This window comes from Lutjanus erythropterus, chromosome 8 (genome assembly GCF_056507025.1).
Source record: "Lutjanus erythropterus isolate fLutEry1 chromosome 8, fLutEry1.hap2, whole genome shotgun sequence".
Classification (NCBI taxonomy): domain Eukaryota; kingdom Metazoa; phylum Chordata; class Actinopteri; order Lutjaniformes; family Lutjanidae; genus Lutjanus; species Lutjanus erythropterus.
Window position 1 is genome coordinate 26,056,219 of NC_139324.1, and position 57,227 is coordinate 26,113,445.

The window sequence follows — 57,227 nt, forward strand, 5'->3', positions numbered from 1 at the left end:
TTCGTTTCTCCAGGACTCCAAATTTAAGCCTTGTTCATCAAAGCTACATAAATGTGCTAGTTTAACTCATACAGATTAAAACTTTCTCCTGGATTAATCCAAGTCCTGTCTGTGAAATCGCCCTGTTGTGTTCTCTGCAGTTAGATGGAGAAAAAATATGCCAGCATATCGAATATCTGCATAAAGGAACTTGGCAAAAATCCAATATCATGCATCCCTATCCCTATACAAAACCTGAAAAACAAGTTTCCTGATGTGACTCTTTAATCTCTTTTTTACATAGTAATCCTTAAATGGAAAGATGAGCTAAAATAGATTTATGGAGTAAGACAAAAAAAAAAAAAAAAAAAAATCAGAAGACTGTCAACATCTCTCCCAAAAGAGTCAGACTACCCTCCGTTCAACAAAAATAAAAATGACAATAATAATCAGTCAGTCCCTAAGTTCTAATGCAACAACTTTGCAGAGGGTTGTTAAATTTAAAAACACAACTCGCTTTATGTCAGTCACAACTTTGGCTTGGGTATTTCACTCAATGCATAGTCAAATTAAGAATACCTAAATTTCTAAGAAATGTGCCTTCTCCTTTGATTCTTTGCATACATTATCAGTGCAATATATGCCAACTATTTATTCTCGTACACAAACCTAATGAGAGTGCTTTGACCAACGTCACCCCTCTACTCTTTTTGTGTTTACTTCATCCACTGGTAACCACACACTAACCTGACTGTAGTTCTGATGACACACCACAGGTTCACAGTTGGCAGTTAACACTTAGATCACGTGTTAAATTAGTAAGACGTATTGACTGCAGGAGCAGCTATGGCATCTCGGAAAATATCACATCCTTCTCTGGCTGGGGATGTAACACTCCATGGCTATGTTTAGATGGAATTGTCTGTCTTCAAGCTACACAGGTGGCCTGCATGCAAAAGGAGCTGCCTCCTTCCTCTTCAGCGTGGTGCTGGCAGTCACTAAAGTTCATCACGCTGGTTGTCTGCAGTGCAGAGAGGGAGGGGGGGGGGGGGGTGAGATAATGTTGGAAAAGAAATAATGAAAATGAGCTCGGTGATAAAAATGTGCCCAAGAAAAAGGTTGATCATGCAAGAGGAGCAGAGAGACACAGTTTGTCTTAGAAATATGGTGGGAAATTAGGACCAGCCACAGGATAATGATTTGCCATTGAATGACTGGTGAATCTAAACATTAAAGGAGAACTCTGACATATATACTGTAATAAATCATAATACTACCATATGTCATCAACGATTAAGGAAACGTGTTAAGTTGAAATACTCACTTTTCTGACAACAATGCTCTAGCTGCGTTCACCTCCTTTGAAACTTTTGTTCCAGCCCATAATGTGTTGCTGTTTGTCTGTTTCACTTTAATTAGAGTTCAAATAAAGGCTGAATGTTTGGCAAATGATTAAGCGTCTGTTTATGAGTCGTAAGAAATCATTAATAAAGTGTAAAGTCTGGAAGACAATCACTGAGCTCAAACTCCAGAGCGCGTATTATCAGAGTGGGCTTTTGTTTTGGACTTAGCTTTACACTGACAGACAACTGACAGTTTTAAACAGCTGATCAACTTACAGTGTAGGACTTGAAGTTGTTCTGCAGTGTTTCTGTAGTCTGCCTGTGGAGGAGGGGGTGGGGGGAAACAACTCAAAATAAATCACCTATTTAATACACTATCTATGGATCCAACTCGTTATTTGGACTGATGTACTAATTTTTGGGCATGTAGATGCTGCATGTTTCTCCTTTAATGTGTCTGTGGCTGGCAGTTTAAAAAGTTAATTTCCCACCTTGCTTATAAAATTCTCAAACCCTATAAACATGAAAAATAAATCATTTTTTTCTTTCTTCTCTAACCTTTTTTATGTTGTGAAGCAGATGGAGTCTGTTTTTTTCGCGTCGTCGTGTCCTCCTGTTCCTGGACACGCCTCAGTAGCTGTTTTATCTCGTTGTCATATTCGACCCACTCGGGCACGATCCTCGCTGCGGCCGTTAGCTTGGGCTCCTTGGTCTTCGGGTTATTGCACTGCAACGGAAAAAGCAGACGCAACTAATCACTCACGCCACCAGTAGCCACTTTCTCCCAACAAGTCATATTGCCATTCCCAGCGCTGTCTGTGGCGGCCATTTGCACCTAATTTGATTTCCAATTCTGTTAAATGGACATTAGCCCATGTCTTGTGTCTGAATTACCAAGTGGTGTCCTATACCACAATGAGACAATGCTTCTTATTCCAGTCTACTGGAGCCCGTCCAGTAATTCTCTAAATTAGTTTAGGAGACTACAGGATTGCTCCTCAGTTGTCTCCTAAATGCCAAGTGCCTCATGGACATTAATGGCTGAGAATGTGCTCCTGCTTTTCAGTGCTGCACTAGTTCACTATTACAACCAACAAAGCTGAGAGCTTAGTGCAGAAAAGTGGTTTAAAAATATTTTTTCAATTAACACAGTGCTTCTAAAATTTTTCTGGCATGCTCCTCTTAAAGGTTCATGCCCCCCCACTCCACATTTTCTTGAAAATCATTGACAATAATTGGGGAAGCAACTGAAAAAAAAAAAATTAATGAAATAAAGGTCAGCATGATAGCCTCAGCATCTTGTTTATTTTCTCTACATAACCAGTGTTGTGGATAACAGGTAAGCAGTGTTTCACAATCTTCCTTCTGGGGATCCACTTTTTAAAATTTACAAACCATCGTTGCTCAATTCACAATAGACAACGATAGTTAATTCGTGCATATGTGAACTTCCAGACTATTTTTACTGCCATTTCTGCATTACCTTTTATCTCGATGCATCTTACTAAAAACATATTAACAGGTTATTTCATCTCATCAGGAAAACAATATAGGATATTTTTATACTTTCTAAAAGGGTGTAGTGCAGATATAATCTTCAATTCACAGATTACTTCAGATTACTTTTTTTTGTTGTAATGAACAACATAATGCGTTAGTTTTGCTACTCAAGTATTCAGTTATTTCGTTATGTTTTCAAATGGCAATCCATTACAATTTTACTGTATTTCCACCACTGTAAAAACAAACCCTGACTGCACGTGTCCCCAGAGGAAACTCTGAACGTAGCAGATGCAGTCTACAGTCTCGGTGGACACTGAAATCGTGGAGCATCTCATGTTGGGTCTCAAGATGGATGTACTGAACAAACGCCCTGTGATCAAATCTTTCTTCTAGTCAATATTCCAACACCATCCAGTGCATCTGTGGAGAGGCTTTTTCGTCTCTGAGGTCTTATCAGAGAAACTGACTATCCAACACACAGTTTGAAAAACTTCTGCTGAGTTATAAAAGAGTGAATCACAAAAAAAAACTCGTTGGGTGATCATGAGCAAAGAATCGCAAAGGGGTTCTCGTTTTTGGTAATATAAAAGTCCTATAACAGGTTACTTTTCTCAGTAGGTAGTGCTGTAATATAAGAAGTTACTTTTTAATGGCAGTAAACTTGCAATTGTTTTAAAAGTAACACTACCCTTCACTGTAAATCATACGCATTCATCTTAGTTTCACTTCATATTTTTCCCTTGATCAACCACACGCCCCACCTGCAGTGGCTCTGTACCCCACACTTTGAAAACCACTGGATTAACGGCATGTTTCGATACGCAAATGGAGAATTAAAATAAGCCAAAAGGGACCTACAGATATAAATGAGAGGGAAAAAAATTATTTGATGATGATTATTCAGCATTTCACAGGTACAACAGTTAACTTTCCCATATTATTATATTTATTAGTATCTATAGTCAGATGTAACAGCTCTGGGACTCACCAGGTCAATAGTTTTAGCTGTGAGTTTGGAAGTGTCATCACACCACGTCTCACACCACAGCCACTCCTGTGGAAGAGACTTGATGGCCACCTGGTGGATCATGTTGTTAGGAAGGTCCTAAAAATATCAGAAAACAAGAGATTAAATATTAGGGCTGTAAAATGAGCAAAAACTACAGGTACGATAATACCACAACAAACAGTCCACTAACTGAAAAAAAATTTAATTAAAAAAATAAATCTGATGTGTTTTTTGTTGGTGTAAAGTTTGTTTTTCCTCTTAACTGAAAGTGTTTTTGTTTTCCTTCTACTACAAATTAAAATAAAAGTAGCCAGCCACAACCTTAGCATATGCAAAAAAAAAGAGTTGTCTTTGGCAATGAACGTTTGAATTATGTATGTGTAAATGCAAAACAAAAAAATACAGCAATCAGTAGCAGTCCTTTTATAAAATAAAATTATTAATAAAATAAATCAATTATAACCATGTAATATTGCGGTAGATATCATCACTTTGAGACATTTCTTTTGCAATATTGCACGATTTAATATATTACTACATTCATATTAAGTCTCGTAGGTGCTGAAAGAACAAACTCTGCATCATATCCTGCAATGACGTCATCTCTGAGTTACATACCTGGTCCAGGTTGGACAGACTGTTGGGGTCTTGGCTCAGGGCTTGGTACTGGCCTCGTAATCTGTCCCCGGCTGCGATTTTCCGAAACTTCTTCAAATCGACTACATACAGAGCGCTGGTTGAAATATAGGGGGATATGGAGAGAAAGCAGAGAAAGCAGGTGTGAGGGAAAGCTCAGAGGAGCGACATAATAAAAATAAAAATGATGACTCAATAAAGATAAATACCCCAGGCATATTCAGATAATTGTACCTACATAACATGGCGTGTTAATAAACCCAGCAGTGTAGACTATGTAGTTCCACTTATCAGCTCGAAGTTTGCCAGAGGATATTCACTACCTTCTGTTTTCCCTCAGCTCACTGATGCTGATCTTTCACCCTCACTGCCTTTGTCCTGCCACACAGAGCTAAGCAGCACACTGGCATCCCATCAAACCACTCTGGTTTTCTGATTCTCTTTTTCTGCGTCCTCGTTGGCCAGTGGTAAAGTGGAGAGTTCTCTTCTCTCTGTTCGGCCACTGGCTGTTACACTATTGGCCATCACATTGACAGAGGGAGAACTAAGTGCCACGTGCCTTAAATGGAGCTTTTCTTTTCATATGTGGTGCTTGATTTAATATGTACTGTGGCCACACACAAAAATATGGTGGGGTCCAATCACCATGGAAACTGGAGGAACACAGTGCTGTGGCGAAGTGTAGCCACGTAGTCATGATTAGGGGTGGGAATCACCTGAGGCCCTATGATACAATATCATCACAATACTTGAGTCATGATATGATATTATTGTGATTTTAAACATTTTGCGCTGGCAGAGGAATCCATCCTCTCCTCCATTTTTTTCCCCCTGTTAAAGGATTTTTTTTGGGGGGGTGGGTTCCTTTCTCTTTCCAGGGTCTACAGCACAGTATGTCACACACTGTACTGATAGTAAAGTCCCCTGAGGCAAACTGAGATTTTGGACTAGACAAATAAAATTTGACTTGACTGACTTATGTTATTGTAATATGCTGCATATCACATTTTGATTTATTACTTTTTCAATTCCAAAATCCTCAAAATATTTCTTTGTCAACATCTGTTTAATCTGAAGTAAAGTTTTCAGTCTTACTTTGGTCATTTTTATTTATTTTATCAAGCAGACAGAAAAACGACCACCTCTGCTGACCTCAACAGAAAAAAAAAAAGTCAGCACCATCTAGTGGACCGAAAAAGCTAATTGATTTTATTATCCTAGTAAGAAAAAGTTTAATTCACATCTGCAATATTAATATTTTGTTCAATACTTCAATACTAGTATAGATTTGATTTTAGCTAGTGGAAAAGAATCTGGGGAAAATAATTTAACTTGGACAATTCAAAAATGTTTGAGGTGTTTCTTATTCAGGCAACTAAATGAGTGGGGTGAGATTTTAAAACTACGTGAAAGGTTTAGCTCCATGATTTTCAAAGTGAGAGCCGAGGCCCTGTCAGGGGGAGCCTTAGCAAAGAGAGAAGATGAGGGGAAATGCTACAATAAATACATGTGTAAATAAAATTATATTTTTACTATTATGTGTACCACTGTAAAATATCATTTTTAATCGATATATATTTTTTTTAATGTAACATTATTGCATTAATAAAAGTCAAGAAATATATTCAGAAGGGCTTTTTTGCCGCAATATTGTCAATGGGTTTTTAAAGATGCAAAACAAAAGGGGGTCCCAGCCATTAGCTAATACTATTTGGGGGGTTTTGGCATGTAAAAGTTTAGAAAATCCTGGTTTAGCTTTCTGACTGACCTCCAGTTTCTGAGATCCAGATAGATTGAAGAAAAAAATAATGAAAACAACTATAAGCACTTCCAGCTTCTAAATGCAAGAATCCAAAAATAAAGTTCTCCCTCCTTCTCTGTCATATGTGGGAATTGGGAAGAACTAACACTTGCACTCATGCAAACTAATGAATAGTTCCTCTAGATGATTTACTGAAGTGAAGCCATAATGTACAGATGTATTTTCATGACTGCTTTTTGCAGTATGGCTTCTTTTAGACTTCTATTTTTTTTGTAACTCCTTTCATTCTGCCTCACAGAGGCAAGTCATGAATGTCCCCGCCTAAATACACTGGGTGAATGGCCTACAAGGAAGATGGTGGCTCTAGAAGCACAATGTTCTGAATACTGATATATTTAAATGCATGGATTTACTCTGCCACCTATCTTGCCAGAAGTGGTTACCTTCATTTTCCCTAAAAAATACAACAGACTGAAAGATATAGTCTTTCCTATCTTTGCCAGGGGTTCAGAACAGTTTGTGCTGCTATGTTCAATTTCAGTTTTTGAACGAAGTATACCTGATGTGGTATTTCCTGTGTCCTAGATGTGAGGCCCAGTAGCCAGTTTTCCAGAAGCGATAGCCTTCCATCTCTCGGCGGCTATCACAGAATGGCGTGTAGCCATAAGGAGCCCCCTCCAGGTCTAAATCCCTCAGCTCCTTCAGATCAGCACGAACTATCTGTGAGAGAGACGGAGAACATCAACAACATTTTCACTGGTGTTGAACATCTCATCCAATCTTCACACCACCGCCGGCTCTGATACAGACGAGTCCTTTTACATTCAGTCTCACACTTACATGCAGCTCTCTCACCTATGTCAGTTCAAACTGATCCTCACCTGGTCGGCATCCACAAAGATGATCTTGTCTACAGCCAAGGGGAACAGCACATCCAGGAAGAGGATCTTGTATCCCCAAATTATGCGCTGCTTCTCAGTCTGCTGGTGGAGCCAACGGGGCCACTTGTACTGTACCAACTCATACTGAAAGCCATACGACTCAGCCATGTGAGAGATGGTTTCCTAATCGCACCAAAAATGAACACCAGAGGTTAAGGAAATCAAACACAACACATTTTTGAGTAACTTAATATTTAAGAAATGTGCAAAATTGGGGTACAGGCAGGCAAACAAGCCCTTATTGTCTCTGAGGTGAAATCTGCCTTGGACACTCCAGAGAACACAATTAACATACAGTATCAGCCTCTGACCTAAACACCTCAAAAAAGCATGCACACAAGTGTATTGCATGATGCCCTAAATGCAAATAGTTCCACAAGAGTCCTATACAAAATATTATACAAATGCCCGACATGCACTTATTTCCCAGCAAATCCCTGACATCCAATTATTGCACAAATGCCCAACACCAAGATATTGCACATATTGAGAGAATCATGTGTGAGAGAACTGTGATCTTCATTCTTAGGGAGAAAAATTGAGATTAACATTTTATCAAGAATCGTTCAGCCCTAGTGGGAAGGTTCTGTTAGGGCTGCACAATTATGGCCATAATGACAATCATGATCATCTTGATTATCATTGAGAATTACGATTATTCATTGACTTCAGGGACAAAATATTTTTTATTGCACTTTCACACACTGTGCATCAAAATAAGACTCGTCCTTACACACAGCGCATCTCCTAGAAGCAAAATATAAATAAAATTGTACCAAAACTATTTACCCAGAATCAAATCAACAGAGCATCGCTTTCACATCCATAATCTCTCTCTTTCAAGGGACTAGCTGTTCGCTTTCTGCACATGCCATTTTGATTTTTTTGCCCATCTGCTTTCTGTTGTATGTTACTCTTCTACTCTGCCCCAACATCCAGGAAATTATGTACAGGCTGCTGCTGCAGGGTGGCTGTTAGGGAGCACTTGATTTGATATGCAGCACAGTTTGTTATGAGTGGAGTATGCCTTTTACATGTCAGTATCATAGTCAGTTATGCTAATTCAGTTGTGAGAACCCAAAATCATGATCAAGATTTATATTAAACTTATTGTGCGGCTCTTGATTCTGTGGAAAAAACATTCTGAACATGTAAATTTCCATAAAGTGACAGATAAGATATTGTGAAATTCTGTCCCATAGAAAACAGATAATATTGGTTAGTGTGTGTGGCTTATCTGAGGGCCAGCCCCTGATAGATGACTATGTTATTACCATAAAATAGCAGATGAGGTAGAGTCATTGTATTCAGAGATATTGACACTCTTTTGGCAGAAAAATGCCTGTCAAATCACAATGCAAGGCTGACTATCAGTGGTATAAAATATAGTGCAAGACATCTGAACATACTGAATAAATAAACTTGCATTCACTAAAAATGTAATTAATATTAAAAATGCAAATGGTTTTGTTTCACATCCCTTGAGCAAATTTTTCATTGAACATATGCCACAGAGGGCACTGAATATAGATTCATCCCTGCAGGGAAATCTTGGATTAAAGACACGATTACAAAAGAGGAAACATGCACAGATATTTTCTTTGCTTAAATGCATCTCTGAAGACCTTGGAGCAAGTTTTTCTGAATGAGGATGAAATAAAGAATGCTTGTATGGAATCATGAAGTGAAGGAAATACCTTGAAAGAGGGAGAGAGGTAATTCTTGAGGAACCAGAACTTGACAGGTGTTTTTGTATGCCGAAGGACGGACAACATCATTATTCTGAAACAGACAGACAGAGTGAAGAATCAGTTTGAGGATGAGGGCTGAAAGGAAAGTAACATGTAGGGCCTGAAAAGTATTACAAGCATGCGAGTGAGTGTGTGTGAAGTGAGAGCGACTCACCTCAGAAAGCGCTCATACAGATGCCCCGACGCCACAGAAAATATGTTTAGAACATCCTCTGTCTTCTTCTCTGCATCATCCTTCTTGGAGCCGCCACCTGTGATGCTGTAAATGAGACCATAATACATGAGTTTCTGGTGTTTTGATTGATGCATACTTTTCATATAGTGACAGTAAATCAGAACTAGGCCACTAGCCACCATGCTTTTGTAGAGCCAGGAGTAATATCAGCTATAACAACCAGCAGAAAATACTTTCAAACAAACCATGCAATACTGTGCAGCAACTGAGGTGTTTTATTTAAATGAAACAATAATGATGGAAATGGCAAAGCTCTGAACAACTGTTCAGCTCTCCTCCTGCTGTTAACTTCTAAATGGGAAGAGTTTTTGGTAACAGTAGAGAAATGAAACACATCAGGCTTCATTTAGTGAAATCACACTGCAGAGTACAAAGTGTGCTAAAGTGCACTATTTTCCACACACTTCGTTATTTTTGTGACCAGATTCATGTGCTGCACCATGAGTGAATAGGTCATAAGTTGCAAAAATGCACTGTCATACGTCATCATTAACTGTGTTACAATTGGTCACAATCATGCCCAATCATTTCAGCTCCTCTCCTCCCTTTTAAAAGCCGTGCTCTCTCTCCACCATGACATACTGACAGTTTGGTTGCAGTGCAGAAAGTCCTGAAGGGAGACAAGTAGAGTAGCGCTGCAACCAATGATTATTTTCATTGCTGATTATTTTAATGATTAATCTTTGTTTGGTCTTTAATGTGTTGGAATACGGTGAAAATGATGATCCGTGTTTCCCAAAGCCCAAAATGACAATCTCAAATGTCTTATTTTGGGCACAATCCAAAGATATAGAGATAAGAACTAAAGCAAACAGAAGATCTAGTGTAGAGTTGTATGTTTAACATACAGCAGCCCATTCATTTCTTTTTAATCATATTTAATGCTGAAAGTCTTGTGGTCATCATATTTAGGGCTTTAGAAATTATGATATTCCACATATCGTTACTGTATAAATAACAATACAAGTGGTGTATTACAGTACAATAAATAAAGAAAAAAAGTAGTTTTAACCAAAGCTATGGGATTCAAATCATGTGTTATTCTTTATTTGTCACACCATAATCGGTAACCCTAACCCTCACATAAACACTGTAACATATCTCATATCTCATCATCTTCATAGGTGACAGAATACCTCGTCACTAGCAGGACAAGAGTTAAAATGGAAAGATACGCAAACGTTCAAATTTTCACTGCATTGCTGTATGTTCAAGTTCACATAGAATTGTTCTGTTTATGAAATGCGACATATGTAGGGAAACACAGTGTCTTAGTCTCATGAATTGATCTGAGTTGTGATTAAAGGTTTGGGTGGTCTGCAGAAGATTTTCAGATTGGGCTGCAGCATTCTAAAATTTGAGAATGGCTGCTCTATGTAGTTGCATAATTTAAACAAAACATTCATGAATAGTCATGACTCTGCTCTAACACATCATATTGCAATTAAAAATGCAGTGCTGCGGGCAACATTTTGCCAGACCTTTAGACACACACGGCTGTTGCCCTGGTAACCTGGTGTTGTTGGATAAGGATACAGAGACAGAACTGGTGAGACTAAATTAACCTGAGGGAGTTAATGCTCAGAGGAAAGAAAAAGAAGTTAATTTGTTTTATGAAACTGTAAATGAACTGTGTCTCCTGAGGATATTAACATCTTTAACACTGTTTATTTGTACTGCATAAAGCAGTGTTTCAACAATTAGTCAGAAAATTGACAGTCAAAAAATGTATTCATTTTTATTTTTATTGTATTCACCACAATTTTGATAATTGATAGTTCCTTCATCAATTAAATTGCCAGATTTGCTACTTCCACTATCTCAAATGTGAAGGCAGGTTAGCAAAACATTAAACAGGGAGATGTGTGATTTTTCAAAGTAATATAGGTGTGGATTCATGAAACGTGATGGAAAGAGCACAGAACATGGGTGCACAGTGCAAAACATGAAACATGAGTTTGGCAACCTAAATACCGAACCAGCGTGCAAATAAAAGTCCTCACTGCGCCTTAGGGAAAAAAAATAGCCTGAAGCAGCATTTTACACAACTTGCCTGCACAAAAAGCAGTGCCTATCAAGCCAGTCCATTACTAATCGGATTGAATTAACTATCACTTAAATCTATTGAAATTAAAAAAGTTTTACTGACAAGTTACCGACTACATTAACTAAAATGTTTTTATGTTGACACGACACTCTCCACACCTATGTACACAGCAACACACCCTTAACACTACTGAAGAGCAGTGGCTCATAATGCAAAACACATTTAGTGGACAAAAATCAGGACTTGTGCTGGAGGGTATGTATGTCTGCAGTCAAACTGTGTGTCCTTGTCTGCAACAGACTGCTGATGAGTGAAGGAGTGTCTCTCCTTCACTCAATCACGTCCACAGCCTCGGCCCCGAGGCTCCAAGAAGACACCAGTGAGTGAGAGGGAGGTGTGAAGGGACAGGAGGGAGCATACTGTTTGTCTCTACATGTCCTCTAAAACCAACTGTGACACACACAAACAAGAAACTGACTGGTAGGCAAGTCACATCCAAACACAAACTCAATGACGGCCCGGGACATTGCGCAAACCTTTATGACCATTTCGGTGGAATTTGTGGTCTGTTCCGCTGAAAAATGTAATGCATTTCTCTCCCTGCACTCCTTTTCAAACCAAAGCACCATTCTCTGTCTGTAGTTGAGCAGTTGGCTTCTGGGGAGTCACAGCACATCTGTATAGTCTGGGGATACCAACTGCCTGCCATGACTAAGCCAGCCATTATGAAGGGCCTCCAGCACTACAGTGGGGCCCCCCCAGATAAGCAGCTTTAGAGGGTCAGGTGAGAGCTCGTTTGGCTGACTCACTCGAGATAATCTGGACCTCTGGAATGATCAACAAAGCTGTGAGTAAATCCTGAGCAGTGGACGGCACTAACCAGACAAAACTCTACTTCTGTTTTTCGTCCAACTCAGTAGAATGAGCAAAATCATTTTCTAACATATGTGTGGAGATCATACAAAGAAATAAGCATCAAGATGTGTGCCAGTGAGCAGAGAAAAAGACCAACAGACAGATAGTCGATGTATAGGACATACATACTGGAAATGTCACAAGAACTGATGCTTCAGTACCAAGTAAATGCCAAAATTCTGAAAACATGAGGGTACTCATTTTTCTACAGTACCGTACGTAGCGGGGATGCAATTCTTCCAGATCTGGCGAACGCAGCATTTACGCCTACAAGTGTTCTAGTCTGCTGTTAAATGCCAAAGGCAGAAGAACGCCAACGAGACAAGATAGTTGAAGACAGTGGAATGAAAAGTGCAGCTGCAGCTCCGCCTCAACTCATCGACAAGAAAATCAGTAATAGTCTGTATCGAAAATACTCTGCATTCCAGTCACATCATCAGGTAATAATAATACATTTGCAAAAAAACAGAATGCAAGAATTGCCACTGAACATTTCAGACAAAAGGAAAAAAACACATCCAAGTTAGCCGAGCCCACAAAGACAGACATCCAGATTTATTCAAAGAATTTGAGGTCAGTTTCAATTTGTGTTAATATTACATGAATGCAAAAGGCTACTGTGTTTAGACTAATGTGAGACGACTAATGTGAGATTCCTTACCGTTCGAGTCTTTATAATCTGTCATAAAACTATAACATTATAGTTTTAAATAAATTTCCAGACAAAAGGTCTGTCTCCATGTCAGTAAATTTAAACTACTTGTACTTTATGATCAACTAATATTCAAAGTTCAGCTGCAGAAATAACTTTTGGTCTCCATTACTTTCCAGGCATGGTAACATATGACCCTGACAGTGATTCTTGTTAGACTTAACAAATACCCTCATTAGTGTTTTGTGCTAGAGACTAAAAAGAGCATTTATTTCAGGTGGCAAAGAAAAATAACAACAGCTGAATTTTATTATTGTTTTTTTTTTTTGTTTTTTTACCACAGTATCAAATTGGGTACTGAGAATTATGGAATTTCATTGGTATTGGTATTGACTACTACATTTCTGGTATGCTGACACCCTTAAGATGTACTGTGAAGCTAAAAATCAAACCCCAAACCATCCAAAACAGTAACCAACAAACAAGTTTTAATCACAAAGAAAATATTTTGCCAAGAAGGAAGAAAAGAAAATTACAACATGTCCATCACAGAAAAACAACTAAACTGCATGTAAAAAAACCCCAAATCAAATTACAGGCACTGCTTCATTCCTTCCCCACGCTGTATCTACCAACACAAATAAACAGACAGATAAAACCACAACCAGTTTCTCCACCACGGGAAGCGGCCTCATTACAACAACTTACTGCTCTGCAATTCAGTTTATCCTCTGAGCTATGTGGTCTGCAGGACATGTTTTGCTTTTGACCCTACTGAGCCCCAGCATGTACAAAGCCACAGACAAAACCATCCTCATCTCTCAAATCTCAGACAGTAAACACACAGTTTACTGTCTGAGATTTGAGAGATGAGGATGAGCAAATACATGCTGTAAACCACCCCTGCCTATTATGTGGTTTCACTCTGAATAAATATTAACGGTCAAGGCTCCGCCCTCCAAGGTCCTAGGACTACTTGGGAGAAGTTTACAAGCTGAATAACTCCCTCAGGTAACACAGCCGCTGATGCTCTGCACCCGGTGTGGCCATGATGTTTCTAATTTCTAAAAGCAACATAAAAGACCAGGCTGAGAGTAGGAAGAAGGAGCAACTTTCCCTCATCTTTCTCCCATCCAGAGACAGAGGAAGAGAGAATGCTCAAAAGAAAGGAATCACAAAACAAAGGAGAGCATGTAAGAAAGAATAGGGAAGGAATCTATTTTCACTCAGTCCCATTATCACTCTACAGTGGTAAAGCTCTCTTAAAAGATGAGAAAATTTATAACAACTCTGTCACTTAAAATTACTGTTGCCCGCTGACGCATCCATCCACATTCTTCAAAGTTGTTAGATCAATGCATGGCCTTCAGTCCCACCCTTTACAAGAAATCCTCTCAAAGCTTTCTTAGGTTATAAACAAAGTAATGGGTTGAAAGACATCTTTACTAAGATCACTGGTCAAGGTGTACACAATGTTTTTGCTGAGATATTAACACCCTTTACATTTGCCAACCACACACTATTATTTTATCGTGCAGTCATTTAAAAAATATTTTTCTGAGGTTATCGCAGTCCTGTGAAAAACACTGTTCTATCAGTGAGAAAAGTGTTTTCTTGTGAGTGTTTAACTATCAAACAAGTAAATATTTATTTTTGACATGTGTCATCTGTTTCTCAGACTAAATTGTATTCGGTGTTTTCTTTCTGCCTGTCGTTTTAATTAGTCATCATTTCCAAACTTTGGCTGAGATCAGCTGCCTTCACTGGATGTTAAAGGGATAGTTTGGGATATTTGAGGGAGGTGTATGAGGTATTTATCGATAGTCAGTGTAGTAACTACAGTAGATGGAGGTCGCCACACTACCTGATTGTAGAAGCAGAGAGGAGTACCAACATTGAAGCTAAACAACATATTGCTGTGGACAAGGTCAACAACAAAATGTGTTTTAGCCAGTAAACTTTTTCGCAGCTTTACTTTGCCATTTGACTGCCTTTCCAGACGGGAAACCACCGTTATGTAAGCCAAATATCACTCTCTCCAAACCAATCAGATTCCTTAAGGAGAATCTGTTATTTTACCTCATAGAACATGGTGTAAAAGGCTGTCTGATGGCAAGGTAAGGCAGTGAAAATATTCTTAATATAGTGCACACTTTAACTGATATTGATTTGTTTTTTTGAGTGGGCCTTTCTTTAAGTGGAAAAATACCTTTTGCTGCAGACCCTGTTCACAGCAGTACATAGCTTCGTTTTCATGGTGGTACTCCTCTCTGCTTCTCCTGAGGTGTGCCGACCTCCATCTATTGTAGTTAATGCACTGACTATCAATAATATACCTATGCAACCCAACTTAAAAAATCAGGACCATCCCTTTAATGGGACTAAGTGGGACTCTCCAGAGCACATTTATTGAAGTGGGACCAGTTGGACAGAGAATAATCGAGCACAGTATAGGAGATATTGTGAGACTTTGCTGCTGAACATGATGAGTAGCTGAAGATTTATGTACCCTTGTTTTGAGAAGACGATATGCTGGAACCGAGCCAAAAGTAAGTACTCTCTCCAAATGCAGTTGAAATTCAAGTAAATTTTAGATTCATACATCATAGGCACTTAAGGAGCAGTTATGTCTCTTGAAACCATTTTATTTTAACCTATGGGCCTAAGTAGATTCATTACTCAAATGCAAGCACACCATGGGAAATGGTCTTAAGATTACATTCAATTATGAATCTATTCATACATCTGACTAACCACTTTCAGCTTCTTATCTAGCCTGCTCACAGCAGAGGCAGGCTATACTGTAAAGCCCAAATGCTGTTCTCCCCAACGACGCCCTAAAGCTCCTAATAGCAGAAACCAAGGCCAGGAGGGATCTGTAATCTCTTCAGCTTGTTTTGGGGCTGCCTCAGGGTGTCCTCCCAGTTGGACAAGCCTAGAATACCTCTAGTCTAAAGGAAGTGTCCAGGAAGCTCCCTGATCAGACAGCCAAACCACCTGAATTAACTCCTTTCAACATGAAGGATTCTACTCTTGGCTCCTCAGCTCGTCCCTGAGGTTAAGCCCACCAGGAACACTCCTGATCTGTTGCAGAAAACACAGATACAGGTCTTACTGCCATTGCACAAGGGTTGTATGGCTCGTAGCAATAGCCAGACACCCCCATACACACGGTCATAGACCTTCCAATGCCCTTCAAGGGATAGTGTGGATCACTTGATGTACTTATTGTGGAAAGTACTTACTGATAGTCAGTGTATTATCTGTGTATCGTCACACTATATCACAAATAAACAGATCAAGGCAGCAGAAGACCAGCAACCCCCATGTTCTGAGAGGCAAAATGACTGAGTTTGGTTAGTGGTGGTAGTAATGGTGGTTTCCTGTTAGAAAAGGCTGTCAAATGGCAAAATAAAGCTGTGAAAATATTCTTAATATAACTAACACATAAACTAACATTGCTTTTTTTTTTTTTTTTTGAGTGGACCTTTTTAAAGAGGCTAAGATACCTTTTGCTGCTGATCCTGTCCACAACAGTACATTGCGTAGCTTCCATGCTGGTACTCCTCTCTGTTTCTCCTAACTGCGGACAGGCCGACTAGGACTAGACATCGGAACCTCTATACTTTTCTGGTACCAATCGAATTGCTTCAATACTATCCGAGTATCAAAAAATGCCTTGTCATTCGATACACAAATTTCAATACCTAAAGAGATTTGAGAGTTATTTATATCTATTTATATAATTCAATATTAATCAGATACTCCATACTTCACTTTAGTATAGTTATCCAAGTGCTCAGAGTAACAGTAACTGTTTTTCCAGCTGCTCCTAGGTCTTTGAACAGCTTCTTCCTTTTAAGTGAGTAATTGTGCCATTATGTGCAATGTAATTTTCCTTTTGTTGCAATGTATTTTATAAAATCAGAATCGAAATTAATATCAAGAACCAGTATTGAAGATTTTGGAGCGCCCTATGCGGACCAACCTCTCTTGTAGTTTGATGTTTACAACCCCACATCAAATAATCCAAACTATCCCTTTAAAGGATATCTAGACTGGATGAGCAAACTCCCAAGACCCCTCTGAAGTGGTCGTTAGAGTAAAGAGCTGGTTCACCGTTTTATGACTGAGATTAAGTCTGTACTGCTGGTACTAAATCAGCAGTTCAACAGTTTCCAGCACCGTGGCATTGCTGGGGAGCCCCGTTAGGCAGCACACAAGTTCAGTAACTAAACAACATTTTGGCTCATATCAGGCAGGCTGTTTCTCCCAGTCAAGCTGCTTCAGGGCTTACCCATCTGAGCACTGAGGTCCACCAGGAGAATTCCCTAAGTGAGTGTTTTTGAATTCACAGTTTTAAAACGCAGGGTGGCTGTATGTATGTGGGTACAGGCCAAGATGTTTGTGTAGTAGAGTAGTTTTATGCAATTATACATGGACACATATATGTTGCACAGGCAATCACACTGGAATGAATAAATAAGTGCAAAATGAAACATGAAAATGTAAATATACTTAACAGCACTACAGTATTACCATATCCTGCATATATTATTTAGTCATTCTCATTCATTACAAAACTTAGGAGAGCAGCGCAGCATCTGAAAGCAACCAATAAACACTGCATGCTAATGAGTATGACAAAGAAGTTTCAGGTGTTAAATGGCTTGCAGCAACACTGCCTACCTTTTCTCAAAAGTGCTCCAAACACTTCACACAGCAAGCATTAAGTGAGAAGACAGGATCACACAGTTAGGAAGTGTTGGGGTGGGGGACACACAAATGCACACACACACATACCTACAGAAGCACATATTTTTTGCAAGACTAGATCTTACAGCATAATAGTGCAGTCTGGGTCGAGGGGAGGAATAAGATCTCCTGAAAGCGCAATGCATTATTAACAAAACAGGAGGGACAATAGAGAATCCACCAATCAATGAGCTCACAGTTGCTTCTGTCAGTCATCTGGAGGAGGGTTTTAAACCTACTGAAACCAACCAAATTTGAGTAGTATGTAAGAATAAATTACACACCTTGCTATGGAGTCCCATATGCCTTTGCTTTCACTATTTTCACTTAAAAGATCTTCATTCATCTTATCGGCCTTTTTCTGCACCTATAATAAGAAAGGAAACACAAAACAAGGACATTTTCAGCGATTTCATCAAATCAATCCAACATCCTGAATGTGTGACCTGCTGAAGAGCATTTTAGTGTATGTAGAATATTGTCCAGTTTTATGAGAAATCTAGATCTCCAAGAAACAAACTCACTCTGACTTTGATGATCTTACTGTGGAAACTATTCAGCACAACAATGACATCACCAGCATCTGCTGGGGAATCGGTTCCATCATGCCTGAAGTGGAGAAAGAGAAAAAAACATGATTACTGTCACAGTGAGTGAAAATCAATTGTTATGAAATCTGTAAGATGTGTCTGCAGCTATTTAGTCTAAAGCTGCTTTTACATATGAACTCTGGACAACATCCTTTCAAAGTTATGTGTTTTGGGCTTTTCTTGCCTTTAATTGATAGCACAGCTGAAGAGTAGACAAGAAAGGGGGGGTGAAGAGATAAGGGATGACACACAGCAAAGGGCCACAGACGGGAGCCGAACCAGCGGCCGCTACAGAGGACTGACAGCCTCCATAAATGGGGTGGATGCTCAACTGAGCTAAACAGCCGCCCTGACAACATCCTTTCAAACATGTAAATGGAGGGTAGTGTGACTCCAATCAGCTTGCCTGACAGGAGAGTCGCTTTGTGGCGTGCTGAGATTTGCAGGACGCACACTATTATGTTCTCTGACTGTATGAAATTTCACACCACAGATGACGAAGAAACACATTAAACAGGAGGTAAAAAAAAAATTCGACTTGTGTAGGCTGATATTGACTGGCAGAGGGTCTATATGAAAATCAAGCAAACAACAACAAAGTAGAAGGCAAAGCAGAAAAGAGTATGAAGCAGCTCCACACTGTGCAACATCATCAACACGCCCACCCTTTTGCTCCGGACAATGACCTGCTCTATTCTCACATGTGGCTCAGTTGCACTTTGGACAAGGATGCTGGCAGGATAAGCTCCGGGGACACTGATGGTGTTCACATATACAGTTCCTTCAGGTAATACCTAGATTAGGACTGCGACTAACAATTATTTTCATTATTGATTAACCTGACAATATTTTCACGATTAATTGGTTATTCATTTAGTGTATAAATTGTCAAAAAATTGCAAAAAATGCTCATGACAATTTCTCAGAGCCCAAAGTGACCTTGTCAGCGTGCTTCTTTTGTCCAACCAACAATCCAAAACCCAAAGTATCTTCATTTATTGTCATAAATGACAAAGAAAAGCAGCAAATTCTTGCATTTATGAGACTAGATCTTTGACATTTTTGCTTGAAAAAAATCACTGAAATGATTGAGCACTATGGGTAAGAAGGCAAATATGTATTTTTGATTTGTGGGTAAACTGTCCCTTTAAAGCATTTCTGGTATATTTTTCAAGATCTTTGCTTCTCTTTTATTAAAGGGTTAAACGCTCCAAATCTCTGAGCAGGCGGGCCCATGTGTGCGTTTGATTGACAGGTGAGCCAGCAGGGACACAGAGATGTAATGTAAACAAACTTGTGCTGGTAACTGTACTTCACAGGCCAAGGACAGACAGTGTTTATCTGTGGAACGGGAGAACAAGGACCAGACCATTTAATATCTAAAATCATTCAATGCTGGTTTATAGACTTTTCAGTGTGATACAGTTGATAAGCTACCTTCAGGCCAATAAATTCAGCCTGTGCATTAATCATTGCTACAAATAGCTACATTACTACTTATTAAAATGCTTATATAATGTACAGGTATTTACATTACATAAGCATTTACAGAACTACTCAACCGATCCGTCTATCTGAGGTTAGTTCAAGCCATGTTTCAGCCATGGCATCAGTGCAAAGAAAATGTACAGTATAGACTCGTCTCATGTAGGAGTCAACAGCAGCTAATGGACAGACAGTGAGAGCACACACTTAAAAGCAGATACTGGGACAGCTGCCAGGGTGACACTCTGACCATATTCATTACCCTCCATCATCGTTAAGAATCACCTTCCCATTATTTTATCCATCACTACTTCCCAGCCATGCTGTATATACTGGTAGATTTAATGACAAAGTCTGTACAGTATTGATTGCGTAACACTGGCCTTTCACTGTAATTGTTTTAGGACTGATTTGCCCAGTGGAGAATCTGTTTTGGCAGACGGGATCTGCAGGGTCTGACGGTGAAACACCAGAGAGCAAAATTCAGGAAGAGATGAGCAATAAGCCTATGAAGCACAGCAAGCCATTATGACCCCAGTGCTTCCTAAAAGCAAAAAAACTAACCTTATCACTATGATTAATGCCCCCTCCTCATTGAGCCAAAAGTGCCCCCCTCCCACTATGCTGAAATGCTGCTTGCATTTTGCCCCCTCTGCTGTCACTGATGCAACTCAGCCTTTGGGGCTTGTGTTAGAAAGCGCCAGAGATCAATCTGTATCCCTGCTCTGAGGAGAGGAGAGTTGGCCATCTCATTCATCGCTGTCAAGGCGAGGCGCAGTGGCAGCACAGGGTGCAAGAGGAAAACGCAGGCTCTGGGACCGGAGCACAGACACTCCCACTAGACTCTGATCGGCCACCTAACCAGAGCAGAGTGCCGCTAACCACAAGAATAATGACACTGCCAAGGTGAAAAATGACATCACCTCTTAGCTTCACCTAGAGGATTGGGGAATAAATCTTGGTTGTCTGATATGATTCCAGAGGAACCGAGGGCTGTATGTGTCCTAAATCTTATGTGAGGATAGCCAGAGAGGACAATATCTGTGATTGTAGGGACATCTAGTATGATGCACTACCGCTGCCCATGCAGACTCACATACATGCTTGAGATTTGAGACATAATTGCAACCTAACAGTGAAGGATCAGTGCCCTTTGTTATAACAATGAACAATATGTAGCCATTGCATGTCCAAAAAATGAGAAATGCAGTCGAAATAGCAAGTTTGGAGCCACAGATGGTATGTTAAATAAGTAGAATCCCTATTTAATATTCGATCAATGATTGAAGTGACGTGTTTCTCCCTGCTGCCTCCTCACCAGACATGAAGAAGCTCAAGCAGGAAGCAGGAGCGCAGGAAAAAAGCGCATTATAATTTGACAATAACAAGCGACAAAAAGTCCTCCACTGCAAGTTGACCAACTGACAACTGTCTGTCAATGTAAAGCCAAGCTTGTTATCCTGTAAAAGCCCACCACTATGAAAATACACCCTAAAGTTTGAGTTAAGTGACTGCCTGCCTTTTGCCTGCCAGACTCCATTAACAAATTGCTCAACTTAACTGTTATAAACATCTACTTCCTCTGAAATATTAGTATTTTAAAAAAAAACATTCATATAAGCTGTAGTTTAAGCACATGAGATGTTATGAAGGGTTAAGATGTAGTGAGCAAACATGGATGATTTAATATTCCACATCCAAGACAACACCAAATCTAACTGACATCCACATTACGACACAACTCTGACTCTGCAAATGTTCATTTTGAGTTTCTGTTAATCAACAAACCTCACAAACATACTTTGAATTTCACTGGAAGTTTTGTCTCTGAATTTAAACTAAATGCATTGACAATCTATCAAGTCAGATATTAGTATAGTTGATATTTATGGACTAATATATGTTGATAACATATATGTTGATAACGATATAGCTGGATAGGCCAATCCATCCCATCTCATTGCATCTCCGTTGCATCATCGCGCCCCATTTCATGTCCATCACCCCATCCCCCCCAAAAAACACTCAACACTGACTCCACAATTCAGTATTACACACTGTTTTCTAACATGTATAATGTGTTGCACTTTGAACTCTAATGAACTCTAATCAATGTTAAGCAGGAACACAACAACACAAGTTATGGGCCAGAATAGAAATTTCAAAGGAGGCCATGGCAGCTGTAGCATTCTCGTCAGAAGCGAGAATTTCAATTTAGTATGTTTCCTTAATCTCTGATGACATATCACGGTCATTTTAGTATTTATTACACTGAATGTGTTACAGATTTCTACTTTAAATAGAAATGATATGATACTGTTTTGAAAAGTAAGAATTTGTTTTAGATCAAAGTCAAAAGTACCACAATACATTTTAATTAAAGTTAAAAGTACAGAATTAAAAGAATACAAGGCATGAAAACCTGTATTCTGTTTGAAAATGCATTAAATCAACCAAGGCACAATACTGTTTCCATTCGTCCAGGGAAATTAGACAACGCCAACGCACTCTGTCTCGTATATGCAGCCTTTGACACCTACGCCGTCCTAACTAAAACACATTCTGCTTGTTGTTATTTTGCAGTCCGAGGTGGATGGCGTCGTGGCAGGTGACCAGCTGAATCATCCCTCCACTCTGTCTTCTCTTTAATAGCACCCCTCTCCTCCTACTTGTCTCTCTCCCCTCTGTGGTGAGCAGAACTCCCTGCACTCATCAAAACCTTGAGCCCGCACAGTGTCAGCAGCTCTCCATGTTACCATAGTGATGGGTTTCATAGCTACCGGTATGTAATGGAGAGGTAGCTGAAAACAACCTTGATGCTGAGCTACTGATGAAGCTGCCTAATTACCATCATTACCTAACTCGATATACATACAGAGTTATATATACATACACACATACATATATAAACACACACACATATACATATATTCACATACATATATACATATACACACACACACATATGGAAGACTGCAACGGCACTGGAGATGGAGATACTGGTGTGTACTCACGAGAGAACCTGATAGATATCCTCTGATCTCCCTTTACGTAATCTCAGGATCCAAGCCCCAGGATTTGCTTTCAGCTGGAAATATCCCTGTTGTGGTTGAAACAGCAGGAGTATTTACTGTAAGCATACAATTCACACTTGTTTTCTAAACTCTGGCACCAAACAGTTCTTACTGCTGCAGAGGGTATGCACTGACGTCACTTTTCCCCACCAGAACACACCTCCTCAGTCGGACTGAGTGGCAAAACATTCTGCAACAAGGCCACGTTTAGTAGGGGGAACTGCGAAACCAGGAGGAAAACAAACCATTATCTGTGCGACTAAAAGTCAGCTGGATAGTGATTCTTACAACTTTCCGAAAAACACAGGGGTCCCTGACATTGACATTTTGTCAGGAACTGGGTTTCCTGAGATTGATATGTACCTTTGATGCTGGGGAAATGCACAAAGAAGAGATAGAAGGCATACAAAAGCCTGGTTATATGTGGGCAGGTTTATAAAGATATTTATATTTTACTACATTACTGGAGAGATGTTTGCATGCAGCGGCATTCATGTTCGCAGGGTGGATGATGCAATGCATGTTTGTAGAACTATGGGCTCAGTTAAACCGAAATAAATGAAAGATGCTAAATGTTAAATTGATGAGTAACTTCTAGCAGTCCATCTGATTTTTTGTTGAACCTATTTGTATATTCATTTGCACAGCAGGTCTTTGCCATTTTAGATGCATGTTTTGTGTTTTCACAGCATTTAAGCTCAACACTAGAGCCCAACCAATATGAGATTCTTTTCTATGTGGACTGTCCACCAATATGGTTAAGTGAAGGTACTCAGAAGGCTGCTTCCCTAAAGAAATAACTTTACTAAAGCATATTTAAGGTTAATATGCTTTAAGCATGTTGATTTTTTTAATATATCAATTGTCAAACAATTCTGAAAAAGACCAGACCAATGTTTGGTAAAAAAAAAAAAAAGAAAGTTTTCTTAAGAGTGCATATCAGAAAACATGCTGATATGGATATGTCTGTGATAGGCCCATATCAGCTGATAGTATCTGTCAACTGATATATTAGTCTGGCTCTCGTGAATGCTAACGCTGCCACTCAGTTACCTCTGTGCCACTGTGGGTGGAATCACTGCAAATTATGCATACTGTAACGCCAGGTGCATACCCTCTGTAATAAAATACTATATCTATGTCATCTATGCATGGAAACTGTCTTGGTAACTCTACTATTGAGTATAGAAGGCTGCTGACCAGGTTAGCCATGACAATAGTGTCATACATGAGCGGGTCCCGACTCATGCCCAGGGTAAACTGCAGTCCACGGGGAGGCTGGCCAGTTGACAGGTCAAAGCAGTGGCCCTCCAGCAAGAGGTGCTCCAGCTCATACTCTGCTGTCACAACCCCACTGACCTGTGGTGAAATCGCAAATAACAGAGGACCAAAAAAAAAAAAAAAACAACAGCAGCGAATGATTAATAGAAAGCACTTCAGCCTTAATTAAGAGGTGAGAATGATAAGACTTCTGGTATTAATGACTAAGGAGCTAAGATACCTCCTGCAGGTGGATGTTATCCAAGTCATGGGGGCTGCGGACAGCCTCCACCATCCAGCTTTCTGGTGTGATCATATTAAGGGTGAGAAGTGGAGACTCTGGGAGCTCCATGAAGCGGGCAACTGGTCCTGGAGACACCGTGTCATTGGCCAAGAAAGCCACATCAGACTCCAAAACAAAGCGGTAAAAGCTGTGAAGAGAAACAGAGATGATCAAAGTGTAAGAGCTTGCCCATCAACAGTGAATTGACATAATACCTAAGAATTGAAAGCCCTAAAATGGTGGATATCCCACAGGGTTTTTTGCCACCAGACTGAGTCAACAATTCCGTCCAACAAACAGACGGTCCTCTTCAGCAAGCACTAAAATGATGCCATGTTGTGCAATAGTCTTCTTTCTAGGAGAGGAAAGATTTGCTCTGTTGTGACAGCTGGGTATATACAATCTCTTCAAAGTGAGGAATCTAATACTATTACTTGCCAGAGTTCCAGCTCAGCCAATAACCTAAATATGTGCAGTAGTCCATGCACCAGAAATGTTCCCCTTCTCCGTAATTACTCAGTTGTTGCTGACGCTAGCTGCAGGCTAATCTTTATGCTAATTGCTTTTCTTCCGTGTGCCCTATGACATCGAGGAGTCATAATGAGTGTAGATAACGTGGCAGATGATAAACATTACCAATGCTAATTCTTTTTATTTAGAATGCTTTCTTATCCTCAAAGGTACATCATAACATTTCTTATTCACAGGGAGATTTCAAAGTTAATTCCCACAACGGTAACCGTGTTTCTGTGCACCACAACAGAGCAGCTACAGAGGGACTGTGGACTCCAGGGTGAGATGGGAGCCGCTGCCACAGCACAGGTAAGTGGTGAGAGACAGGCTGTAGTTAAGGAGGAAGAAACCTCTGCACACCTGGGGAAGCACACTGTCTTCATTCGATTGCTTTGTTCGTGAGGTGACCAATTCTCCACAAGGAGAGAACTGAGAGAAAGAAGATGAGCAGCCCTGTGGTCTCCGCTGCGGTCTTACCGCGATGAGAAGTAGTGAAGTGAATGTGAATGAAATGAACTCACTGATGCAGAAAAGGATTCATGTGCGTCCACTGACAGCAGTGTCTCCAGGGCTGGCCTATAGGATTACCAAGCTTATGGCTTTACAAGGGACATCCAGCAGGGAACTTGTAACTTTGTGGTTACAAAACTCATCTGCTGTCACCCATAATCAGTATTAATGATTAATCACAGGGGTGGCTCGATACCTTATACTTGTTCATTTTTTCTGATATTCAATCCAGTGTCCCATCAATACCAATATTTACTATCTGATCAGCACCATCTTTGATTGATCATTAATCAATTAATCACTGTTAAGAATTTAACTGACTGAGAGTGTATTAACCAATAGTAGGGCTGCACATATTACTGAAATTGCAATATGGCCAAGTGCAATATACAAATCAGTCAAAGCTGCGATATTGTGTTAAAGGTAAAAAGCATTATTTTTTTAGTGAAAATGATTGTGATGCAAAAATGACCATTGCCACTAATTGTGAATCATATCGCAATATCTGTCAAAATAATCACAAATTATTTTATTACCATATAGTGTAGCCCTAACCAATAATGTAATATAATGATAATGTACTGATAGTAATAATAACAACAATAGTGTACTATTTCTCTGGAGCTCAGAGGTTTTCAGGTTGACAAGAGCAGTTGTTTCAAGCGAGACTTATTGTTTCATTATACTGTTTGTTTTGTTTATACTTCATGTATTGTTTCATACACACAACTAATGTGTCTGTTGAATCTTTTTTTTTTTTGTATAAATTATTATTAATGAATTGACTGACTGTTGACATGTTCAACTATAGATTAAGGAACATGCAAAATTTGAAACCTTAATGAGCATCTTTATGATGAGATACAAAAAAAGAACATTATTTCATTTAATTCCCCACACTGGAATTTTCTGAGGTTCCTTGATAAAACATTGTAAAATATTATGTGGCCAAAAGTTCAGAAATTTGGCTTTTAAGAGCCTAGGTACTCCTTTCATTTTCAGTTGTTGAATGAAAGGATGTAAGGACAGTATTTTAAGAAAACAACAAGCAAAACAAAACATTTCTGTCACAAAAGCTAATAACATGAAATGTTTCTGTACTGTGAAATACATGGCAAGTGGACCAGCTTGACTGCAGAAATCCGGGGTATTTATCTTACATGTGAAAATCACGTAGCCATTTTTGTCAATTACAGGCAATTGTCACTCTGTGGAACAGGAAGCTTGTGAGTGATTTGCGGGGGAAGAGTTATTTCCATCAGTTCAATTTCTGCTGGTCTGTGATGGAGGTCAATGAAGGTCGGACTGTAAATTGTCCCTCCAAAGTGAGGGTAAACTCCCTTGAAAGTTTCTGTTATTTGGTAGTGAAAAAAAACATTTGAGCTTTTTCAGTACACTAGCACTACAAATGACTCAACCCATTATGGAACAAATTAAAAGGGAAAACAACCCAAATTATATAATGACTAACATTCACTCAGTGGCGTGAATGTTAATGGACAATTTCAACCTTTCATTTGGTGTTTTGTTTTTTACTTTGCTGTTTTTACTGCATGACTTGAACTGCAACAGTGCAAGCTGTAAGCAATTTACCCAGAGATGCAAGGGGAGGCCCAAAGCAATAAGGTGGTGTTATTAAGCAGATTGCATCTGTGCAGTATAATCTTACAAAGGGAAGGAGCGAGGCAGAGATGCTAAGTCTGCAGCGGTCAGAGGATACACAAACAAGCCAAACAGGAAAATTTAATTACTGTTGGAGCTGGAGCTTACCTCTTGAGGGGCATCTCGGACAACTTGGCCCTGCAATTCATAAACACCTGCAGTCTTACATTGACCACTTGACTGAGCACCTGCATGAGTCACAGAAGAAGAGACCCAGTTAGAAATCAAGAGCAAAGTGCAACTCAAGCCCAGCCCAGCCCCAGCAGAGTCACAAGAGACACACGAGCCTTCACTGAACAAAAGGACTGAAGGCAGCTCCTAGCTCCACTGCCCCATTACTCCAACTATACAGACAACAGGATCAACAGGATCTCATTGTAAAATGACAAAGCATATATTCTTAGATAACATCTTTCACAATATAACAATGGCTGAAAAATAATGAGCCAGTGGTTACGAGCGGACTGAGCTGCCATCCTTAAAGCCAATTGTGATGCTGATACGCTGGCATCATAATTTCTCCTGCATACTGCAGTACACTTCAGAAAAGTGTACACTGCAAGCAACAGCTTCTGAAGGTGGCTGTCTGACTGGCTGTCTGTAAAGGAATGGTGAGTCATATTTTCATATTCACCCAAGTCAAATTCTTCACCACAGCAAGCCTCCAGCAAGATGCAGCAGACAGCTAATGGGATTCAGTGAAACTAAGCTCACTAAGTAAACAGTTTCTAAATAACATTATCTGTAAAGAGTAAATACGCATACTAGTTGAATATATAAACATAAAGTTAGGACTTTTTCTATTTTTCTGATCAATTCTACTGATTCAATAAATGTTTTTGGACAGTACATTATCTTTAACAGTGTACAAAAAACAATATAATCATGAAAAAAAGGAAAGAAAAAAAAGAAAGGGAACCTTGCAGTCACATATCCCCATCAACTAGTCAAGTTCCAGTTTCCATCCATGTCTGTCCAGACTCATATACTGTATATAGATGTAATAAAGATTTTGAAAGAATTGAATAAAAGGTAATATGTGTTTTTTGACAAAATGGAAGTTGCTACTATAGACATGCATGAGTCCAGTGAATAATTTCCAGTACAGTGTCTTCACTTTATAGGCTATTTTTATGGAGGACTACACAAGACTGAGTGAGGGCTGAGAGTATTTTTGCTAGGGATTCTCCAAACCCATGATTTTCAATGATTTTAACGTCATGATTTGATTCTATTTTTTCATTTAAACATTTTTGTTTAGCATTGACAGCTCTATCACTGTCCAGTCTTGATTTGTCAAGATCAACAGATCATAGGTTTTATGCTCTGACGACTGTCATTTACATTTTCAAATTCTTCTTTAAAAAGATAACTTATATGATATCACATGTGATATAAAATCCTGCAAGCTACGCCGTGTCTTCTTTGAAGTGTTGTTGTTTTTCTTTGAACATGCGCCAAATGCTGCAAGTAGGCGTGGGTGGAGTAAATAAAAAAAATAAATGGACAATCAGTGATTCTGCCTTGTGACACCACTAGTTTTTGCAGAACATTATAATGCCACAGTGAAGTTGATCTTTGACTTTTTGGATCTAAAATATCATCTCATCTCACCTAATCATTTTATCCCTGTAGATATTTGTGTGAAATTTTGTCATAATTAGCATATGAAATATTGTTTTGTGAGGTCACAGTGACCTTGACCTTTGACCTTTAAATTCTAATCAGTTCATCCTTGAGTCCAAAGGGGAAATTTCTGACAAATATGAAGAAATTTTACCCAGGTGTTCCTGATGTATTGCATTCACAAGAATGAAAAAGGACATGAGGTCACAGTGACCTTTGACATTTGATCACCAAATTCTAAATCGGTTCATTCTTGAATAAAAGTGGACATTTGTGTCAAGTTCGAAGAAATATCTTCAGGGCGTTTCTGAAATATTGCATTTACAAGAATAGGATGGATGGACGGACAGATAGACAAGCTGAAAACATAATGCCTACCGACATGGCTGTCTCCAGCATGAGGCATTAAAATTCTGTCTAAATGTTTGCACCTTGTCAAACTTTGTGTTTCTGTACCTTCCTTTCAGTGATCGTGACTTGAAGGAATCGATGGAAAAAAATTGGAGAGAAGAATACAGCTTACAATCAGCAGAGCAGACATCTTCTGTGCCTCCCTAGTGAGGGGGTCAACGATGGCCACAACATCATAGAACACCTCGTTTTCCCGCGGGGAGAGATGGAGCACACTGAGGAGGAGAACAGCACACCAAAGTGGATTCAGCAACACAAGGTTAAACAACCCTTATTCAGCAGAACTGCAAATCAAAAGATTCGCCTTTCTAGACTGCTTGAAATGATGGCGTAGCAATTTTCAGATCCATTATAACAAAAGAAGAATAAACACTTCCTTGTGAGACTGCAGAGCCAATAGGACAGTAAACAGAGAAAAAACTCATTGCCCACCTGTGGCTGTCTTTGATAAAGTGGACATCCCTCCTGACCTCTCCTTTGGGTGCTGCAGTTAGGAGGGCATCAACTTTCATAACTAAGTCACTGGCACTATGGGGAAAGAGGAGTAGCAGGGTCAGTCCATCATTTATTAATGCTACAAGTTAGGAGAGATGTCAAACAGAGCTCTCATAACGTGATGTCACGCTGTTAACAAGGTAGCCTCATAATTCAGTTAATGCTACTGTACCTCAAACTGAGACAGTGATATTGTCCTCATTACACAAAACATTTGATACGGCACACGTGTTAAAGAAAATATGAGGAATATGTGTTCACAGTAACCTGATATTTTTAGTGGAGCCCAAGTGGGAATTTTTAGACCAATGCTGATTTTTGACGGGAAAAATTCACTGACTACCAATATGGTGGCTGATATAATGACAGATAGACTTTTCTAAGTGGATTGTGAACCAATATGAAAGCTGCTTTCTTAAACAAATAACTTTTTTTGAAGAATATTTAAGTATATTTTTTTTAGCATGTTAAGTAATTTAAAATACACATTGTGAGTCATTTATTTTAAAAATTAATACTGAGAAATAAAGAATAAATAAAACTAAATAAACATCTAAAAAACATCAACACTGACAACTATTTAAATATGGTCAATTAGGGGACTGTAAAAAAGAAGCATAGTCTCTTGGCATTTAAATCTGCGATGCATATCAGACAGCAAATACACTGATATCGCTAAATCTGTGATAGGCCCATATCAGTAGATATATCGGTTGATTGATATATCAGTCCGGCTCTAAAATTTAGGCTATGCTGAGATATACATATTTGTTCAAATAAAAATGTAAATTAGGGCTGGGGGTGAAATGGACAAAATATTTTTTAGATAATTATTAATTAATTATTTGATGATTAAGATGATTACTTAATATTATAATTAATAAAATAATAATTATTAATCAATTACTCATGTTATTAAATAACTTGTGATTAATATTTATTTATATTTTTATGTTATTACTGATATTGCAACAATATTGTACGGATAAAAAACACAATTACATTTTTGACTAAATATTATCAGTAATGTAAATATAATGACTAAGTGGATAAAGACAAATAATAGAACAGCTAGAACACACTGGTAAGTACAGAAAATTAGATCTCTTTACTGTAATGCAGCCTTAAAACTAGGAGAGGACAACACCTATATCATACGATACAATATACCAATATCTAAAATCTAAGACGATATTGTAGCCTTGTGTCAAAATATCAATATAATATCGATGTACTGCCCAGTCCTACCACAGATAGTTAAAGAAAGAAGGAAGAGACATTTTTGCTCACAGAAGAAGGTAAAAAAAAAACAAACATACTGCTTTGGCTTCATCCCCATCTGTTTAACTTGGGCTTTGACTTTCTCTGCAGAGCCGCTCAGTGTAATCTTCTCCAGCAAGTGAAAATCCTCCACAGTGAATTCCTCCTGCTCTTCAAACGGGCCGAGTATCTAACATGAGGAAAAGAACGCAGTTAGAACATGACTTCCAATTCTTATCTCAGCATGTATTATTTACTGTTTGCCAAGTGGGTCTTAAATGTAATGTGATTGTAACACTGTTTTATCCACTTAAAGTCATGGTATTCAGTGAGTGTGTTTTCCCCCCTTTTCTATTTTGGGCGCAGAGTCCTGCCACTGCAGCAGAGGAATGTAAAATGATATTAATTGTTACTGCCATCTCAGAGGCTGGCCTCTTCGTCCCTGGCTGTCAGCATCACTGCTGCTGAGACATCAGTCACCAGCTCTGTGCACGCATACAGTCAGCACATACAGACACACAAACACACACACACACACAGTGCAGTTTGTGCCACCTGTGACCTTTGAGAAACAGTCGTGCTGATTTGACAGTACTAAGGAAAACACAAGAGGGAAAATCATCTAAAGTGCAGCGGCTTAGAGGATCCTGCTCCACTGTACCAAACAGCAGCAGCAACATTTAACCAATGCTTTTTACCTTTCTGACAACATTATGTGGTCTATATAACTTTGTAAGCAAGAAACTATGGATCAGTTGTCTTAAGTCACTGAAAAGATGTATGGCTGAAACTTATTATCATTATCAATTAATATGCTGATTATTTTCGTGATTTATTGGTTCATCATTTCATCTATAAAATGTCAAAAAAAGTGAAAAATGCTCATCAAAATTCCCCAGAGCCCAAAGCCAGGTCTTCGAATTGCATCATTTGCCCAACAAGCCAAAAGCTCTTTATTTACTATCACAAATGACAAAGAAGAGGCAGCCAATTCTTACATTTAGGAAGCTGGAACCAGCAAATTATGTTTTTTGCTTGTAAAATTACAGAGAAAATTAAAGGGACAGTTAACCCCAAGATCAAAAATGCATATTTCTCCCTTTATCTGTAGTGCTATTTATCCATCTTTAGTTTTGGTGTTCTACTGGAGAAAAGACAGACATCTCTACAGCCATCATCTACAAAACTCAGCAACTTTTACTAAAACACTACAAGTTAAAGAAAAAAATATGTATTTTTTAATTGGGGGGGAACTTTAATTGATTATCAAAATAGTTGGCCATTAATATTCTTTCTAACAATCGACTAAGTGAGTAATCGTCACAGCTCTAAGAGGATGCTAATTAAACTGTACTGGAGTTGAAGTCCACTCACCCTGCCATTGCTGATCACTGCCCGCTGTCCAGGACTCAGCTTCAGGACGTCTCGACAAAACAGCTGCTGACTGCGGATAAAATCCACTTCCATCGTGTTGAACTTTTTCTCAAAGGCATCCTCGTCCATGCCCTAGAGCAGAATAACAAAAGTTTGTTCAGGTAAAATAAATTGATTGCATTGTTGGCTCACACAATTCTGATGAATTTGTGATGTACTAAAAGATCCAATAGACTAGCTCAAGGACCTTTCTGCTTTTACAGCCTGTTCAAAACAAAACCTGAATGATGCATTGGTGCAAGGAATGATGTATGTGAGGCAAAAGAATTATTCACAATATCATTGATGCCTTGCATCAGCACAATCACTGTAGCCTTCAAACATAAAATATTTCAGCCGGAGGACCGGGCTGTAGGAAATGCACATGTGTGAAAATTAGATTAATCAATTTGTAATTAATATAACAAACTCTTAATTAAGCCTTGGCCATTTCTGTCCATAACAAATTAGGTGTGGGAGTGTGGAGGGTTTGTGGAGTCAGGTTATTAGTTTCTCCAACATCTCTCCTCAGGAGAACAGGTGAAATACCAATAATGTCAGCACAATCCAGTCAGCAAGTCTGTCTGGCAGCCAATAATAAACTCATATCCCTCGACTCTGAGTCTCAACTCACACAGCCACCTCCTACCTATCTTTCCGTTGCTATTTCCAGCCCATTCTCTCCCCATTGTTTAAGGATGGTATAATTGAAGGGCAGTTTGTTATGGCTGGTCCCAAATGTAGCCTGTGCCATATGGCTTATTCCTTATGGGAGAGATGGGAGGTCTCCTGTCAGCTGATTTGTTGATTAGTGTCTGAGAATTTGTATTCTTACGTGTAATGATGTGTGGGTGGATGCTGCACACTACAGCATGGAGAACACTAGTGTTGTAGACTGCTTAGAGCGGCAGAGTGATGGTCAGGCCTGACTGAGCACATGAGGCTCACACAACCATGAACGGTGAGCAGGAGCACAACTATTCATTCAGGTCCTGGAGACCAGGTATCCACCAGCACTTCTTAGTTAAAGATTCAGCATGTGGAGCCCACCGTGTGCTGGCCCCTGTGACAGATCAAGTGGAACTGACAGTGAGTAGGCTGCTTGCCTTAGCATCCACAGGCTGTGGAGCATCATGCGTGCTCTAAATGTATTCTGTTTGCTGATGTTCAGGAGAGGAATGAGAAGATGGGCTCATCAATCACCATTTTCACACCGACTGTGCGCTTAAATCAAGAATGCAGTGACAGACAAATCTCTGCAGGTGGTTACATTTAACCTTTGTTTTTGCCGTCATGCTCATCAATTCTGCCTAAAATGTTCACACTTACATCAGTGTTGAAAAACATTCCTCCAATTTTGCAGAGATATATTTCACTGACAGTAAGGTGGGCAATACTGCAAAATCTGATTTTTATCCAATTCAGGGCCAGAATCACTGGTATCAATACTTTTTATTATTTTATTACATAAGGGAGAGCAGTGAGTTATTATTTATGAGGTGAATGCACCATCAATTGGCCAAATCTACCTAAATATGGAATGCTAAACCTTTCACAGTCAGACTAGAAGGTTATAATATTCAGCCATTTTCATATTTCAGCTTTGAGGTATATGTTTTTGTTTTCTAGTCCATTAAAATACGAATTTAGTTTCTATTGGCTGAATGTATTATTTAAATGTTAGAATAATGAATATATATTTAAGTGGACTACTTAAGTAACAGCTATTGATGAGCAATAACAGCTTGAAAATGTAACAGTTTAACCAATGTCGAAGATCCGATTTTACTAAAATATTAATTTAAGTACTATATATCTGGATAGTCCTGCCTGAGCCTCTGAAAATACTCTGACAGTCAACTCTGTCTCTGTGTCTGGCATTGGGATGCTGAGGCACTTCTCTCCTCCTCCTCCTCCTCCTCTCCTTTCTGTTACAGCTCCAAGTTGTCTATCTTGTGATGTTTTGTTTTGTGTTGGAAAAACTGCGCAGTGAACAGCCTACCACACACAGTTTCATTCACAGCTGTGAAATATCTCCAAACGAAGCTCCTCTTTCATTCAGCCATCACTATGTATGGGACTTAACTAGTTGGGTGTGCATTGCGGCACTCTGCGTGTGCACGATGCATGTGTTGTTTGAGTGCATACAGACATAGACAGCACTGCAGGAGCAAAGAGCACATGCACTCAACAACTGAACTTTGATTGCACAGAAAGTTCTGCTCTTTGATGAATGAAGAAAAGGTATTGTGACAGCATCTTCAATAATGAGACGCAGTGTCAAATGTTATTGATATTTTGAGATCAATCTAACCACCCTGAACTGATAGACCTTTTAATGACACAATCAAGGGCACTGACCTAAAAACAAATAATTAAATCCCAAAACTTTAACTCACACTGTAGTCCCACATATCTTTTAAGGACAGATGATATGACATTGTATACCAATATAAATTTATGATTGATGATATAAATTTAACACCTGAATCAATCAATTAATCAAATGTGAATGAAGCAATCAATTAATCACGATTAACATACTTTTGTGTACCATTTCTCTTCTCTAACAGGTAACAACAGGTACACAGGTACACCCTATTTGACAATGTTTTGAGCCATTTGCTGAAACAGGACAGGTGCACAAGAGCAGCCGTTATAAGCAAGAGCCTGACTGTTTGGTTATTTTGTTCGTTTAAATTGTCTGTGCTTCATGCACTTGTATTTTGTAACTTATCAATTAGTAATCAATTAGTCAATTGTTCAACCATAATTAAGGAAAATTCACAAAATATGCAAACCTAAACATAAGCAAACATTTGATCCCAGCTTTTTATCTTGACCATTTTTAATACTTGGTGCTACAGGCACATTTTGGTCAGCATCAGAGGTCTTGAGGTTTAATACACAGCCTCCTGACTTAATGTAATTTGAAATCCAGCCTGTAGGAGAGGCAAATCAGCACAATATTCTAGTCATATAACAACAGTGACAATTCAAGACCTCATCCAGCCTCATATCACAATATAATCAACATATCAATTCATTGCAAAGCTGTCCCTAAACCTAAAGACACACACTTCTAAAGGCTTCCACTGGCTCGAAATACACGAAAATGCATATTAAATGTTTGAATTAAATGTTTGAACTAATGGAAAAAAAAAAAAAACGAACTAAATTCCTTAATCCCTCCTTTACCTGAATCAGTAAGTCCTTCATCTTGGTCCCCTGCTGGAGGAGCTGGCTGCTCTCTTCTTTCAGGAGTTTTTGCACAAACTCTGCTGCAGCCTTATTCTTCTGGGTGAGGAGAGAGGCCCAGATAGCCCTGTACAGCACAGTGTTATCTTTGCTGGGCTTTCCAAAGGGGTTATCTATCACCCCCACGCGCACTCCAGGGCTGGCCTTCTGCTTGCACACACACACACAGATACACACAACCACAGCAGAGATGTAATTCACACAAATATCACACATTCTTATATTTCCAGAGACTACCAGTGTCACTGAAGAAGAGCCCTGGAGGGAGAGGGTGTTGATTGCTTAAAAGTAACAGTAAAGGTTGCTCCTAGTCTCCTAATTCTACCAGCAATTTGTTTCTTTCATGTCAAGTGAATCAACAATGAATATTTCATTTTATGGGCATCTGAATTGTTGATTTTTTGAGAGCAGACAATTCATTATCAGATTAAAATTTACTTAGTTTTATGTCATAGGAACATTGATGTACTTCATCTCCTGTGCTTGTATGAGAGGTTATAGATTTACAGCAGAATTTTGTAGCTGCAGGGACACCGGCTGCAAGATTTGTGTCAAAGACAGGCCAATATGAAAAATGTTACAGATTGAGTCAACAATCACTACTTCTAAGAATTTAAAGCTTGTGATATATTGTCAAGACTACATAAAAAAAGATCTTGCACCAAAGTTGGAATTCTTAATTTCACTACAATAAATTACATCAATACTACAATAAAGTTTTTTAATTCAAATTAACAACACATGACATATGTCTATTTGTAGGTCTTCTGTCCATTTGTGCCTTTTAAAGCGTTCTTTATGGAAATTAAATGATTGGCTAAAAGAATGGGGAGATGTGAAAGGACAGGATACTCACCACATGTTTAAGAGCATTGAGCAAAAGTTTTCTTCCTGAGACTTTCTCAAAATCTCCGACTATCCACATGGTCACAGAACTCATTCCATCCTCATCTAAGGTTAAAAACAAAAAAACAATAACTCATCAGTACTCTTAATATATATGGTAAATACAAGACACAAAATCAGCACCAGTTACCAACAAAATACTGGCAAAATAAGCAAGTGGCTGGTAGAGTTGCTTAACTCACCAGCCAAAAATGGTGGTACAATGGAAATCTATTGCAGAGGTGCTAAAAAACACGGTTGCAAGCAATGTGACCAGTGGACAAAAAAAGTTGTTTTTGCTCATTTTGGAATAAAGTGTACATAAGTGCATATGAGTGTCTCTATGTTTGTGTCCAGCGTCCAAAATAATCACAGGTTATGGATTGATTTACTGATTATTTTCACCATTAATTGATTGATTGGTTCGTAAAAATCTTAAAAACAGTGAGAAATGCCATCACAATTTCCCAGAATCCAAAGTGGCACCTTGTCCATGCTTGTTTAGTCCAACCAACGGTCAAAATGTCAAAGTTATTAGTAGTGGTGTCATAATTCTTAAAAAAATCTACATGGTATCAAGCGTGATACAATGGCTGGTAAGCTACGCTGTCGTCTTTGACCTGCTGTTTTTTTTTTTCAGACGTGCGTTTGATGCCACAAGTAGGGGGGGGGTGGAGAGAAAAACACATAATGGGACAATCACCAATTCTGGCTTTCAATTTGATTTGTAACATTGAAAGCTCATTTCAATATATTGTCAATTTAATATTAAAACTGTGACACTAGTTATTAGAAAATCACTTTAATGATTATTACACTCTTATTATATTTTAATAATTACGAATAATTTAAAAAAGAAAAGCAACAAATCCATTAATTTGTTAAGATAGAACAATAAAATGTTTTTGCACATAAATGACTATTATTAAAATAGCTGATACCCCACAGCCCTCATCAAACCTGGTGTTACAAAGGAAACACTGTATCACTGTACATTCTGTCTTTTACAGTTTTATGGAGAAATAATTTTACTGCTCCATTTTTTCAGTTTACTAGCCATTGTATGGTAGACCAAAAAGTTCATTTTTGGACCATGGACACACATCACATTGCATTTCAGTTTAAGCATCCTGTTAAAATCTACTCCGATCAGTCCGCTGCAGTTGTACCACTGACTGATACATACTGAAAGTTCCAGTGGAGGGCAAAAAGCAGTTTTCTATCTCAATGTCAACTGTAATGCTTACGTGGCATTTAGCAAGAGCTGCTAATCCTTTAAAAGGGTTAGCTTATACTTATACACTGACAATCGGTCGAAAGTGAGAAGGAAAATGAGATTCGGTCATTACAGTGAATGTTCAGTTTATGACTGAGAGGTAGGAGAGACTGAGACATCTGGCAAAGAGCTCTGTATATTAGTGGAGAATAGTCCCACCTGTCACAGTTATATTCCCCTCAGTCAGTCAGTCAGTCAGTCAGTCAGTCAATCAGTCAGTTAAAAAAGCAGGCAGTCAGCCGATCAGCTAGTCCACAGAGGGATGATGGCAATCAGCCTCCTCAGCCTCAGTGAGACAGCTACACTCCAGGCTTGAGCAGTGAAATGCAGCTCTGACGACCATTTAGACTGTTGGCCCAAAGCCAGTCAGCAGACCCAGCAATCATCTTGCTGGAGGCGCAGCCTGTCTGCTTTAACAAAGGTCAATTTCACACTTTCATAGATCAGTAAAGCAGTGTAGGACTCATTTTTCTCTGGATACTGCTCATTTAAAGATTTTCAACAAGTAAATGCAGAACAGTTGCTCCACTTTAGATGACATGGTACAGATGCTCAAATATGTGATTTATATTGTTGCAATGCATTGTGTTAGCGAAAACGAAAGTGTCATCTGAAAACGTGTTAATTAGGAAACCAAAGCGAAAAATAATTAGTGACTCCTTACCACTGTTTGTAAAGTACTTAATTCTCTTAGCCATCACAGCTGTTTTGTCTCTGGAGTCCAAAAATGAAAACATAGTTGTGTCCTCCCATTCATCTACAACTGCAAGACAAGAAAGACAAAGTACAAAGAATTTGAGAGGAATACAGACAACGAAACAATAATGGAAAGTTTAAGATTAGTAGCACAGGTCACCTGGCTTGGCAGTGAAGTCCAGGTACTGTCGGTCAGTGCTTAGAATAAGAGGGTTCATCCTGGGAACTACGTTGGCCTGCTCCATTAGATAGTCCACGACATCTGAACCCTCAGTCAACTGTCCCTGTAGGCAAAGGGCAAAACAGATGAGAGTGAAGTCACTTGCTACATTTGCATGAACAATACTTCTTCAACCCAACTGAAATCATTCTGATTAGAAATTCAAATTTAAAAATAGTCCAAAGAGGTGAATGGTTCTTAAACAGTCTCAGTTTAATACTGATGCCTCCATATGACCTACATAAGCAAACAAGACCATCTGCTATTTGACTATTTTTACGTAGTTATTCTTACTGTCTGCCACTGAGTTGGATTCTTTGTGAAATTAGATTAAACATACCTGTGTTAATGTTTCCCCAAACAAAATTAAAGTGAATAGTACATTAGCCAGTTAAAGGGAACCAAAAGGAGATTTTCAATTGGGTAATTTCATTTTTGGATACTAGTGGTACCTTGCAGTAGCTTCAAGTGTTTACATGGATGCTAAATAAAGTGATCCTATAAAACATGTGTTTACATGCCCCAAAGCTTTAATCAGAATATAAGATATGGCAGAAGAAGAAGACAAAGTGTTTCTGGTTTGTCCAACTCCAGTAAATACAGAATAATAAGACGTGCTTTTGCACTCTAACTTTCAAGATGGACTTGCATCGTATCCTGGGAACAATATTGCTGTCTTTAAATCCTTAAAGGTTTCTAACTAAAAAAAAGCTGTATCCACTACCGACTAATTCTGTTTTGCTGGCGCCATGTTTCTGTCTCTTCCAGGAACTCGTTTATGACACGTCAGCTGCCCCCACATAGGGCAAGCATGAGAAAAAATATATTTATTCCAACCAGAGAAACAATCAGAATAAGGGTTTATACGATTAAGTTTTTCCTATTGAACATATTATATGAGGCACGTTTATTTTGATTGGGCTATTGTTCTGATTATTTATGTAATATTAGTGTCCATGTAAACACAGCTACTGAGAACATCAATCCGCAAGGGAAAAAAACACAAAAACCTTGTGTGGGCCTTATTCATGCACAGCCAAAATGCAGTGAAATGTAAATGTGTCTGCAAATGCAATAATGTGGAGAGCCAGGAAGGAATATTCATACGCTATAAACTGTAAAAATGCAAACTGCAATATCCTGCTATCTGGCAAATCTATGCTGGCTATGAATCTGTATATGCAACAAAGCAGTAAATGAACTGCCAGTGTTTGTTTATCAATCTAAAGGTTCTAATCCTAGTACAAAAAGGGGCAGATTTAGTGGGTTCAATATGAAAAGTGAGTCTCCTTCCGGACAGATATGTCATACCATAAAGACAGCTCTCTGGAAGGCAGTGGTGGTGTCCATTATGCGCTGCAGGATGATGGTTTCCAGCTCGTCTGGGTCCATCTCATCTGGGCTAAGAGGGACTCCATTAAATAAAGCCAAAGGAAGGGCACCCAGGCCACTGTTTTTGTAGAAGAGGGCACCATCCTGGAGCACAGAGAACATGGACTGTGTCTTTGATGCTTAAATTGATAAGTTTTTAAGTAATTATGTCTACTTCCAATATACCAAAAGAAACAAGAGCTACTTCATTTTCTTACCTGCCTTCTGTCATCATATTCAGATTCTACACCAAGAATCCTTTCAGCGTTGGCTTTGGGGAATTTTTTCTTCAGGTAAGCAGAGACTGCATCAACAGTCAGCGTCTCCCCTACACCTACTTTGTTGTACAGCTGCAAGAGAGTGGCGAGTCAGATCAAATTTGACCATCACTGTCTTCAAACCTCTGTGACTGTCAATAATTTCCGACTCCTTTCGAAAGAGCTGATACCAGAGGCAAACTCCCACTGACTCATCTAGTCCAATAATGTCTAACACCATGGGATAACATGAGGCACAATAAAACAACTGACTTCTGAGGCACGAAGAGACATGAGCTGTTGAGGAGTGTGCATTAGTTGTTCTTCAGGAAGTGCTTGCTAAAACTACAGAGATTTATACTGTATATATGACATACTTACTGAGAGCATGGATATCAGAGCCTGGGATAAATCATACTCTTCTGCAATGTAATTCAGCAGTCGGTAAAATCCAACCCCTGCATCTGAGAAGCCATCAATCTCATCTTTGGTGTTGACGACAAACACAAATCCAATTCTATAGAAAGGGGGCGAAAACAAGTATTCAATTTGCAGGTGAAATGAGACTCACTAGCAGGTAAAGATTATAAATGCCAAGAGTGGACCATATAAACAGCTGTGGAGGTTTGAAGAATAATAGCACCAACCTCAGGGGGATCTTGTGCTTGTAGAAAAGCTCTGCTAGTTTCACCAGCTCAACACTTTCCTCTCGCACTGGATCTAGGAACAGCACCTAACAACAAAGCCGTCGCTGTCAAATCTGAATCATAACGCATTTGCAGTACAAATACTCAGTATGTGACCTGGATCATAGATGAATTCGAGTTTAGCAGATACAACAACACACCCAGTCCCAGACAGTTCTGATAATCAGAGGCAGCGTTAAGTATTTAAAATGTACTCAGTATTCTTTTTGGAGAAAGTGTGTCTGACTGTACTGTCGATTTAATCTGAGTCTTCCAGAGATGAGTCGAAAACATCCAAAGCATTTCAAAGTAATGACTGAACTACAATGAAGACTACTCTCAATTTCATCCCTTTCATCACCACTACACTCTCAGCATCTCTAGCCTTCAGGGAACTCACCAGGTTAAAGAAATTGCGTCGGATCTGTCGGATGACGCCAGGAAATGTGGCCCTGAGGAGCTCCTGCACACCTGTTGGCCAGCTGCGGTACACTGGGTCATTTTCTATATCATTTAACCACTGCAAAGAGCATGACAAAAAGAGGGTTTGTGTGAAAATAATTCCATTTATGAGTTAAGTACAAGCAACAGAATAGAGTGGTGATTTTCTTACATTTTTACTAAGCTGGTTTTCAGTCAAGGCTGTGAATGCTAGAACTTGAGACACCCAGTTACAATACATGCATCATATGTGTTTGTTGGGCCTATAAATACTTTACTCATTTGTTTTTGTTTTACTTTACCACCCTGTATTTGTAATATCCACTAGTAATTCCTCCCACAAATCCAAATTCCAAAATTACATTTATAAATGCTCTGCATCCAACACTGGCAGCACTGATTTTCAGGGTGTCACTGTATTTCCAAAAGCAGCTACATCCTGTACTTGACATGAATGATTCGGTGTGGTGATAGGTGTTTCCTGTTATTTGTCGAGAGCACTAAGATACTGCACAGTTACATTAAGCAACTGTTGAAAGTACAACTCCCTATCAACTGCTCTATACCTTATTTAATCATAAGATGTAAAAGATGTACATACTTAAATCTGTTTTAACCAGAGTAATCAATAAATAGATAATTACATGCATGCATGTAAATTAGCAGCTGCATATTACTGGACAGTTCTGTGGACAGAAACAGGGCTGCAACTAAAAATTATTTTCACTATCGAGTAATTGACCCATTATTTTCACAATTAATGGTTTAGTCTGTAACAGTGGTTATTAATGTTTTTCAGGCCATGAACCCCTTAGCTGAAAGAGATGAAGCAGAGATCCACAAGTACATTGTATTAAAAATCTTGCTCACAAATACACAAATTAAGGTGAATGACCACATTTTTTTTCTTTACATTGAGTTCAGCTTTGAGGGGTTGGAGTCACAGCCTCAACCAACGGCAAATACGTGTTTGTTTGTTCGCCTCGGAGGGCAGTGGCCTCTCCTCCACTTTCACACATGTGTGACCAGGCCCTTACTGCAGTAACCATGCAGTTTTAGCATGGTTACGTGGTTAGCCTCACTCTCTGCACAAAGACTGGAGGCCTTTTGGCAAGGTTGTGTAAATTAATGAATGTGTCGTTTAAATGTTAGAAAAAAAACTTTCAAGAAAAAAATATGAACGAATAATTTGTTGGACCCCTGCAGTAACTCTGGGGACACCCATGTTGAAGACCAATGATCAATAATGACAAAAAAATGTGAAAACAGAGCCCAAGGTGACATCTGAAAATTGCCTCTTTAGTCCAATCAACATTTACTCCCATAAATGATCAAAGAAACACAGAATTTTTTTACAATGAAGAAGCTGGAAGCAGCAAATGTTTGACATTTTCATTGAATGAAACAACTAATCAATTATCAAAATAGCTGAACACTAATTTTCTTTCCACTGATCAGTTGATTAATTATTCAGCTCAAGACAGAAATATTCTGGACCTGATTAGTGCAACATTCAACATGTACAAATGGCTTTTTATGATAAATGACCAGAATCATAGCTGCAAAATTATCCATAATTGCTGGCCAATCTGCCACTAACAGTGGTCTTTCTCTCCATAACTTAGAGTACAAGCCTCCCCACAGTGTAAACGTTTGCCTTGCTGGCACACTGTGATTATCTCTCTTACACTCCCTCTCCCCCTCTGTGTGTGTGTGTGTGCGCGTCTCAGACACACATAATCTCCATCTCTAGAAGGGGAGATGCAAGCAGAAATGACAGACCTCTAGGTTGAATGTGGAGAGGCTTAATATCTTCATTTCTTTGGCATTTTTATAGAACCTAGAATATTAAAACGGCCAGAGGGGCCAAAATGAAAACTTGCAAGGTTTTAATTTGATAGCTTTTCTTGGCTAACTTCCTAATTAATAACTGAAGTTTTTGGCAGGCTTGAGACTCCTGCAATAGCCTGATGCATTAATTCACACCCTGGTGCGAGTACACGAAGAAGTAAAAACACCTGCAGAGTTGATTTGGGCCAAGAGAAAAAGGCTTTTGGATGGGACTTACCATTATAGCTGGATGTCTGATATCTAAGGCATAGCTGTCATCCACAGCACTCACAGGTAACCTCAGCAGCTTGCCCTGATGTTCTCCTTTAATGCCTAGATTATGAAGCCCCTCCAAGATCCTGGCTTCTCCTCTGAGGGTGTCCAAAATGCTGTAAATATGAAATCGCAGGTTGGTTTTTGTACATGTTATCTGTGTGGCAGTGATTTTGCGTTGCAGAACTCCGATCGTGTTGCAACAGGGTTACTGAGCCTATGCATTGATCTGAGGCTTCCTGGGGAGAGCGAAGGCAGACCATTGCTCCCTCCTGCTGGATTCCTACCTGAAAGGGTTGTGAATGTCCAAATCAATGTGCAGTCCATTGATGAAGAGCTCTCCGTCTCCTGGGTGAACACCAATGGTCTCACTGAGACGCTGGGAGAACAAGTTCAAGGTGTTAGTTGAATGCCAGAACCCCTGAATGAGTGATTCTACCTTCAATGTCTGGTCTTTTGACAAGATGTGCACAGAGACTACAGCAGTAAGTTGAGGAGATAAAGTGTGCACAGAGACTATGAGAAAAACACAAATAAAATGTCTGATTTGATGTTGTTACAGAATTTATTTCAGTTACACATTAGAAAGTAATTCTCTAAAAATAAAACTTGTGCAGTGGCTAAGGATGTTATCAAAGAAAACCTCCTGCACCATCATGTGGGAATGCAGCTTATGATATCGCACCTTTTGGTTCTCCTCAATTTCTTTTCTCATTTCCTGTTTTACGGCCACTCTTGTCAGTGATCTGTGGGAACAGTAAAACATGTACAGTCACCATCAGCTTTTACCACATCCCCAGCCGGCAGTAAAATGCCACTTTTAATCTTCCAAAACCGGTGGGCACTCAAGATGGTACGTTTTCAGTCAATTCCCCTGTAAACACCCGACTCTTACTCAGCACTTTTTGGTGTTATTACAAGCTGCCTGAGCCAACATTAGCACATATCAAAAAGCTGATTACATCTCTGTATTAAAGATGTACTTATTATGGATTATGTTCAAACAAACTGGTTTATAAAAGACAATTCATGTGTACCTAAATAGCAGTGTTTGTTGTGCCTGGATTCACACACTGTAACACAAACACATTTCAAAGTAGGGCTCCCAAAAATATGGATTTTGGAATGGTACCAAATTTGTTAGCAAGTAGCCAGAAAGAGAAAATTAGATAAATTTTCTTACCTGGCTTTGCTTGGAAAGTTCTGACTGAGGTCTCGCATGAGCTTCAAAGAATCAAACTTTGGCACAGACATGATTCTGGCAGCTGCCTGAAAACTAAGATCTGTGGAGATCAAATGATGAAATCACAATGCACATCGTGTTTGGGCAAATTAATTCCATGCAAGGTAAACAAAGGAGTAGTGTGCTATGACATTGGGTATGTTAAATTTATGAACTGTTGGTTAAAGATACAAAAGACATAGTATACAGCATCCAAGGATAACAACAAAATTCCACATCACAGTACTTATACATTCCAACTAAAGCCCGAATGATATTGAATTATTGGAACCAGAGTCCATGTCAATATTATGAAGGAAGAAAAATCTGAATAAGATATATCACCTAATTATAATTATCAATAACAATACATAAAAAACTGAAATATAACAACTTGAATTAAGTAATAAGATCTTGTACATAAAATGCTGCCTATAAAACTAAAAGCCTACTGTCATACTGTCATACTGATTACAATCTGAAGCAGACAAATAATTTATAGGGCTGTGCCCTGAAAGTTGGAGATACAGATCACTCAGAATCTTCCAACACCGTGGCAGGCTGTAAACTTTACAAACCGGGTCATAGTGGAGCGTTCAGGGCAAGTAAAGTGTCTGACAACATTATGGAAAGGATCATTACAGTGTCAGACTGTTTTTAATGAGCAAGATACGTTTTGTTTAACCAAAAACAGCTGTATTATTGCTGTCGTCAAACTAACCACACTCCCTTTATAAAACTGTAATTTTAAGATCATCAACCATCATCGTCAACTTAATTCAAACTCAAGAGAATCACAATAAAACTCACAAAGAATGTTCTGGTTCGTCTTTCAACTGTTCAAAAGGCATTAAAATGTGAATTTTACAGGTAAAACCTCCTCATGTAGGCTGATATAGGAGATTTTGTGTGGCAAACTGAAAAAAAACAAAAAACAATATGACACAGTCCCACTAATTTAAAACAACTGAAATAGAAAAATGAATACCTTGCATTTCCCACACTTTGAGAGGGACCATGTCACTGGTGCTCTCCAAGAGATGTTTGCGAAGCTCAACAAGATGCTCTTGAAGTTCGGGGTGAGATTTCCTTTAGAGGTAAAAGAAAATTAGGACGATACAAATACAATACAGACATTTCTTTTAATCAAGCACAGAAAGCCCAGCAGCAATAACAAAAAATACGAGATTGAAAAAATCTTTGTGGCAACTCACATGTTACAGTTCAGCTACTTACTTTAATGTTCCAAAAAGAAATCCTTGGACTTCATCATTATTATCATCCTCAGCATTCACAGCCGTCTTCGAATCTAGAATGCAGAAGATTTACATTTTATAGCTGTGGACACTTCATCACAGGTCCAGCAGCACAGAATGTCTGATAAGTCACCAACTGACCGTTTACTTTGGTGTCATCCACAGCTTTGTATTCTGTGCTTTTGATAGCCAACTCAACACCATACCCAGATAAAAGCATCTTTTGAGGCTTTGGATTCTGCAAGCAGTAAAAAGAGCAAAGGCTTCATTAAATACAGAAGAGTGTAGAGTTATGTTTACATGTACATTACTGTATAAAGTACTAAAATTATAGATCTGTCCCATGGTTCATGCCTCCTGTCTATACCTATATACGCTATATGGCCAGAATTATTAGGACACCCGTCTTTAGTTCCTCGTGAGGATGTTTTTCGATTCGACAGTTAGTGAACGTTATAATCTATAACATGTTTTACCAGAGGGAACAAGAAGCACATGGGCTGCTAAATGCGGCAGCAGATTCACTGACATTCAACCTTGACACTAATGTCACCCAGACTCAAAGCACTGCCTCAGTCTTTCACAGACACAATCAGAAGATTTTCACTCCCACACTCTGCCTTTCTTCAACAAATATGTCTTAAAGAAAATAACCCTTTTACTCCATCAAAGGCATCTATATCTCTGTTAGTTTTAGAGTTTTAATAGAACCTGTTAATCTTCTCTTGAAGATTGGCCAGTGCTGCAAACTGTTCAGTCGATCATTTTGATGGTCCCTGCTTTTGTAAGCAATAGACTTTTGTCCCACCAAAGTAAAGAAGAACCAGTGAAGGTCTAACAGTAATAATCTATATTGGCTGCACACACAATACTTGTGAGTGAGATAACTTCACTATCTTTTCAAATAATTAGTTGACAGTAAGAAAAATATAGCGTATCACGTCTTATCTTTTAAAACTTGGACCTGTGTGACACACAAAGTACACAAGCACAACTTAGATTTCTAGATAACCTTGACTCTGTTCATTAAAGAAAAACATTTAATATCTAATCAGTGGAACATCTATATAAAATCCCTGCAAAAGCACTGCTACTATCTTGAGGTGAATGGGGGGGAGGCGGTGTGTGTTTGTAATCATTTTCAATATAATACTTGCAAACTCTTTAGCATTTGTGTGAGAGTGGTTGTTTTTTTTTTGTTTTCTTGGTGCTTTGCATTTTGAACAAAGTAATAACAATAATAACAATAATGATAACACTAATAATTTTTAAAATAAGCATTGTTACTCACCGCTACAAAATGTCGCAGCACATATATAAGTGTGCCGCCTTGAGCCTTCTCTGACAGCACCTTATGAAAAGTGGTGAACTTCTTGGTCCCAATCTCAGCATAAAGGACCACAACTGGCACATCTGTTTTATTGCCCCCTGGATATGTGTGGTCATTCTTGTATAAATATGGTTTTGGCCTGAAAACATTTGTAAATATTATTAAAGATTTGATTTCAATATTATTAAAATGATTTGTATCAACAACATTTCTAAGTTCAAAGGCAAAACACGGTCAGTGAAAGAATCAAAGAATACAATTTTAATAACAAAATACGTGTGGAAACTTTTCATCAAGTTCTGCACTGAGTTTATTCACAGAGGGGAAAACAGTGTTACCTGCCTGCAGCTGCCTTCAGGAGCTTCTTGATTTCCTTGGTACTGCAGCTATGTTGACCATGGATGGAGACAAAGGCAGGGCAAGCCTCAGGCGGAGGCTCATCACTAGCTATCTGTTCAAGGCAGGAGGGAGAAAATGTTCTATAACACGCTGGCTACAACATCATGGGCCAAAGTTAATCATAGTTAAATCAGTTATGTGATTGATTTATTCTCAATATTCTGCAGCAATCACCACAGCAATTTACACTGCGCGGCACAACACTTCATTTCACCAGCAAAAGGCCATTACTCACTCAAATGTTTAACACATTTTAAAATTAGAGAAATTCATCAACCAGTGCATCACTGTCACCAAAATGAAATTTTCTCCCTATCATGGTTGAAACCTCGACAATCAAAAGGCTAAGGAATTGTGTATACAGAGTGCACTGAAATTGAAAGAGTCACCCTGTATTAAAGTCAAATTTAGTCTACAGCCAACTGAGTAGTATCCATTTAAAAGTCCTGCACTATAAACTCGAGTTTCAAGAAAAACTGTCTCACTGGTCTCTCAGCGTATACCTTTCATGTATTCCTTACAGTATTCTTCCTAGTACACACTTAACAGTAATATAAAGGGACAAAAAAGACAGAAAGATAAAAGAAAGTTGTAGAATGCTCAAGCAGCACCTGTTTGGAACAATGTACAGGTAAACAGGTTCACTGGTGACAGGTAACAGTATCATGACTGGGTATAAAAGGGCCATCCTCCAAAGGTTCAGTCATTCACAAGCAAGGATGGGGCAAGGTTCACCACTTTGGGAAAACAACATGAGCAAATAGTCCAACAGTTAAAGAACAATGTTCCTCAACATGCAACTGCAAAAAAATGATAGATTTCACCATCTACAATCCTTAGTATCATTTAAAACATTTTTAGAAACAGAGAAATCTCTAAACGTAAGGGGCAAGGCTGAAAACCAAGATTGAATGCTGGTGACCTTTAATCCCTCAGGCTGCACTGCATTAAAAACCCACATGACTCTAGATATCACTACATGGGTTCAGGAACTGACAGTCTGATGAGTCATCACGCTAACATTAATATTTTTGTAAAGGCCCCATTAATGCTGAGAGGTACATACAGTGCAACATATGCTGCCATCCAGACAATGTCTTTTTCAGGTACGTTTCAGCAAGACAATGCCAAGACACATTCTGCATGCCTTACAGCAGCGTGGCTTTGTAGTAAAACAGTTTAGGTACCAAACTGGCCTGCCTGAGGTCTATACCTGTCTTCTATTGAAATTGTGTGGTGCATTATGAAGCACAAAATACAACAACGGAGACCCCAGACTGTTGTGCAACTAACGTCATAAAGAAAGAAAGGGAAAGAATTTTGCTTTCGAAACTTCAACAATTGTTGTTCTCAGTTCCCAAATACTTACTGAGTATTGTTACCTCTGTGATGTAACACAGTGGTAAACATGCTCAGTCCCAGCTTTTTGGGAACAAGTTGCAGGCATCAAATTCTGTATGAATGCATATTTACAAAAAACAAAACAAAAAAAACAATAACGTTTATCAGTTTGAACAATAAATATCATATCTTTGTACTTTGTAAGTCAAAAAGGATTAGCATTTACTATTTATAAATGTATGATTTACACAGTAACCAAACTTTTTTGGAATTGGGGTTGTATATCAAATTCACAGACACCACTGTGGAAATATATAAATCCCCCCTTCAATAGCACTGTCCATCAAAACTCTCCTGTCTATCTTGCCTCACTGACCTCAAATATCATTTTTGTTGACTGTGGGAAAAATGTTTTGACCACTGCTGTAATGTATTCACATAGAGCATCCATTGCTAGTTTTGCATGCCTGCCTCTTCCCTGTCCTCTCTGTCCACTTTTCCCATACCAGACCATCATGAATATTTACATCTCCTCCCCGGGCATGAGCGAGATATTGCTCCTCTCTTATGTGTGCCTCTTTTATATTCAGGAACTGTGGTACCAACAATCCTATGTTTGTGTGGGATGTGATACTCCACAACATGTACCTGTAACACTGCAAAAAATATTTTTCAATGTAAGTGAATTAATCTAATTAAACTAATAATTAATGTAGATTAATTCAGATCATTTAGATTTAAAATCTAGTTCAACTAGTGCTGACTATTCACGGCTGTTTTACAGTTTTATCTCATTTGGAGTTATGTTTAGCCAGAGACAAGGACATGTCTCCTACAGAACCTCAAGTATGCTCTGACACTTATTATAAAGACTGAAGTTTCAAACAAATTGCTTTCTTTCGGCTTCCATGAAGATTTATTCGCAACTTGTCCCTGGGAGAAACTATCCAATTTCAAGCTTTACTCTTTTGCTTTGCACAAGTTACATAAATTATAGTCTCAGAATAATCAGTATTAGACCTAATAACCCTTGCTGATGAAGAAAATAATATCATCCAGAATAGGACGCAATTGAGTCCCTTCGTAGCTGAATGGCTACTGTACATGCTGCATAACTGCAAGGTTGCCAGTTTGATGCCAGTCTGCAACCTTTGTTGGCTGTTATGTCCACCCCTCTCCCCCAATTTCCCGTCTGCCTCTTCTCTCTAAATCTGTCCAAAGAAGGTTAAAAAAAACCACAAAAAAAAATTTAACACATTTTGTACATCTACTGTGGGTCTCCCCTCGGACAAAGTTCAGACTTCACACCTCAAATTCAATGCACCATAATGCATGAGAACTGCAAGGATAAGAAGAGAGATGAGATAGAGGAGACGAGTGAATATAATGCAGATCTATGAATTTCTCACTGTACCTGAAGCCTAAGACATACACCTTCTGCTTTCAGTTTTTTCCTCTCTTCTGCTTGCTCTTATGTTATGATATTGTACTACGTTATGTGTTCAAAAAGATATAAAATACAGTTTTAAAAAAACACCTGAACTGATATTGTTTTTGTTAAGTGGCTAAAATGCTTTTTATTGCTAACCTGTCGACAGCAGTACAATGCTTAGCTTTCATGCCGGTGCAGCTCTCTGCCTCTCCAAAATTGGAGGTGTGCTGACCAGCATCTGCTACAGGTAATAAACTGACTATTGATAAGCGCCTCATATAACCCCACATTAAATAATCAAAATTATCTCCTTAAAGTCATTCATTTCCAACCTCTGGGAACATAAATATCTGAACCAAATTTTGTCCCTGTCTATTTGGTAGATGATCAGACATGGGTGGGATCAAGACTGCCATGGCTAAAGTCACCTGACCAGATGCCAGCTGGTATTTTTGCAGTGAAGCTGCATTTAGCAACATGTGATAGGCTGAACTAAAATGTCTGGATGAACTTCCTGGACTTCAGACATAATATGAAATATTTTACATAAAAGGATGAGCACAAAGTCTGTCACTGGATCAATTACAGATAATTAACCTTACACATCTGAATTCTGTGAGAAACCCCAGAGATATATAAGTACTGTTGTTAGCTACTGATGGAGATCATGGGTCTTCAAGAGGGGGTCCGGGACCCCTAGGGGTCTTCAGAATTATTGCAAGGGGTTCCCTAAAAACTGTTTGAGAATTTGTTGAAAGTTTTTTTTTCCTCCAAGAATTAAAATGTCCAATACAGGAACAATTTATCAGCCACCTGCCAAATCTAACCACAAATCTTTGTGCAATCATGTCAGCTAGCTAGCCTACTAAATCACTGTGCAGCAGCCTGTCCTTACCTACTATATTTATAATGGTGAACTAGTTAGCTACGTATTATTGAAACAAATTGTGAGGCACAATAGGTTGTTTTGTAACTTCATGAGCAAGAGACACTGAAACTCAGAACCCACCAGCAAAAGTACAGAGGGTGAGGCTAACGCATCTAACATGAGCCATGCTACAACCGCTGCTGACTTAGCAGCTAGGGCTAAGTGCAAATAAGAGAAGATTTGAAAATATTCAATGCAATTTATGCAATATAGGGTCCCTGGTCCATCTCTTTATCAGCTAAGGGGTCCTTGGCCTGAAAAAAGTTGACAACACCTAATGTAGAGTATTTCACACAGTAGTTTAAGAATAATGACTGTCATTAAAGGATTGTGCTGAAGCAATTGAGGAAAACTGTAAGTAAGGCCTGCAGAGCTCCCTGGGTAGAGACGAGGGTAAACTGACAATGTAACCACCACTAACAAGAAATGGACTTGGCTCTCTTGTTAAATACCAGGGTGCTTTGGAGAAGGTAATATACAATATAAATAGTTAAATTAATATTATTATGACAACTACATACCTGCTGTGATGCATGAACAGCTGGTGAGTATGACCGCAGGGCAAGAGCATATTTGAGGAGACTAACTTGAAGATCGGTAAGGAACTGTCCAGCCTTCTTGATGATCAAGTTGTAGTACGAGCGCACAGACTCTGTGAGACGCAACAACACAGTTGAAATGATGAGGCATTTTAGAAGAGGATCACACCTGTTTTGATGCAAAATTATTTAAAATCTGTTTTGATACAGCAATTTGAAACAACATACCTCCTTGCTTGTACACAGTGAGCTCTTTCACAGTGTCAACAAACTGCCAGAATTTCTCATTCCCATCTTCTCCAATAAACTCACTGCACAAGAGAAAACCAGCATTAGTCAAAACCACAGTATGTACCTAAGTAGTTGTTTTATGACTGCCCAATGGTTAGAGCTACAGACCACAAACATAATTTTATATTTTCTGGTAATAATGGTGCCCAACTGGTCTCCAGTCTTGGCTCCATAATATCTGCTAAGTATCACACAGCACTATATAGACAGACCTTCCAGGGAAGCAGTAGGTTAGAATTACAATAAGAATATTTTCACATACAAGACAAAAAAAAAATAGTATGTTGATTACATAGATTGTTAGTAATACTCAAAACAAAGAACTTTGCACACAATAAGTTATTAACATTGTTGACAACAAAAGAACTTTTGGCTGCTATTTAAGTCAATTATGTACATAATTAAGTTATGATCTAAAAGGAGGCATTTATTTGCAGAATCAATGTGTCATTTGGGATTGACTCTATCATTCTGAATGAAGAACATCAATTTAAGGACACTTTTTACTTAATAGATACACAATTATGAGAAATCATTTCTTAATTTCTTTCTTCTTTCTATGATATGAGGCAACTAACAATAAACAATGTTACTTTCAAACAATTTCTATATTTATTGAGGACAATGAGACACGTTCTCTGTGTTTTTAGTGGGAATTTAAATGTTGTTAAATGATACTTACACATGCAGGCTATATTATAGGCCAACTACAGGAGTTTAGCAAGCATACTCTAAAAAATTGAAAAGCTAGCAAATCTCAAGTCTTCAAGTCGAGGAGGACAAAATACCCATATTTCACTAATTTATTTGGCTCTGTCAATGTGAGTATTTTGTTCACCCTGACTTGGAAGACTTTGAGAGGTGCTTCAATTTTGTGGAATATGCTCACTGGATTTTGGGTTTTGCACTCCACTGAATGCCACTGTTGAAGTGCAACCTCATTTTGCGAATACAGATTATTAGAATCAATATATTAGACTACATTTGAACCAACAAAGAAAGGATTCAGCATCCAGGATTTTAGTCCTGGCAGAGTCCAGATGGCTTTGAAAGCTCTTAGACCTTCATGTTGGGAAATCTACAAAAATATAACAGAGCAATGTTTAAATACAAGGTGGTAAAGGAGGAATAGTTCACCCAAAAATGAATATTCAGTCATTATCTACTCAACCTCATGCCGATTGAAGGTCGGGTTCAGATTTTTAAGCCATAAAACACTGTGTCCTGTTTCACAGGAAAACAGTGCTGCGAAAGCCTCAGCATGCCAAGTTGAATTGAAAGATGTTTTTTTAAACCAGGTTTTTTGCCTAAATCTTCACTATATATCCTGAGCTTGGAGCCATGTTCACACCATCTGAACTGGGTGTGTGGTGTGACGGTGGGCTGCACAAGTAAATGGCATATCAGGGCTTTAGGAGACTTGGACTACACCAGATGAGCAGTACAGAGGCATTTTATTGGGGGTGTTGGGGTTTTTTGTTTTCTTTTTCCTTTATTATGATAGGACAGCTGAAGATATGAAAGGAAAGGGGGAAGAGAGAGAGGGGATGACAGGCAGCAAATGGTTCTGCAGGCGGAAATCGAACCAGCAGCTGCTGCAGAGGACTGACAGCCTCAATACATGGTGCGCACACCCTACCAACTGAGCTATAGTGGTGCCCCCGGGGTTTGGGTTATTTTTTTTTATTTGACAACTGGTCAAAAATGACTAAATTAAACCCGACTGTCAATCAGCATGGTGGTGAGTATACAGTGACTGAATTTTCATTTTTGGGTGAACTATCCCTTTAGGGAGATTCTGTTTAGTGGCAAATTCATCATTTCAGGGTGGGTGCATTTGAAGTGACTTGGACTCACAACCTCAATTTTAAAATCCAGGCTATGGCCCTGTTTATGGCAAAATTGCTTGAGTGCCACATTAAAGGGACAGTTCACCAAAAAATGAAAGTTCAGTCATTATTTATATACCCTCATGCCAAAAAAACAAAATGCCTCCATACTGCATGTCTGGTATAATCCAAGTCTCCTAAAGTCCTGACATGCCATTAGCACACAGTCACACCACATTTCAGACAGTGTGCATGTGCACATGAATGTGGCTCCAAGCCAAAGTGCTACAGTGAAGATTCAGGCTAAAAACTAGGGATGTGCGCGATTAGTCGACTACATGATTAAACATTGTCACCCTGGTATATAATCACTCGACTGGAGCAACATGTGACCACATTAAGCACAGACAAGCACATTAACCTGCGAGCAGAGCAGCTGATGCTGCTAGCTCTGCTAATGTTAGCTACAGTGTGTGTCAGGCTGACAGCTAACATCAGCTCCAGGTCATTTACCCACCGACACTGTCATCCTCTTCGGTCTGAAAGGTTGAAGCATTTAGTGAATTGTTATCATGTTTTGTCCATTAATGTGTAATGTTTGTATTGCACAGTGCAAAGAAGCACACATTTCAGCAGCATTTAAAGTACAATTTGGCAATTGTAGACTCTGATTAACAGCTTCAAATGACTCTTAAAATGCACAGGTGTTTTTGGGACAGTGTTTAATGTCTTAAATAAATTCTGCTCAATTTTAACTGCTTTTTGAGTGTTTTCTTAGTGTTAGACTAGTTGACTAGTCTAAATTAAAATTTTGCATTAAATCAACAGGGAAATTAGTCGCCAAGAACATCCCTACTAAAAACATGATGTAAATAACATGTTTGCAGTCAAATTGGCCTTTAGGGGCTTTAAGAGACTTGGATTACACCAGACAAGCAGTATGGAGGCATTTTTGGTTTTATTCTGTTGTTTTTTGACATTTGAAAACTGGTCACCATTCACTTCAACTGTCTGGGAGGTTCTGCAACACTGTTTTCATGTGAAACTCCAGCAGTGTTTTGTGGACTAAAAAACTAAACCCGACCCTAGTTCGGCAGGAGGGCGAGTAGATAATGACCGATTTTTCATTTGTGGGTGAACTACCCCTTTAAACATGTCCAAGGACGAATACCTTGTCTCCAGGAGAAAAGGAGTCATGCTCCACTTTGCTTTCAGACTGGCAGTGACGCCTTTGGGTGCTGATATGACATGGTGTATGTTCAGCAGCAGCAGCGACAGGACAATAATGCTCCTCATGGTCTCCAGCGCGACGTAACATGAACCTACAGTGGCAGAGAGCAAACACAAGCAACGTCAGTACAGTTCATTTGCCTTTTGAGAAGTGCCAGTTAGTGCCACGTAGTTACTCCAAGTTATTATCTAAACCACAACACCGGTGCGCACAGACATCTAAAGAAACCTCAGTAATTCACATACACCGTTGTGGAAGATGTTTGTTAGCTAGAAATAGTTATAAAATAATGAACGTTCAAAGGAGTCACATAGGACAGACTGAAGTTAACTTAGCTGTAGCATAAAAGTAAACAGCCTTACGGTGAATGAAAGCGATTAGTAGTTAGTTACAAAGTGACTCTACAAATATCGCTTACAAAAATAACAGTATAATGTTGCATTAGAGACACATAACTAGTGGTTAACATTCCTGTGTTGCAATAATATATCCCTCACCCCGTTAGAGATGCTGAGCGCTTCCATACAAAGCAAGGGGCTTCAGGTAACCGCTAGATATTTTGGGCAGCTAACGGAACAGTTAGCTAGCAAGTTGCCGGGGTTGCAGCGTATTGTGGTGTCTCGCGCTGATCGTTATTTGTATCTGCAAAAAATGTTACATGTAAAATAAAACACGGCATATAATTGTATTTAGGCATGTTTCATCACATGTTTACGTGGACAAAAACAGGAACAGCGAGGGTACAGTTTTGTCAAACATGATGGCAATGTCGGAATTTGTTCTGGCACAATTGTGGACAGCTAAAGAGACAGACGCTGAAGCTCAAACGCTTTCCCACCAAACACCAAACGCTGGAGCGTGCATGGATGGATCTACACCGTGTAGTCAATGAGAATGTGTGTCAGTGGAAGACTGCGTAGCCAGACAGATAAGTGTACGGGAGGCTCCCTGAGTCACAATGAAATATTCAATAAGATAAGATAATATGAGCCTTTATTGATCCACAGAGGGGAAATTCAGTTGTTGCAGCAGCACAAGGAAAGACATAAGTACAGACAGAGTGAAAATACATTATGAGAGGTAACCCTACAATAAGAATATAGTGGAAAAACAAAAAAAAAAGACAAATTAACAAAGCAAACATGATTATTATGTTACATTTTCTACATTTTCATAATGTTAATGATGAGCTGCTATGTAAACCATATAACCTGCATATGCAGAATCAGTGTTATAACTTGACAAATCATAATAGTAACAATAATCATATGATTATTGTTATTATTACAGATTAAATACCTGTAAATCAGTCCATGAGTCAATCATCAAAATATTAAAGGGGCTTTGCAGCAATATGGTATAAGACTTCCACAAACTTGGTGTATTTGTGAGAAATAGATGAAAAAATACTGTTATAAAAGCAATGCAGAAGAGACTGTGACATCCTGCTTTATAATCCTTATGGTTCAAAGAAAAAAAAAATCCAATAAGGCAACTCCTTATCATCTTTGGACCTGGTAAAAGAAACTCATGTGCCCTGTCTTGGAAGTAGGCTTTACAAAACCTGAAATTTCCAAGCCAAGGTAATTTCCACAGACTTTGAGAAGCTCCCTTCAGAGCCACAGAAGGCATTATAGACTGTTTTGGCTGAGTAGTACTTGCCATGACTAGTAAAGTTATCCTCCTCTGTAAAGTGGGTGAAGCAGCTATTTAAACCCAGATTTGGTATAACTTCACAGCTTCATCTAAAGCTTTCTTCACTAGCCACTCCAGTATTGATATTAAATGATGAATTAATCCAAAAAAAAAAAAATAACTGAACTGATTGTATGATTATTTGATTAAATGAGCCATAATGAGGGAAGAACACATGGAAGAACACACCTTTTCACTATCCATGAAATATAATAGCACTTTTTGTACACTTTTATACAGCATATTGTATACTATACATTACATACACTGTACAGTACACAGAATCTATATTTTCCATATCATAATTGTATCACTATCCTGAAATCTTTTTGCATGATAATACTAAAATTCTGAGATGACAGCCCTAAGACATAGATAGATTTATAAATAGGTTTCATGAATTTATCACTTGGTTTATAAAATTGCAACAT

The 57,227-nt window shown here is 38.8% G+C and overlaps 1 protein-coding gene across 1 annotated transcript; it reads right to left on the reverse strand.

Annotated features, from left to right (window-relative positions):
* Positions 1-563: 563 nt before the first annotated feature.
* uggt2 (UDP-glucose glycoprotein glucosyltransferase 2) lies at positions 564-55,688 on the reverse strand. The gene is made up of 41 exons (XM_084725058.1): positions 55,599-55,688; positions 55,042-55,192; positions 51,979-52,061; positions 51,733-51,863; positions 47,450-47,562; positions 47,073-47,250; positions 45,923-46,019; positions 45,762-45,834; positions 45,514-45,614; positions 44,487-44,586; positions 43,989-44,049; positions 43,591-43,682; positions 43,269-43,419; positions 41,160-41,279; positions 40,721-40,806; positions 40,455-40,590; positions 40,035-40,166; positions 39,757-39,921; positions 38,386-38,509; positions 38,194-38,292; positions 36,225-36,319; positions 35,309-35,515; positions 32,072-32,203; positions 30,757-30,887; positions 29,375-29,470; positions 29,055-29,157; positions 27,014-27,093; positions 24,179-24,368; positions 23,878-24,036; positions 22,618-22,703; positions 18,053-18,137; positions 17,813-17,895; positions 17,577-17,657; positions 9,079-9,183; positions 8,871-8,955; positions 7,114-7,296; positions 6,792-6,952; positions 4,453-4,567; positions 3,814-3,930; positions 1,881-2,049; positions 564-1,000 (listed from the first exon to the last, which is right to left on the reverse strand). The coding sequence occupies exons 2-41, from the start codon at positions 55,164-55,166 to the stop codon at positions 978-980; spliced, it is 4,653 nt and encodes a 1,550-aa protein (XP_084581184.1). The 5' UTR covers positions 55,167-55,192; positions 55,599-55,688; the 3' UTR covers positions 564-977.
* Between the last annotated feature and the right edge of the window lie 1,539 nt (positions 55,689-57,227).

Bases quoted from the DNA above. Each gene is read 5' to 3' on its own strand.
- uggt2 (XM_084725058.1), bottom strand. From the start codon at position 55,166: ATGAGGAGCATTATTGTCCTGTCGCTGCTGCTGCTGAACATACACCAT. The intron at 38,510-39,756 runs GTATGACATATC...CTTTGCCTACAG, and splicing joins TCCAGAGAGCTGTCTTTATG to GGACAGTTGACTGAGGGTTC. The intron at 17,658-17,812 runs GTGTGTAATTTA...TTGCGCTTTCAG, and splicing joins ATATGGGACTCCATAGCAAG to GAGATCTTATTCCTCCCCTC.